At 43.2% G+C, this 60948-nt stretch overlaps 2 protein-coding genes across 8 annotated transcripts; one reads left to right on the plus strand and one right to left on the minus strand.

Moving 5' to 3' along the window:
- Positions 1–7357: 7357 nt before the first annotated feature.
- On the plus strand, positions 7358–15960 carry LOC306793228 (putative ribonuclease ZC3H12D). 2 transcript variants are annotated; one of them, XM_079290740.1, is made up of 6 exons: positions 7358–7496; positions 8564–8965; positions 11799–11938; positions 13266–13500; positions 13652–13758; positions 14605–15960. In XM_079290740.1, exons 2-6 carry the CDS (start codon positions 8667–8669, stop codon positions 15510–15512), a joined length of 1689 nt encoding a protein of 562 aa, XP_079146866.1. In that variant the 5' UTR covers positions 7358–7496; positions 8564–8666; the 3' UTR covers positions 15513–15960. The 2 variants fall into 2 exon arrangements, with proteins under 2 accessions (XP_079146866.1, XP_079146867.1); XM_079290741.1 differs by having other exon boundaries at positions 7447–7496; positions 8511–8965.
- Positions 15961–24192: 8232 nt separating this feature from the next.
- On the minus strand, positions 24193–57811 carry tab2 (TGF-beta activated kinase 1 (MAP3K7) binding protein 2). Of its 6 annotated transcripts, none has more exons than XM_079291043.1 (8): positions 57512–57811; positions 34272–34459; positions 31916–33602; positions 29342–29502; positions 28087–28180; positions 27234–27329; positions 26765–26845; positions 24193–26352 (listed from the first exon to the last, which is right to left on the minus strand). In XM_079291043.1, exons 2-8 carry the CDS (start codon positions 34371–34373, stop codon positions 26213–26215), a joined length of 2361 nt encoding a protein of 786 aa, XP_079147169.1. In that variant the 5' UTR covers positions 34374–34459; positions 57512–57811; the 3' UTR covers positions 24193–26212. The 6 variants fall into 6 exon arrangements, with proteins under 6 accessions (XP_079147169.1, XP_079147168.1, XP_079147171.1 ...); XM_079291042.1 differs by having other exon boundaries at positions 34272–34462; XM_079291045.1 differs by having other exon boundaries at positions 34272–34462; positions 57502–57811.
- Positions 57812–60948: the final 3137 nt, after the last annotated feature.

A 60948-nucleotide genomic window follows, 5' to 3' on the forward strand; every position in this document is an offset into this window, starting at 1 on the left:
GTTTGTATCATAGTGGCGTTTCTGAGAGGCAATAAAATCACATTTCTCCACCCGAACTCTGACAGACGTGTCAAATTTACATACATGACATGATTTTACTGCCTATATCTGAGTTATATGCTTTTCTAAACAGTTCTATCAGATATCTACTTGTCTTTGTCATATTTGTCATCTTCATATTAACATAATGTTGCATATCGATAGAAGTCCTGTTTTTCTAGTGAGTGTTTCTTTAAGAGTTAATAAACTGAGCAGTGTTTCATTATGTTGCATATGGCTGTCAGAATCATATGCACACCATGTGTTGCCATATCGCCCTCTAGTTTGTGTTCTCTTATAATGGTTCTCCGTACTTCAAGAGTCCACTTCACCCATGGGTTATCAGTAGTGTTTATGTGACTTGGGAGATTGTCATGATTGCCTGTATGGGGGGTGGAAGTTATTTTTCCATTGAGCCTTCTACGATGGGTTGCACCAGCATATTACTGCTGCAACATCTCTTAGACATGGTAGGCCCCATCCCCCCCCCCCCCCCCCCTTCTTTAGTTAGTGGTAAGGCTTTGAGACGGACCCTGGGTCCAAGCATACCAAGATAACATCTTGTCCCATTCAGTAAATTAGTTTTGGTTAATCTCTATTGGTAGGGTCTGAAATAGATAAAGTAGTCTGGGCAGTATATTCATTTTAATGGATTCAATTATGTCTTTCTTAAATTAGTTTTAATTATTGGCACATAGTTATGTTCTGCAGGTTTTGTAAGATCTTTTGTAATAATGATGCCCAGATATTTGAAGGATGTTTGCCATGTAAAGGGGTATTTATTTCTCTTGGTGGGCTGTAGTTCGATGAGAGTAACTGGGTTTATACGTTGATCTTGTGCCCTGATGGTTTACCTTACTGTTCGAATGGCTGCATCAGTTTAGGTAGAGAGTATGTCGGTGGCCCCAGATAGATGGAAGTGAAGCACTTTTATTGGTTGCCCCGAGCGATTACACTGCAACCCGTTAAGCGACTGCCGTATGCAGTGTTCTCCCTCAATACTGAACCAAATTAAAAAATGTCCCCCGTTCGTCACTTCAACACAAAGACATTTTCAACCTGGAGAATAGGGTCCAGGTTGAAAAGTACTAAAGTTAACCTTAAAGTAATATGAGTCCAGGACTTGTAACAGTATTCCTGCACTGTGGTAAAAAAACCTTTACTTTAGAAAATCATCGAGTCATTTTTTCCACCTCTGTTTAATGTCATTTGAATTCCACAACAGACTTCCCCCTCTTGTTAGTTACTTCCACTTTCCCCTTACACACTGCTCAATGTGGCAGATGATTAATACCCCACCTTTTGACTTTAGTTTCGAACAAGTAGGTGTTTTTTGTGTGTGTTTTTGCATTCATAAAATGTGGTTATGGAAAATGTCTGTCTCCAAAACACTGAGGGAATTCACTGGTGTCTCCCTCCACCCACCTCGTAGAGCTGGGGTGATGCAACACCCTAACCTCTCATTCCACCAGTGGTGGCTGGTCAATAGAGGGGCATGGCCCCACCATGAGCCACACAAAAAAGAAAAATTATAATCATAAATTATACTAATTGTCAATATTTGTGTTTTTGAACGATGGAATGTACCCAGTAATGTGTGTAAAATATGATATCTGCGCAAAATATATGCTTTTCCTGCTCGTGCTCTCTGTCTGTGTGCACGACACTCTGAGAACGCGCAGCTTGGGGGGCCTGATCGTTTTGGCCCAAAAGAGGCGGGTCTATGAAGCAGTTTAGCCAATTGCTGATTCAAGATAGAAATGAGTGACATACAATTTAGCCAATCAGCGCCCTCAAATAGATTCAGCTTGGGGCCAGAACGATCAGGCCCCCCTCGCTGCGCGTTCTCGTCAGGAGAAGTCTCTACAGGCGCCCGCGCCAGCGCGAGCACTTCTCCTCCAAGACCCGTTTGAGAGGAGAACTTTGAGGAGATTCTGCAGCCAAAGAGCTGATATCAGATCAGCCTGACCTCACAATCAGACAGCAGACTCGCGGGAAAGGGAAGCAGTACATGAAGCTTCTGTACTAGCTGTACACCAGACAGGTTTGGCTAGCTGCATGACGTCATGCTAATCATTTATTTAGCTTTTTAAAACAAACGGGACGGATCCAGCATGGACAGTTACGGGAGTGAGGGATGAGGAGGTAAGGAAACATGAGAACACCAGGGTAGGGAGTGAGGGATGAGGAGGTAAGGAAACATGAGAACACCAGGACACACATGAGAACTCTGTCAAGCTACATATTAGACAAAGTGAACATCTTTTCTTCTACATAGCTGTCCTCAGTCTCATCTGCTTAACTTGGTCATGGAGGCATCAACATGTAGAGATATTAACAGTGAAAACTCATCATAGCTTAATTTAACATTAGTATTCATAATTACACTTCATGTTTACTTCTCCTGATCTTTACCTCCTATAACAAGGTCCATAGGGGCATCTCAATAAATGAACATGTTATATTATATTATATATAAACGGTGTGTTTACAGGTCTCTGTAAAAAGTCCGTCAGAAAGCTGCAGCTGATTCAGAACGCTGCAGCTCGAGTCCTCACTAAGACCAGGAGGGTGGATCACATCACTCCAGTTCTGAGGTCTTTGCACTGGCATCCTGTCCAACAAAGAATTGACTTTAAAATCCTGCTGTTGGTTTACAAAGCACTGAATGGTTTAGGACCAAAATACATCTCTGATCTGCTGCTACCTTATGAACCATCCCGACCCCTCAGGTCATCTGGGACCGGTCTACTTTCTGTTCCCAGAGTCAGAACTAAACATGGAGAAGCAGCGTTCAGTTTTTCTGCTCCACATATCTGGAACAAAGTCCCAGAAAGCTGCAGGTCTGCTGAGACCCTCAGCTCATTTAAATCAAGATTGAAGACTTTTCTGTTTGCTGCTGCCTTTAATTGAACCACATTCAATTCATATATTCATAAATTTCCTGTATTTCTGCATTTTACTACTGCATTTTATTTCTTACACTGTTTTTTAATTGTTTTTAAATCTCCTTTTCTTTTGCCTTGTGTTTTGATGCTTTTAATGGTTTTATGTGAAGCACTTTGAATTACCTTGTTGTTGAAATGTGCGATACAACTAAACTTGCCTTGCCTTGCCTAAACGCCTGACTAGTGTCGCCGTTGTTCTCGGCTGCTTTGCTCACTTAGTCACGCCATCAGTATGTTCAGCTGAAGAATGCAAGGAGGTGAAATGAACTGTTGTTATAGCTCAATGGTAGGTTTTTCCGGCATGCTGTCACACACTGTCAGATTCCTGTCAAAGACGGGTTCATACACACACACACACCTTATTACTTACATTCACTCATGCAAACACACTGTGTGTGTGTGTGTGTGCGTGTGCGTGTGTGCGTGCGTGCGTGCGTGCGTGCGTGCGTGTTTACTGTAGGAGTCTTGGATCAGTTATGTCTCCTGGAGGGGCTGTAGTACTCACATTGATCTTGTCTGATTTGACTCTGGGCTCTGAGAGCAGGATGGAGAGAAAGAATAAAGGCTTTACTGTAGGATAAGAGCATACATTGTATTTGAATACATTTTATTTTACACTAAAAGCTATAATAAAATAGAAAGCTAGGAAAGGCCTAAAGAAAAAAAGCATGCTGAAAATCGCTGTAAATATCTAAATAGGTTCATGAAATGTTCATCATCGGGTGAGTGTCCGTAAGAGCCATAAAGAGTTGAATACAGTTAAAGTGTGAGTGCATTTGAGTGTCATTGAACATTTATGTTTAGTATGAGAAAATCATATATGATCATTCCATGCAGTCATATTTACACCACATATTTGATTGAGATGTGATCGTACTGTATCCTGGCTTCTGTTGACATTTTGTTCACAGAATGTTTGATTACTGCACATATGAACACAATGTTAACAAACATTGAAAGATGTATTCATAAACGAATAAAGATCAATTGATGTTCTCCTTTTCACCTGACAAACCAGTTGTACGTGTGATGAAATGCTGTGACCTTCTAAGGTTCTCGTGACTCTATCCTCCCACCGAGATACTCGTGGGAATGTCCTACATGATGCAGTCATACACGGCTGTTCTTTCCTTTCACATACAAACGGAATAAAAGCAACAGTATCTGCAATGGGACAGTACACTACAAAAGTGTCTCTGTTAAGTAAAAAACATTTTATATTTTACTAAAGTCAAATTGTAAAAGCGCTCATTAGACGGAATGGTCCATTATTTATTTTATTTTACCATTGGATTATTGTGACTGATGAAGAATGTAACCTCAAAATTGCACAAACAGTATTTTAGTAACTGTACTTCAGTATTATTTATATAGTAGAGTATCAGCTGTTGTGCGGGTTGTAGTCTACTTTTAGTTTCAGTTAAATGCCTAAAATTCTTAGCGTGGAAGGTGTGCGCTGAGTGCAGAGTGGAGCTGCAGGCAGAAAAGTGTTGCAACTTATCTTTAAAACGATGGATGCAAAATCACTGCACAATCCGACTCATGCTTGGCCCGGGTGCAGACCTTTGGATCCGTCCACTCCACAACGGGTTCTGTGACACCAGGCAAAGGAAGCTGATTTCCACAGCAGCATATTGCAGCCACCATGCCAACACAATACTCAGGCTGCAGTCAAATACTTGCTACTATACTTAGCTTCCTAACTGAGTAAAGTATCTATAAGTTCTAAGAGCTGGTCGAATTCTCTAAATGCTAAGGATGCTTCCTTTCTTATCTCCTTTAGGATACACTGTGCCACCCTTTATGAAAGGAAGGAAAGACAATGCAGTCCCACAATTCTCTGCGGCAGCAACGTTTAAAGCGATGCTCCATTAGGTGTGATTCTGTTCTGGACAGGAATCTTTAATTGAATCATACAGCATCGAGTTTGTCACTGTTCACATTTTCTGTGTGTTAAATAAAGTTGCTTCAAAAAAACAAGCATCTGCTGTAGCAGAAGTGCAGTCTATTCCTAAATCCTAATGCATTCTCCTTCACACAAAACGTACGTCCTGTATCTTTTCCGAGACATTTCTCCTTGACCTCGATGAAGAACGTCATGAGGTCAAGGAGGAAAAGATACAGGACCTAAGTTGTTGGACTATTGGACCGCAAAGAGCCTACAGCCATGCTAACAAGCTCTTTGAGGCTGTACTCACTGCTAGCACAGCGGCAACCAAATGCTAATGTCAGCACGCTAACATGTGCACAATGGTGATGCTAACAGTCTTAGCAGGTACACTGTTTACCAGGTTCACCGTGTCAGTATAGCCTGTTAGCATGCTTCTTCTTTTTTTCGCACCAGTTGCTAATTTAGCACTGAACACAAGGTAGAGCAGAGGCTAAAGGGAAATGTCACCAAATGTATTCGGAGCATGAATGCTTGTATAAGATTTCCGGCTCGAGGAGTACGTAGGTGTTGAGATGTTTAAATTGATAAGTGAAAACTTTGACCAGCTGGTGGCGCTAGAAGAAAAGTCAGCGGATCACCAAAATGTATTATAATTCATCCTCTCGGGACCATGAATGTCTGACAGACGTCATGGCAATCCATCAACGTTGGGATCCTCTCCACAGCACTGGTGTGGACCAAATAAATACTATTATGGTTCTATCGAGATATTTCCATGTTATATTTTTCGTTTTTTCGTTATTATTACTTCCCAAATGATGCAGTTTTTAAAAACCATGTAAACCAGTGATTGTCATTGTTTCTATAGCTACAGTGTCTTGTCTTCTGCCATTGACTGGATTATTTTCTCGCCAGGATGGAAGAGCACAGCTTTGATGTTATAACAATATAACAACTTGTGTTATAACAATATAACAAATTGTGTTATAACGAGAAAAGTTTCTTGTAATGTGCTAAGTTGGTTTATCATGATAAAAACAAACATTTTTATTTCATTTTGATAGGGTACGTCGGTAGTTTTTGATAAAGAGAAAGAAATCTTTGTGATTGAACAAGATAAAGTGATATGCTGTTCAATAACAAGTTGTGTTAAAACTAAGTAATTTGCTGTGTTATTATGTTTTGGAAAATATGTCTTCTTTTCCCATGGCAGCAATATGTTTATTTATATGTTCCAGGAATATATGTTCCACTGTCATTATGCACAGCACATTACTTCCTTGTTCTTTCACATCAAACTGTTCCTTGTCCTTCCTGAATGACGTTGGACTGATTGTACCGTCTTTAATTGTCAACTCATGGTGTAGCTATTAATTCCATTCAGCAATTTCATCACAGATTCCTTGCTTTCCCCGCCCATGTGCCTTCTCTCTCTCTCACACACACACACACACACACTGATAGCACATTGTTGAGTGTTGTCCAACATCCTGGTTTGGCAAACATCATTAATAGAGGCAGCATCAAAATGACGTTTCATTGTGAGTAATTATTTTACTTTGTTCGTAGTTAGTGTGTATTGACTGGTATTTGTTTCAACTCATGTGTGTGTTGTGTAATGTGTGTGTGTGTGTAATGTGTGTGTGAGGCGGTTGTGAGTACTTTGCCAGGTTTGTCTGTCTGGACAAATTTGGTCAACGTGATATTGTCACGAAACTTTCCAGTTGTGTGAGATCATAATGAAGATAGTGTGAAGATGAGGCGTGGTCCGAGCAAGGGGCCCAATTCGAGTTTACCCTTAATAATAATGGCAATAACATAAAAAAACTTAAAAATCATTCGAAAAATAATCATACTATCATAAATATTAACAAAAGTTCATCTTAACTCAAGTGCTTTTCTGGGAAAACCATCAGGTGTTGTTGACGCAAACAAGACAGTTGTCTTTGTTGGTGTGACGGACAGCTGACGGTCTTGAGATGGGACACGTGTCTCTCTCTTTGTTGTTGTTGTTCAGTTGCTGTAACGATAACATGTCACTCTGCGTCTCCTTGTGGTTGTGTGAACGTCACCGCTGATGTTTTGGGTTGTGTTCGTCCAGGAGGTTCCCCTTTGCTCACAGACGGGCATAGCTGACATGACATGTTATTTATAAACCACAAATATGAGAGTGGTATCCATATCCTCCGACCAAAAACTCACTGTTTAACACGTAAGTGCGCACATGTTGCTTGCCGTCTGGTGCTATATACTGCTTTGCCACAGGCATTCGGTCAGCATTTCTTTTTCACGAGACACAAAAAAAAGAAAGCTCCAAAAAACAAGAGAAGAGATTAAAATGAACCCCCCATGGCTCCCAGATCAGCCCTATGAGGAAGTAGTCACTAATTCACAGCGCGTTCTCTTCCTTGCTCTTTTTTCTTTTTTTCTCAGCAGTCACTTCCTCCAATGAGTAATCAGGGCAGCTTCACACAGACCGGCTGCTTGTCAGAGCCACTGACTGACTGAGTGACACACACACTCACTCACTCACACACACACACACACACACACACACACACACACAGAGAGACAGCGGGGGAGAGACTCCGGGCTCCGATCCAGCACCTGTTTAATGTGTAAGTACAGAACCAGACAACCGGAGCCACGTGACAATGTCTAGCTCTAGTGTTTGTGATAACCGTATGGATTTCTCAGGCAGAAGCCGGCGGTCTTTGCTTGTTCAGACTTGTTGTGTTGTAGATTGTGAGAGACATGTATAGTTGCCGGTGGGGGGGCAGGTTGCGTGTTGCTGACTTTGAGTGCGGCGTTACAAAGAGCAAAGGTTGCTGAAGTTTGAGAGGCGATGAAGCCGAGATGTTGTTGTCACAGGAAGTCAAGAACATTGAAAGGATGTGGTTTGTAGCAAAGCTGTGCAAAGCGAAGCCCCATCCAGAGAGAGAGGATGCCTCGGGTTCTTAACAAAATGAATAGAAAACAAACATGTTTTCCTCATACTTCAAATGTAAAGCTGACACACGAAACTGCAGCAAAAGCTAATCGAGCCATCTTGTGTAGCGAGGATCTAAAAGACTGTACAAAGAAGAAATGCTTCAAAGTCTCTCGCTCGCTCTCTCCCTCTCTCGCTCTCTCTCTCTCGCTCGCTCTCTCTCTCTCTCTCTCTCTCTCTCGCCCGGTACCGGTGGCGCTTTCATCGGGTCAGGTGTGAGAAGTCACCGAGTGAGAAGTTTGTTCCAAGTTCTGTACTCAGAATAGCTCTGCTGGTGGGAGAGAGAGAGAGAGAGAGAGAGAGAGAGAGAGAGAGAGAGAGAGAGAGAGAGAACAATGTGATCTTTCTCTTTAGTCATGAAGTCCAAGGGTGGGGGGGGGGGGGGGGTTCCAGAACGAGCAATAAGTGTGAATGGAGTGATCGGCTCGTGGCATTAATAGCCCTCGCCTCATTCATGTGTGTTAGCCCGGCGATCAGTGCAGACCCCTCAGGTACGTCTCTTGTGCGCGCGCGTGTGTGCATGTGTGTGTGAGAGACAGAGACAGGGGGCTTTCTTAACCAGCGTGACGTCAGCCGGTGTTTGTGCTTGCGTTGGCTGTCATGAGGTTGTGGTAACCCCCCCTCGTGCTTCCTGTGTTTACAGTGACTGCGGTTTGATTCTGCCTCCATCCTCTCACCTGTCAAAAAAAAACACAGGCCCGTTGCAACGGAGACGTTGACAAGTAAGGAGGCGAGGAGGAGTCCCCGTCCAGACAGAACCCGAGAGTGAAGGGCCGAGGAGAGGAAGCACGCGTCCGACATGGACCACCAGATGCAGCAGCACGCCACCGTGGAGCGGTTCCTCAAGTTGGGGTACTCGCACAGTGACATCCTGAGGGTGCTGGAGAGCCTCCGCCACGACGCCCAGACCAACGACATCCTGGAGGAGCTGATAAAGACCTGCCACACTCGCGGCGGCAACGGAAGCGTCCCGAACAGTCCCAAGCTGGTGTCCAGAGGCTGCAGCCCCGGTCCCGGTCTACCCAGACCCGGACCAGACAGAGAGCCCGTCGCTGGCTTCAGACCAGTAGTTATAGATGGAAGCAACGTGGCCATGAGGTGAGTCCACTCACAACTTAAGGATACTTGTCTTCTATATTTTGTTTGTATACATTCAGCTGCAGCGGTGGAGGTAGTAGTCATATCTTTTACTTCAGTGAACTCTGCTGTCATTTTACTGGTACAGTAGTTTTAGTAAAAGTACAGAAGTATTATCAGCAAAATGTACTGAAAGTATCAAAAGTTGTTGTATTATTTCCTCATTATCTGATTATTATTATTATTATTATTATTATTATTATTACCAGTGCCTTTATCTATTTGCAAGATTTCAATTCCAGTCAGGGAGCTCTATCTAATTACTTTATATGTAATTTAATCTATATCGATACATGATACATATTTAAGAGGTTTATCGAGATTTGCAAAAATCTGAATCTGCAACTGTAGTTGTAAAACAAACGTGCCTCTGAAATGTTGTGGAGTAAAAGTACAGGTATAAAGTCTAAATGGTGGTATCTCAAAGTTGTGCTGGACGGTACTTGAGTAACTGCAGGTCGTTTATTTCAGACACGGTCTCGCTGGAATTTCATTATTGGGCCAAAAATAAACATGAAAGCAAATTTTACATGAGAAAAAAAAACATTCTCTTTCTTTACTTCCTGGAAAAAAGTACTTTCTTTAGGTGTGACGCTTTTACAAATAGCACAGATGTGCATCCACGTGCGTAATCGAATTAAAAAAAGAACATTCCAACTGCACTATTTGAATGTTAAAAATGAATTTCCGTTCACATGACAGCGGCCCTTATTTGTGTCAAATCTTGTTTCACTTCACAGAATCGATCGCACTTCCTCTTTAAAGATGTGGGAAGTGAAAACGCGATGTGCTCCTTTGTATCCTCCTCTCTCTGTCCTCTCCAGACAATAACAAGTCCGACTCGAGCCGTTTGAGGTGATACTCTCACCTGCCGTGACTCTGGCGTATAACAATTTCGTGAAATTTCGTGAAATTGCCGCGTCATCTAATCTCAACTGTTACCTGCTGGTAACGAGGAAGTTCTGAGTCCAAATTTGCTCAAACAAATAACGCGCGAGAGGGCGAGAGGGCATGCTGTCAATTCAAAAGGGGGAAAGAAAAGGGCGATGTTTTCACCACACATATTCCTGTAAGGACACGGAGGAAGAAGACGGTTGGAGGCTTTACTGTAACACCGTCATTCCCAGGAGAGGCGGGCGCGTAATTGTGGTTGGCCTCGGGCAGGGAGTCTCATCGGGCTCCACTTCCCTGTACGCGCCTCTTCAGACGTTACCCGGTGATCCGGTTCTGCTGTAAGAACAGACGTGTTGCTGAGTCACCTCCACGGTTCCCTTCAGTTCTATATTTGGACTGAACTGAGAGACCGATTTAACAAAGATCGGGATGGTGCATGGCTTTAACCCCCCCCCCCCCCCCCATAAAACTGGCTCCTACATTTCCCATAATGCCACTCAATATATCAGCGTTTACAACTTGTTGCGTTGCCCCCAGCTGGTTCAAATAAAAAAAGAAAGAAGAAAGAAAATTGCTGTTTTACACTATACTGTATGTCACCAACAACAGGAGAATACTTTGCAGTAGAAAGCAGCTCGTTCAACTTTAATCTTCAACTAAATTGGAGTGAAACATATTCAAGATGAATGAGCAGGCAGTGATTGCTTGTTTCCATTAACGCGCTGCGCCTGACGCGCGTCTCCTGTGGGTTTATAGTTGAACTCAAGGAAAGTGCTTCAAGCTGCAAGTAGAAAGGATCAAGGAAACGTCATCTTTACGACTCGCCAATAAAGTTATGCACGAGATACCTGTATTCAGACTCCAGACACTCACGCCAAGCCTGGCTACCAAATTATTATATGGTTAATAAGAAGCAATCTCAAAAGGCGTTTTCTAAAATAAAAAAAACACAGAGATGTATCAAACAAACAAACCAAAATCAAAAAATGTAATTAAATACAAAAAAATGTAATGAAATAAAATAGACTGCTTTAGTTTGAGCCAGAAGTGAAAGTGAACTTGAAGAGAGGTATGCGCGTATCGAAGATTCGGCAGATCTAAAAGGAAAGCAGCGGTACCTGTTGTATTCAAAGTGGCTCACCACTTCCTGCTGACAGGGAGAAGGGGAACCACAGTCGCATGGACGAGCGCGCATAAACACGCACACACGTTTTACTTTTGCTGGCGGGCAAAACAGCCCTCGTTACTTCACCAGTAGCTGAATGTACTTGTGTTACAGCGAGGTTTGGATTTCAGAGAACAGACATTTGTAAGGCGATCCAGTACTGTACTGAAAGCACGCCATTCACTGAACTGCTGGTGATGATTTTCAAGTTACTCGTGCTCTTTTATTCATTGAATTCAAGGAAATTCAACAACTTTTTTTATAGTCTAGTTCCGGGAAACGGCATGTTTCAGGGATAAAACAAACAACGGCTTTGTTTCTCACTCATAATCTCTCGCTTGTACCTCCTCCCTCGGGATGCAACAGCTATTATGTTCCCGAGATGAGTCAGGGTTTAGATGTGATGACAAGTCATGCTGCCTGTTTTTTTTTTATGTATTTCTGCAATACAAAAAAAGTAGCCCCTGTTTTGTACGGCACTATAATTCAAAATAAAACTTAAATTACATTTTTAATACGAGAGAAAGTGCAGGTGAACAGTCTGTTCTGCATCAACTTACGATCGCAATTGTGTTTTAGAGAACTGAGAGCGCATGCCTTGCGACACATCGACTTCCTGAAAAGGGGGAGATATGTGTGTGTGCGCGTGTGTTGCGTGCACGGAAACACAAAAAGAAGAAGTTCATTTTTTTTTGCTTTTTTTTTTATTGACTCTGGATTCTGTGTCTTTTGTAGCCATGGCGACAAGAAGGTGTTTTCGTGCCAGGGCCTCCAGCTGGCGGTGAGCTGGTTCTGGGACAAAGGGCTGCGAGACATCACCGTGTTCGTTCCCCTGTGGAGGAAGGAGCAGCCGCGGCCGGAGGCGCCCATCACAGGTGAGGTCGCCGCCGCCCGCTCTCTCTCTGAATGAGTGGGGAGGGTCACAAACCTGTGACAACTCCCATGTTGCTTTTGCTGAGTTTCGTCAGGTTTGTGTGCACATCCTTTGCCTTGAGGCTGACCTCACCCAGTCGGCATGTCATGTTGTGTTGAAACAGCTGCAGGTGGTTTGTAGACAATGGATTGAGCGTGGCCCTGTCATGTGGTGCCATGAGACTCTGGTTGAGGAAGTTGTTGCAGAAAGACAAACATAATAACCGTTGTATTGAAGCGCTGCCAATCAGGACCGATCAGAATTGAAGCCTCAGTTGTGGTTGTGCCAACTGACACGACAGTCTCATGTGGTCAGCCACTCCGTTCACTGTCTTTGTAGCGGTGCCAGATTTGATTATAAAGGCTTTTAATGCAGCTTTCAAGCTTCGTTACAGGCTCAGGTCATCTGCGAAGAGACAGATTCCTAATGTGGGAGTCATAACCCAGAATCCATTATGCACTTACAAGGTGCCTCGAGAGCACACACCTATGTGTATGCATGTTGTGCTGAGCATGAATACTATTAGCCCCTGGTGCTAACTCACAGCAGCAAAACAATCAGATGCATTTGAATACACGGATGTAAAAGAAGAAGAGTATCTTTCACAATATGGAGGCGGTACTGACATGAGCCAGACATTTGCCAGCTAGGATTACTCATCACCGAAGTCAAGGAAATGAGAAGAAATATCATATTCATAACTGTTCTGGCATGTCATATGCTGCTATCTTTCATCCTGTTTGGCAGCCTGATCCTTCATTGAAGTCCATCCAGTGGATTGCAGAAGTTTCTAACTGTTCACGGTTCACTTATCAAACAATAAGGAAGTGGAACTACCAAAACTGAAATCCAGTATGTTGTTCATGTCTGAGCAAGTCAGCTACAAATGTCTTCTTGACTGAAAGCGATCATTATCCGACTACAAGGAAGCATCCTCCGGGCGCAGTGCAGTTCCAACCCTTCTGTGCTCACTATCACAACAACCATACAGATAAGGATGAAAGCTCATGTGGGCTGCCACGTGCATGTCACCTGCCTCAGGACATCATCAGCGAGCATGTTGGCTGCTCATTTGAAATGTAGCGCCAACCTCGATAGGTGCAGGTGCGCCTTCGTCGATGATCCACAGAAACCGTTCAGCCAGCACCGTCATGTTGCTGTTATCTTCTGCTTATGGAGCAGTGCTGCATGCTGGGGACTCATTCATATGTCAACCTTGTAGTGGGGGTTTTTTTTGGGGCATTTCTTCGGACAGATTTTCTCAAAAATTGTATTCATGTGTTTCCTAGATCAACATGTGCTCCACGAGCTGGAGAGGAGGAAGATCCTGGTGTACACGCCGTCTCGCTGCGTGAACGGCAAGAGGGTGGTGTGCTACGACGACCGCTACATCATCAAGCTGGCCTTCGACTCGGACGGCATCATCGTGTCCAACGACAACTACCGCGACCTGCAGACGGAGAATCCCCAGTGGAAGAAGTTCATCGAGGAAAGGCTGCTGATGTACACCTTCGCTAATGACAAGTAAGCCTGATGGCGGCTTTAAGGCCTCTGTGCACGTGCAGGGGTCTTCTGCTAACATATTCTAAGAGAGGGTTCCCCTTTCGCACCAAAATAACATCATGCATTGTAACTGATGTCACCTGATGCTGACTGTGTGTCCGTGCTGGTGCAGGTTTATGCCTCCAGATGATCCCTTGGGTAGAAATGGTCCCACCATCGATGATTTCCTGCGGAAGAAGTCGTGGACCCCGGACAACAAGCTGCAGCACTGTCCTTACGGTTAGTTTTACTCTTCTGTTTCACCCGACACTAGCGCTCAGGTTAGACTTCCTCGTGCTCTCCCTGGGGGATTAAAACCAACACCATGACAACCAGCAATGCATTTTACATTCCACTGAATCAACCTGTGGTTCATCTGCAAACAAGAGTCCACTGCAAGGCTGCACTTAAAGGCACAGCTCTGCCTTAAGCTAAATGCTACCGTTGGCATGCTAACATGCTCCCGATGAACATCTGGGTGTTTAGCAGGTATGATGTTTGACGTGATCGTCTTAGTTTAGTGCGTGCAGGTACAGCTGAGGCTGATGGGAATGTCACTATATCTGCCGGTTGTCATAAAGTAAATCAAACATATAAGACGTAATAATATGAAAAGTCGTTGGGGCGTCACAAAAGTCATGAGGACGCATCGTCTGGGAACAAACTAATGAATACAATTGTGTGCCGTTGCAGGATATTATTCATTGGCCAAGTGAACACTGACCCTTTCGGTCAAAGTTATGAGGAGTCAACCTAAATCTAGTGTGCAGACTGGTTTCGAAAAGATGTCGCAAGACCGGAATGTTTTCTCATCCCATAGAGGAAGTATTAAAGTACCGACAGATTTGAGATTTCAAGAAGTAGAAGCTGTGCTCCCAACTGTGTGAACATCTCTGTCCTTGTGTTACTTCTTTGCAGACTCCTCACAAAGTTCTCATCTGGCTTCATTGAAACTATGATTTCAATGCAAAAGTAATCTTTTGCCGCTCTCAGAGTGAAGTAGAGTCAGTCGGCGGTTGCAGTTTTACGGCTGTGTGGGGAGCCCATAAATAACCTCTTCTTTCTTTCTTTCTTTCTTTCTATCAGGAAAGAAGTGCACTTATGGAGTCAAGTGCAAGTTCTACCACCCGGAGCGGGCCAACCAATCGCAGCTGTCTGTGGCCGATGAGCTGAGGGCGCTGAGAGACAGAGCCAAGAACTTCTCGCCCAAACCGAGCCTGCAGGACGCGCACTGCTGCCCTGCTGCGTATCAGCCGGAGCTCAGATACACCTCGTCCACCCCTCCGCCTCTGAGCTTCGAGGATCAATCCCACAGGGCTTCGCCCAGCGAACAGTTCGTCTACCACAGAGACGCCGGCAGCCCGAGAAGCCAAGCCAACACGAGCCTCCGCCTCTGCCCGAGCCCGGACGTGGACGAGGCCTTCAGCTCCATGGAGGGCTCCATGTCCAGGCTCTACATCCAGGACGCGCCCTACAGCAGTCCTCTGCACAGCTACAGCAGCGGAGTGGCCAGCTACAGCCACGACGACTACTCGTTCTTAGGGTCCTTCGGCGGAACCGCCCAGAGGCCCTGCCTGTGCGGGGGAGGTTACTACCCTCATCAGAATGGTTCGGTGCCCTACGAACGCCCCGTGTGCAGCCAGTCCAGGTGCGGCCACCAGGAGACGAGGATGTGCCACCGCCAACACCCAGCATGGGGCTCCTGCCCTGCTCTGCCTCCACATAACGGGGAGCATCCCGGCCACTATTCAGAGAAGGAGTACTTGAGACAGCCCTCTTACAGACAGAGCCACAGCTTACCAAGGGACCCGTGGACGCAGGGCGGCACCAAGAACCCGTCCAGCGATCAGAGGAAGGGCCTGAGGAGCCAGCTGAGCACCCTCTTCCCCCAGAGCACGGTGGAGCAAGTCATGAACGCTTACCCACACATCTCAGACATGACCGAACTCATTTCTCTCATCCAGAGCTACAGGACCAGCCACATCTCCTTCTAGATTACAAAGGCGCTTTTTATTCGTTTTTTTTTACTCAAACTGAGTCCACACCGGAGTTCTCATCCCAGAAGCAAAGTGAAAACAAAACAAAAAAAGAGAGAAGGTTTTTAGTTCTCTAGATTATCACGTGAAAGTCATGTGCTTGACCACATTTCAAACTCACCCTTTATTTTCAGCATTAAAAGTGACTTGATCTGATGAAGTCTTTGAAACGTAGCAGACCGAATGCTATCTCTTTAATATAAAAGTGCAATGCACTACGCTCCATACATGCTACTTATTGTAGCGGAAATCGTTTATTAAAGCAGCATGTGTTGTTTTCTCATGTTGCCTCAAAGTGAGGAACTCTATCATACTATTCTATTCTGTGTAAAGAAATGCCGTTGACTTGTTTTTCTATGAATTCTGTGTTTTTGCTGTCCCTGTGAAATAAAAGCACTCAACTCGCTCCCGTGTCTTTAAATGAACACAGATTCTCACAGAGCTGCTGCTGCGCTGCTCTCTGCTGGTTAGACCTCTCAAGGGTTGAACCAGCAGGTGTTTCCCATCAGCATGCTGACATCTTTGGGCCAGCAACATTTAAAGAGGCGGTCCAGTGATTTATTGTTGCATTTCCATAAATGCGTTGGACTTGCATAGTTTTATTAATTCAAAGCAGCAGATATTTTGACTTTTAGTCCCCGAAATTGGATGGTTGTTGAGGCTGTCGGGCCGACAGACAAATCCACATTCATTCATTCATTCATTCATTCATTCATTCATACTTAATCTAATGTAATTTGTCTTTGTATTGCTTGGTTGCAGTTCAAATTTGCAATAGTGCCCTAAAATCTGTCCTGAATTCCGATCAAATAGTATCTGTGTTTATTGAGCTTAACAAACTATTGATATGCCGGCCACATAAAGAATGAAGTCCTCATGAACGCTCGACAGCTTTTGATTCCTGAGAATGAATGTTCTGAAAGCTTTGTTATATTAGAATCGCTAATTAATGAACAACAAAATAGATGGAAATTAAATGAAATTGAAGATGATTTGTCAGTGCACATATCCATACTTCATCTCATACACCAAGGTTATTTCGACATACTATTCTATATATTGTTTTATGGTAGGGGGGAGGGGGGTTATGCCATACTATATATCAGTATATCATGGCATTCTATTCTATGACATATTTTAAGACAATTTTTTGGCATATTATGCTACGACTCTTTATGAGACACTTTAATATATACAGTATATATAACAATATATATAATATATGGGCCATTCTACCGAATTGGTTCAAAGTCAGGTTGGAAATATTTTATTCCCAAAACTTTGTCCATATATATATATATATTGTACCATATCTAAAGTACACATATCTAGTAAAAGAACCGTCCATTTTTATATTGTATTTTCAGACTGTTGGAATGTTGTTCCTCTCCCGAAAATTGTCACTACCGAAACATAGTAATACACTACAGTAAAAAAGTATTATTATTAACCTGTTAAGATTGTGTTTCCTTCCCTTCTCTGAAGAGTATTTTTACAAATATTTCTTGAAGGTTTTCACAATTAAATCAATCAAAATGAAATTTGTACCAAATTTCTAAGTTCAATTTATACAATTCATCAAAATCTAAATGCAATATTTCTTTGTAAAATGCATAATACCAAACATATTGATTCCAGAGTCGATGATTGATACAATTGAACACACATTAAACCAATCAGTATCATAACATTTTAGTTGATAACTCAATATACTTTATTTTTTACAAAACATCCAGTGTTTCGGTTGTGACCACAGTATTTAGTTTGCAAGGTTGTATTGTAGGTGTGTGGAAACAAACAAGGAGTCGAGTATTCCCTTTGGCTGCACCTTGTGGCCGTTTATTTCCATCCATCAAAACACATTCACTTCCTGTCACCCTTTAACCCCCTCTGTCACCAGGGTTACGCCCCTTTCCTTAAAGGGGCCCCGTGAATTCGGTCGTCCCCGACAGTATCATATTTCCTCAACCTTATTGCTCAATCTTAACTCATAACATGCCTTAGGTTGGGAATATTACAAACACAAATGTTTTGTGCTCAATAGAATCATTTTATTTTTGAAGACATAACAATTGTTCATCCAGAACCATTTAAAGTACAAACATGACTTATCAATGGGAAATTACCCAAGTGGGTTCAGTAAAAGAGAACAAGAAAACATTGACAAACTGATATTATGTTGTAATCTATGTTTAAGGGGGTTCAGTGTCAGACACCATCACAAATCCATTCACAAATCTAGTTTTTCACACACTGCGGTGGACACTCTTGGGCTGATCTGGACAGCCCAAGAGTGTCCAGCTCAGCCCAAAGTGGTGTGACGTTGGGCTGATCTGGACATGCCTCTGTGTGACGTTTTCCGGTGGAGGGATTAAGGTGAGGACCTAGCATTCATGATCCTTTAAGAGGGAGGTGGCCAGTTGGTCCACAGGTCTGCTGGCGCTCGGATATCCTACCGCAACCACGCTGTTGTGTCAATGCAAGTTTAATATCATATAAATACAGAATATAGCATGCTTCAAAACTACTACTTCAGCTTTCTGCTTTATTAATCTAAACATTCAAGCTCGCGGTGTGCGTTCAACAAGTCAGACATTGTGTAACCTGATGAAGAGAGAAAGGTATAGAGACCAAATTATGCACACAAAGACAAACTACATTCCATGTGGACATGACAGATGTGTTTCAACCACAGATGGTATTCCTCAGGTCAAAGCCGAAATGAGTCACGTGATATAAGACTTTTTCAGAAAAGCAAGACACTGATTGGTCCACCTCGCTGATCCTGTTGTCTTCATGTGATTGGAGAGACATGGATGTGACGTGTGGCATCTGGCCTGAGGATCTGAATGACCAAAGTGTAGGAACCCTATAACATGTTGACACATCATACATTCAGTTTCACATAACATACACTGTCTCTTATGCACATGATGAGCCAAATAACAATATTATAGGAGAAACATCCAGCAGCACGCAGCCCTCCACAGACAAACCCAGATCCGGTTCAGCGTCGCTTTGGACCTGCAGTCAGAAGGTCAGAGGAGAGCTCTGCAGCAGCGGCCCCTCCTTCAGCCGCGAGCACAGCTTCACCGCCATGATTAGCCAACACCACGCTGCTGGAGGTCCAGGACGTATCGTTGGGCCCTAGAGGGAAGAGAGGCACGGGAGAACCAGAACCAGGCCGGACAGACTGCCAGACCCTGCTGCAGGAAAGAGAGAAGTTTTCTGAAGGGATTCTGGTTCTAGGAAACACTACCGCTTCTGTCCACAGGGACCGCCAAAATCAACACAAAATGAAAATTCCTTGTAGTAGCTTTAACATATATGCAGGTGGAATATGGATAGAACACATTTCTCCTGAGCTGCTGGCTGTTTGCATCGGATTGAATGACAGCATGAGAGGGAGGGCAGGGGCACTGGGAAGGATGCGCTGTTTCCATGTGGGCAAAGTGTATTTATTTGGCATAACAGTTAAACTGAACAAACTCTATTATATTACGTGTCCCAATAAGACAGCATGCACAATGATAGAGCCCTGCAATTTAATATAACCTAAATGGAATGCAGCCATTGTTAACAATTAGTTCCAGCTGCAGTTTGTCTGCTGTGACGAAGCAAAAATGTTTACTCAATTAGTTTCAATTACTGTGAGGGCCTTTAATACACACTATGGTATTGTAAAGATTTGGGAACATTAAGATGGTGGTATATATGTGCTGGTGGTATATATATATATATATATATATATATATATATATATATACGTATATATATATATATATATATATGTATATATATATATATATACGTATATATATATATATATATATATATATACATATATATATATATATATATATATATATATATATATATACGTATATATATATGTATGTATATATATATATATGTATATATATCTTATACAGCATATATATATATCTTATACAGTATATATATATATATCTTATACAGTATATATATATATCTTATACAGTATATATATATCTTATACAGTATATATATCTTATACAGTATATATATATATCTTATACAGTATATATATATATCTTATACAGTATATATATATCATATACAGCATATATATATCATATACAGTATATATATATATCTTATACAGTATATATATATCTTATACAGTATATATATATATCTTATACAGTATATATATATATATATATATCTTATACAGTATATATATCTCTTATACAGTATATATATATATATATATCTTATACAGTATATATATATCTTATACAGTATATATATCTTATACAGTATATATATATATCATATACAGCATATATATATCATATACAGTATATATATATATCATATACAGTATATATATATATCTTATACAGTATATATATATATCTTATACAGTTTATATATATCATATACAGTATATATATATCTTATACAGTATATATATATATCTTATACAGTATATATATATCTTATACAGTATATATATCTTGTACAGTATATATATATATCTTATACAGTATATATATATATCATATACAGCATATATATATCATATACAGTATATATATATATCATATACAGTATATATATATATATCTTATACAGTATATATATATATCTTATACAGTATATATATATATATATTATACAGTATATATATATCTTATACAGTATATATATATCTTATACAGCATATATATATCTTATACAGTATATATATATCATATACAGCATATATATATCATATACAGTATATATATATATCATATACAGTATATATATATATCTTATACAGTATATATATATATATATTATACAGTATATATATATCTTATACAGCATATATATATCATATACAGTATATATATATATATCCTATACAGTATATATATATATATCTTATACAGTATATATATATCTTATACAGTATATATATATATCTTATACAGTATATATATATATCATATACAGTATATATATATATCTTATACAGTATATATATATATCTTATACAGCATATATATATCTTATACAGCATATATATATATATATCTTATACAGCATATATATATATATATCTTATACAGTATATATATATCATATACAGCATATATATATATATATCTTATACAGTATATATGTATATCTTATACAGTATATATATATATCATATACAGCATATATATATCTTATACAGTATATATATATATCATATACAGTATATATATCTTATACAGTATATATATATATCATATACAGTATATATATCTTATACAGTATATATATATATCTTATACAGTATATATATATATCTTATACAGTATATATATATATCATATACAGTATATATATATATATCTTATACAGTATATATATATATCTTATACAGTATATATATATATCTTATACAGTATATATATATATATATATATCTTATACAGTATATATATCTTATACAGTATATATATATATCTTATACAGCATATATATATCATATACAGTATATATATATATATCATATACAGTATATATATATATCTTATACAGTATATATATATATCTTATACAGTATATATATATCTTATACAGTATATATATATATCATATACAGTATATATATATATATTATACAGTATATATATATCTTATACAGCATATATATATCTTATACAGTATATATATATCATATACAGTATATATATATATCTTATACAGTATATATATATATATTATACAGTATATATATATCTTATACAGCATATATATATCTTATACAGTATATATATATCATATACAGCATATATATATCATATACAGTATATATATATATATTATACAGTATATATATATCTTATACAGCATATATATATCATATACAGTATATATATATATATCTTATACAGTATATATATATATATATCTTATACAGTATATATATATCTTATACAGTATATATATATATCTTATACAGTATATATATATATCTTATACAGCATATATATATATATATCTTATACAGCATATATATATATATATCTTATACAGTATATATATATCATATACAGCATATATATATATATCTTATACAGTATATATATATATCATATACAGTATATATATATATCTTATACAGTATATATATATCTTATACAGCATATATATATCTTATACAGTATATATATATATATTATACAGCATATATATATCTTATACAGTATATATATATATCTTATACAGCATATATATATATCTTATACAGCATATATATATATCTTATACAGCATATATATATATATATCATATACAGCATATATATATATCATATACAGTATATATATATCATATACAGCATATATATATATCATATACAGCATATATATATCATATACAGTATATATATATATCTTATACAGTATATATATATATCTTATACTGCATATATATATATCATATACAGCATATATATATATATCATATACAGCATATATATATATCATATACAGTATATATATATATATCTTATACAGCATATATATATCATATACAGTATATATATATCATATACAGCATATATATATCTTATACAGCATATATATATATCTTATACAGCATATATATATATATCTTATACAGCATATATATATATCATATACAGCATATATATATCTTATACAGCATATATATATATCTTATACAGCATATATATATATATCTTATACAGCATATATATATATCTTATACAGCATATATATATATCATATACAGTATATATATATATCATATACAGCATATATATATATCATATACAGTATATATATATCATATACAGCATATAGATATCTTATACAGTATATATATATATATCTTATACAGCATATATATATATCATATACAGCATATATATATATCATATACAGCATATATATATATATCATATACAGTATATATATATATCATATACAGCATATATATATATCATATACAGCATATATATATATATACATATACAGTATATATATCATATACAGCATATATATATATCATATACAGCATATATATATATCATATACAGCATATATATATATCATATACAGCATATATATATCATATACAGTATATATATATATCATATACAGCATATATATATATCTTATACAGCATATATATATATATATCATATACAGCATATATATATATCATATACAGCATATATATATATCATATACAGTATATATATATATATCTTATACAGCATATATATATCTTATACAGTATATATATATATCATATACAGCATATATATATCTTATACAGCATATATATATATATCTTATACAGTATATATATATCTTATACAGCATATATATATATATTATACAGCATATATATATATCTTATACAGTATATATATATATCTTATACAGTATATATATATATATCTTATACAGTATATATATATATCTTATACAGTATATATATATATCTTATACAGCATATATATATATATCACATACAGCATATATATATATATATCATATACAGTATATATATATCATATACAGCATATATATATATATCTTATACAGTATATATATATATATCTTATACAGTATATATATATATATCTTATACAGTACATATATATATCTTATACAGCATATATATATATATCTTATACAGTATATATATATCTTATACAGCATATATATATATCTTATACAGTATATATATATATCTTATACAGTATATATATATATCTTATACAGTATATATATATATCTTATACAGCATATATATATATCACATACAGCATATATATATATATATATCATATACAGTATATATATCTTATACAGTATATATATCTTATACAGTATATATATATATATCTTATACAGTATATATATCTTATACAGTACATATATATATCTTATACAGCATATATATATATATCATATACAGCATATATATATATCATATACAGCATATATATATATCATATACAGTATATATATATATCATATACAGCATATATATATATCATATACAGCATATATATATATATATATCATATACAGTATATATATCATATACAGCATATATATATATCATATACAGCATATATATATATATCATATACAGCATATATATATATATCATATACAGCATATATATATATCATATACAGCATATATATATATCATATACAGTATATATATATATATCATATACAGCATATATATATATCTTATACAGCATATATATATATATCTTATACAGTATATATATATCTTATACAGCATATATATATATCTTATACAGCATATATATATATCTTATACAGTATATATATATATATATCTTATACAGTATATATATATATCTTATACAGTATATATATATATCTTATACAGCATATATATATATATCACATACAGCATATATATATATATATATCATATACAGTATATATATATCATATACAGCATATATATATCTTATACAGTATATATATATATCATATACATGTCTACATTTTAGACAAGCTGCCTCTACTCAAAGCTATGTTGCTCTCTTCTGCCATCTAGTGGATAAGAACATCAGTATCACAAAGACAAAAAACTCAGAATAGATTTTTTTAATTATTTTTACAAATAACTTATCTGTTACAAAGACAGTTTTCCCAGCTAAAATCAAAGAAACACTTTAGATATCCAAATTATTTTTTTCCATTTAATAAAACATGAATAAACTGCCTCTTCACACCAAGGTGCAGATAAAAGATGAAAACTGGTTTCTTTGGATTGGAAAAAATAAAAATAAAAAGAGGAAAAAAGTATGGCGTAAGTGCTTAAGAGACAAGAATCCATCTTCTACTTTTAAATGGGTTTAAACATTACTAAAATTTCGGTTTTAAAAATGGCACTCGGATGTGAAAGATACAAATTCAATAGTTCTACGGCACTGACGCAAGGCAACGTTTCACAAGTGTGGAAGGAAAATAAAATAAAGGAAAAAGTAACTACTCCACAGTTAAGGTAAGGTAATGACAATAAGTAAACTTTAGAAACACCCTCATCAATAAAAGCTTAGAAGGATGAAACGAGCCAAATACAAATAAGAGTATACAAAGTGGACCGTCATGTTGTCTGCTTCCATGGTGTTGTGACTATTGTGACCGGTTGTATGGAAAGGCACGGAACCCATATGAATATTTCTACATCATAGGTACACTTTCAACTAAAAACGTGCTCACTTTGATCTTTGTTACCTAAAAAAAACAACCCGATTCAGGAGTGCACAGCGTCATGGAGACCTTTAAGCCAATCAGACGCTCCAGCTGCAGTGACATCCTGAGTGACCTGGAAACAGAGTGTCTCTTTGCACCGAGGCGTAGCTCTCCCCAAAACATTAAACCTACATTCCAGTTGTCAGATAAGATGGCAGTTTGTAATTTTGCTTTATGACCCCCTCCCCCCCCGACAGTCCCGACATATTTTTGATGTCCTGAAAAAAAAGACTCCTCCATCGCCTTCCTTTTTGCTGCATCTTCTGATCGTACAACTCCGCAGTCACAGGAGCGATGAAGGGGCGGGGTCAGACGTAGCTTCATGGTGACTGCAAAGGGCTTTTTAAACTACTCCGCTCCTTCTGCAAGGCTTCAACTCTCACAGAAATCAAGTCAAAGCGCTTAAAAAATAAAACAGGGGAGCACGGTGCTTATTGGTTTGAAAGAAGGAAACAAAACAAGACAAAAAAAAGAAAAGAAAAAGTTAATAAAGTCTATAAAGCTATACTTACAGGAAATACACGTGATTCATAGTGTGAGGAAGAAGGCTTTCAAGGCACATTCTAAACTTATGTACAGTAAAAAGCTCGAGGGGAGTTTCTGCCTCCGTGTACTGTACACAAAGCATGCAACTTGGTTTCTTTTTCATTAACTCATGACTGAGGAGACAGGAAAGGAGACACTGAAGGGGGTGGGGGGGAGGGGGGGCAAGAGGCACGCTTGAGTGGCAGGACTGCTGGTTCTCTCTTTTTGACATCCTCTAGAAACAGCAAACAAACTTTAAAAGTTCCACGATTCGTCTGTTAGTTTTCCCTTCAGGTGGAGCGCAGTGGCTGAACACAGTTCCCAATTCCCCGATCATGCCACCACAGAGGAAGAAAAAAACAACAACAAAAAAAATGTAATCAGCAAAAAGGCACATTTGCACCTGTGTTGTGTTGTGGTGTGTGTGTGTGTGTGTAGTTGTGTAGGTGTGTGTGCGTGTATGTGTGCCGTCACACTGCAGGGCCACACTCGTAATACTGGAAGTGGCAGCAGCGAGGTATCCCCGGGGGAAAAGTGTCACCCGTCGAGCAGACTCGACCCCGCGGCATCCGAGTCTCTAAGGCGAGGTATCAGCCGACTCTGCCGGCCTTTGTGGAAAAACACGTGCCGTAAACACCGTCCGGTCAAGCCTTCAGTGGACAGCATTCTACAAACCTTAGAGAGGAGGGAAGAAAGGAACAGAACGGGACGGATGGTGCCCGACGGCGTCCCGAGTTTTCATGCGACGAGCGAAACAGAAGAAACAGAGAGGCCCTTTTTTCTATTCTGGTCTGGCCGGGCGGCGGCGGCGCGTCGAGGCCTCGTTGGCTCAGAAGTGCCGCGGGAAGTCGCACTGTTCACAGCGGTTGAGGGCGGGGTGGTTGAGGAAGGTGCAGGCGGTGCAGTTCCACTGCAGCCCCTCGTCCTCCTCCTGGTCTGCGATGGGCTTCACAATCTTACTGCCCGGGTCTGTGAAGAGGAGGAGGAGGTCAGGACACAGAAGAAGAAGAAGAAGAAGAAGTGCAACTCACCAAGTTTATCCACCAAAAATGTGTTAACATGCAGCCATCTGATTATCAGTCACTGGGCATTGAAGGATAACACAGCTACATATCGCTTCCAAAATGTTTAAAAAGTAGTTTGAGTCGGTGCGTGGTGTGAAAACAATATCAAATATCATTATTGTGAAAAGCCGAGCCCTAACACCAGGGGCCTGTGTTACGGAGCAGGATTTGGGGTTAGTGGGGTAACCCTGTTTCAAAGTTCCTAACGTCCTCATTATACTCATAAATAAGCACGCAGAGCTCGCTGAAGACACAGGTACATGGCTGACGATGAAGGGTGGAAGAATGAAACGAGGAGAGAGGACAGAGATACCAACCAAGTGGGAGAGGAGGGGAAGGAGCAGAGGAGGGCTCCATCATGAGCTCAGAGGTCACATTATATCTACATCCTCTCCCGTCTGGCCCAGGTAGTGATGGAGTCGAGCAGAGACAGAGGAAGGGATGAACGGATGAGGGGGTAGGCGGATGGATGGGTGGAAAACAAAAGAAAGATCACGGAGCAGGTAGGGGGGGGGAGAGAAGAAATGAGTCGCCAGCCAGTCAGAATCAAGGAAAACAATCTATTTGATCTGTTGAAACATGCAATAAATAGATTAATAAAATAATGAAGAGTGGATATTACAAATGAGAAGCGTGTGCCTGGCCTTCAGCACATAGGGGAAGAAATATACATAGCCTATAAATAGGATTATAACAGGAGCCAATACTGATGCAGTAAATGTGAGGAACGTGTCCAACGGAAGAAGGAATGTCCAGACAGGACCACGCACCCTCCTCTAAACTTACCAATAGATAAAGTACCTTTGGGTTTGGGGGGGAGAGGACCAAGGAATCCCATGTTGTCGTAAAAATTATGGATTGCACTAAGATTAAAGTGTGGTCCTGTAACACAGAAGGAAAAGAAAAGTGGGTTGACATTTGAGCTATGCAGCTATGCAATTAGCACACACACACACACACACACTCCAACTCAACACACTGCGCTGACACAAGTCGACATAGAAGATGTGAAACAACCGATGATCGTCTGTACCGTAATGACATTGAAGTGAGAATATGAAGCGGTCGTGTCTTAAACATGGCGAGGTGCGCGAGGCGTCTCCCTCTCCCCTCACACACTATGAGGAGTCGAATCTCACCCAGTTGTCCCATCTCAGATAGTGCATCATTTTGGCAATTTTGGGACTTCTGCACGTGCTCGGTTACAAAAGGAGACCAAACCTTTCTATGAATGTCAGTTTTTGAGCTGTGACAAAGGCCAAAACGAGGCGTCATTGTTTTTAGCTGAAAATGCCTTTTGACTGTGACTTGATGTCTGACATTAAACCGCAGGAACCAGCAGGTGTGTGACGGCTGCCATTCTTTCCCGTGAGCCGCCTCTTGGCTTTCCTTCACCTGTGTGAAGCTGCTGGTCAGCGGCTCGGGTTCTGTCAGCGGTGGAGTGCTGCCAGGAGGCCAACGACCGGACGCAATTCAGGAAGAGCTGGTCGTTAACAGCACAATGGCAGCACCTTGAGTGAGTGAGTGAGTGTGTGTGTGTGTGGAGAGGATGTGAGCAGCTGCGGACCCTGGATCAGAATCTGGTCTCCCTCACTCAGTGACTTACTGTTATTATCATTCAACCCCGAGAGAATCATACCTCTGGTTTGAAGGAGATCAATTTCTTTGGTGAGGCAGTCGATGTCGATCTGCAGTAACCTGTTTTTGCATCGCAGCTGCTTCATTTCCTCGATCTGAAAAGGAATGAGACAGGAGGGGATCAGCCGGCTAAACCTCTCTCTCTCTCTCTCTCTCTCTCTCTCTCTCTCTCTCTCTCTCTCTCTCTCTCTCTCTCTCTCTCTCTCTCTCTCTCTCTCTCTCTCTCTCTCTCTCTCTCTCTCTCTCTCTCTCTCTCTCTCTCTCTCTCTCTCTCTCTCTCTCTCTCTCTCTCTCTCTGTGTGTGTGTGTGTGTGAGTGGAGCAGATCTGTGTCAGGAGGGGAGCTGGCTGGCCTCAGTAAACAACACAGAACCAAGGAGCTACTGAGCTCAGCAACACCAGCCAATTGACCTTCCGCAGCCACTACCCCCCCCCCCCCTCCCTCCCTCCCTCCCTCCCTCCACCACCTCCCTCTGTTGACTCAATCTTTAACAGCCGACAAAAACAGCCGACTCTGCAAAAAGCTCAGAGCGGCGCTTGATCTGAACCAGAGAGGTTTTCGACAAACTCGCAGCCGCAAATCTCAACATAAACGTTGACGTTGCGCCGGCGATAAATATGGAGGCGTGTTCACTTTTAACGGTTTCCTTTTGAACTCTCCCCGCCGCCGTTTCAGCCGTGCAGGACTCGCTGTGCAGCTCCAGGGTGAACTGTGAAGCCAAGTCTGAAAACTATGGAACTATATCAGCCCAAGATCATAACCAGACCCTGTAATCAACATAGTGTTGATGAGCAGGGACCGAGAAATGTGACCCGGATCGTGTTGTTTTGTCTGCTCAGCTTTTATCTGTCAGTAATAACCAGTGAAGCATCTGTGTGCAGTTATGAAGAACATCTCTAACGACGGCTAATAAAATCATATTGTTGTTGTTTTATGATTGAGCTGCCAAAGAAAGATGTTGGTTAGAATTCCTTGATATTTTCCCTTCCAAATGTCCAAACCTTTCTACATTCTGGCTGGTGATAGCGCGGAAATATGACTACCAACTCTAAAGCTGATGATTACTGTTTTCAACAATAAATATCAGTTTGAAATTGTATTATTGGGAAACTGGCTAACGGTTAAGACCCATACCATACAACGGCACCCTTTGTAGCATTACATACGCACTTCCTGTCTGTATGTAACCGTCATTACCAAATGAAAGCAAAAGATAATCACAGGAACATCTTTAAAGATCACTGAATGAAGCTTACAGAAGGTATTTGGGAGGCGGAGTTGGATCTCTCCAGCCGTCTCCTGGTCAGGTCGTTCTCCATCTCGTTGACCTCCTCTTTTAGCTTCTCCAGCTTCTTCTTCTTCAGCTCCAGCTCATGCCACAGCCTGTCCATGCGGGCCTTCTGATGGACCAACAACGCTGCAGAACACACACACACACACACACACACACACACACACACACACACACACACACACACACACACACACACACACACACACACACACACACACACACACACACACACACACACACACACACACACACACACACTGACATCAGCTGTCTCCTCTGCGCTACATTCATTCATTCAGTGGCAAACAGCTACTGAAAATACGTACACATGATTTACACGTAATCACAAGACGTTAAAGAAATTCAAAGAATACGATATGGAGAAAGTCCCTTTGAGGATGATTGCTGAGGACATACAGTACTGACACATCTTCAGGATCACCAGTCAAACCAGTTTGGAGCACAACAACAACGCAGTGTTAGGAGCGACGGGGAACTACATCAGACTCCCCTCTGTCGTCTATCGGCCTGCGTTGTGGGAACGTGACGAGATCAGACGCATCCCGGTTTAGAGGAATGCTGCAGGCAAAGCGGTGTTTAATACAGAACCTTCCACACATGCTCTGCTCAAGTCTCTACAGCACGTTTCCCATAATTCATTGGAGTTCCTGCATGCGTTTGATAGGCGGTAACTCCTCCCACGCAGACGCTCGATGATGAACAGCGCTCTCTGTCCTGCTACACACACACAAACACAGGCCACCGCTCCACTCACGGGAAGATCGTGTTCTGTTGATCACACACAGGCGCTGGGGTCGAATCGTTTGTTTTTTTGGACATATTGCTGTGTTTATTAAGCGATAACGATACCGTTTTGAGCTTCTCCTCCTTCTTGGGACACCCATCCCAATATCCTGCTGTTATTTCAAGTAAGCCGTACAAATAGGTGACGGACTGTTCACTTCTTTATTTTTACCCGAGTAGATCAACCGGTCGAATTTCTCCTAAACTAGCCACAAAATTAGGCAGAAAATAGGTGAAGCAGTTAGAGAACAAATAAATGAATATCAGCAAGTCCTACTTTTATTGTCGTTTTTTGAGATTTAGGAATTTGGGGAGGCACCAAGTCCCATTATCATCCAACGGTCCACTGAATGATCGGGTAAACATATGACGATGTGTCTCGCTTTTTTAAAAAACTTTTAACTTGAGCTCACAACATGTTGTTTGGCTGCGTGAGGTTACGAACCCACAACAACAAATACACATTCAGTTTTATTTGATTCATCAAATTGGCTTGAAGGGTAACTCGATTTCCCCCTGTTTTTGTGTCTTAGTGACGAATGGGGACAACAACAATTTTGGATTTTGGTTCAGTCTTGAGGGAGAACGCTGCGGACGGCAGCCGCTAAACATGCTGTCACGAAATCGCTGCTCAGATTGTTGTTCCAAATGTCTGGCAACATTATGGATAAGACTCTACACAGAAATAAAACCTTTTTCTTTCACCTTTGCTCCAACAAACGCCTTCGCCTGCCAACCAGGACCGGGTCCTGAACATTATGTAATTATAACGTTATTCTGCTGCCAAACAGGAACAGCTACAGACCTGGTGTGACCGGTGGCTTGGTGTAGGTTAACATCAGCAATTCATATGAAATTAACAGTTAAGAGGTGACAGGTGCGTCTCCACCAGGTACAGTTTTGGGTGTCGATGTGTATTTTTCCAAGCCAGAGCAGGTAAAGTCAGGGCGGGGGGGGGGAGTGGGCCGATGAGGTCGGTGTGAAGCCCCTCTTGGGGGGTAGTCACCACCGAGCAGGAGCCACAGCCGGTGACTCACACGTGATCCAGCCGAAAGCCCAAAAAAGGAAACAGCAGCGCGCTCCGACACGTTTGACTCACGCCACAGAATCCACCAGTCTCCGGGGTCGTCGGAGCAAACGCTGCGTGTAGCGCGGAGGACTCACACCGACGTCATCGCACCGACGTCATCGCACCGACGTCATCGCACCGGCATTCAGCGAGCGAGTCACCGTAACGTTTAGTCTACTTCACAGAGACGGACACGCGGAGCGGTGTTTTCGACAGCGACTGCACATTTGTACACACAGCTTGGCTCAAGAAGCACATTACAGTCAGTGTTGTGGAAAGAGACTTTGAAAGTCACACAGTACACTTTGTCGTGAAATTACTTTGTTGGCAGGAAGCGATGGAAAAAGCATTTGACCCACTGCTGGTAGCAAAATAAAAATAAAATAACTGCACACTACCAGGTCTGAAAACTGGTCTTCTTCCCTCAGCACTGTGCTCTCTTAACACACTTGACATTTGCTAAACAACCAATAAATGGTGAAACAAACCACTCGAACAAGACAGAAATGTATCCGCACACTTGCAGGCTTGACAGCTTTGCAATGTATTTTTGCAAAGTGGTGTTTTTATTTCTATTTATTTAGTTTTTGGTCATCTGCAGCCGTCTCTCTCAGGGCATAAAGACTGGGGTAAGGATGAGAGTGATGACTCGGCATTGCTCACCTTGTGTGTACGCTGCATCGTCGGAGCCCATGCTGAGTCTGCGCGGCTCGCTCGGCCTCTCCCTGTGTGGCGACAGCGGGTCTGAGAGGTGGAGGGGGTCTGGCTCCACGAAGTGGTGGTCTGAGGGTAGGCTGAGGAGGTTGTTGGGCTCAAACGTAGGGGACACGACTCCGGGGGACACAGCCGGGGGCTTATTGGGGGACACGGTGATTTTAAAAGTGTATTTGGTGTTGGGCTGTGTCACCACCACGCGCGGGGAAGAAGCCGTGCCTCCCCCTCCTAAAGAGGCGCGGGACTTCGGTGGATGGTGGTGGATGTATGCGGGGCCCATGCTCACTTGGCCCCCCATGTTCCTGGCCCCCGAGGGCCCCTGCAAGGGAGGGTTGGCTGAGATGTAGACTGTGGGGGGATTCCTACCCCCACTGTCGTCGCTGGAGGCATTGGCAGAAATGTAAAACTTGGGTTGAGCGCGGGAGCCGGCTGAGGCCACGACGGCATCTTCTGAGGGAGCAGCAGTGGGCGGGCTGGCAGAGATGTAAACAGTGGGCTGGCTGCGGCTCAGACCTGGGCCTCCGATGGAGAGAGGGGTGCTGGGGACAGTGGCCACCCCGGTTGAACAGGGGGAAGGGGAAGGGCAAGAGGAGGACGACGTGGAGGAGGACCGGGGCCCGCCGCTTGTCCGCAGCACGGCAGTCGTGGTTGTGGAGTTGCTCCTCTGGGGAGATTCAAGTTTGATCTCTATCTGATTCTTCCGCGGGCCAGTGGAGATGTTCTGGATGTTGTACTGGCTGATGGTGGACAGGGAGGTGGGCATGACAGAGGAGGAGGAAGAGGAGCACGAGGAGACCCCGGAGGAAGAGGCCAGGCTGCCAGCGGGGAGGATGGAGGGCGCTTGGGGATTGGTGGGGGAGCTGATCGGCATGTAGACGTGAGAGGTCTGGTGGCCCTGTGTCAGGTGCTGTGAGGTAAGCGAGGAGGCGGCGTGCTGAGGGCTGGACCAGGAGCCGGACAGGGAGGAGGGGTGTGAGATCTGGTAGATCTGCTGCTGGTGCTGGGAGGTGGGGCTGTACTGGGCCCTGCCTCCCTGCTGCTGGTTCTGCCGGGTCGTACCAGACTGGCTGACATAGGGCCTGATGTAGATAGAGTTACCCTGTGGACTGCCGAGGCCCTGCTGCGGACCGCCGTGTATATGCAAAGAAGTGGGTGTGTTGCGGCCCGTCTGGATATGGGGCGCTAGCGTCACGGTGATGGGGTTGAAGCGCGGGGCTTGCTGGACACCCATAGCGGACCCTTTGACACCCAGAGGGTAGAGTCCGAGGTGCTGTGGAGGCTGCGGTTTCCGTGTGGGCTCCATCCCACCGAACACATTGATGCTGGAGGGCACCTGCACTGGGGCTGACTGGGGCTCCGGCTGAAAGAAGTCACTGTTGGGAGCCTGGCCTTTCTGGAGGGGCCCATCGCTCAGGCTGTGGGCCAGAGTTCGACTGCCGTTCATTCTCAGGCCGTCCCGGACCGGGGCCAGGTGCACATTCTGAGACTGCAGGCCCAGGTTCAGCTGGGTCATGTGATTACGAAGCCTGATGAAGCCGGGGTCGTCGGAGAAGCCGAGGTTTCCCTCTTCGCTGTACAGGTAGCCCTGACTGACCTGGGACAAGTATTTACAGCAGGCGTCTAAATTGTTGTTGTTCTGTAGGAGAGACAGAGAGGAAATCTGTTCATTATGCAATATCAGTGTTTCAGATGATTCATACCTGTTTTTAATCATTACCGATCCACCATCAAATAAAAAGCATTCCAAACTGGCTTGTTATCAGAGCCTGAACGGACCTTCGTTCTCCTCGTGTCAATCTAAACACGGATTAGTTCTTTACATGTGACATCATCAGAGATCAGCGACTCGAAAAGCATGAATGCCGACGTCCTGATGGCATGTTTTACTACATATTGGCAGATAACTATGTCAGTAAAACTTTATTACACACTGTGATGGTTAACGTTAAACTGTGTAATTAATCCGCAGTTCACACGTGTGCCGAGCCGTGAGGGGGGATCCGTACGGATCGACAGTGGTCCGTTACACCACTACTTAGCAGTAGAGCCCAGCTGAGCCCAGTCTGAGATAGACGTTGAAAAATTACAAAATTTGATGAGAATATATCTTCTATATTTCTCTATTTTTAATACATAAACCCATAACATTTAACATATCTTATCAAAATGTTTGGTAATGTTGTGACCAAGATATGTAGAGTGCGGGATATTAATAATAATATGTCAATAATCCATGTCGTGCTTTTCTTACTAGTGCTATCGACACATATACACCTCTGGGGTCAAGATGTTTGAACTCGCCAACCTGCAGAACACACTGGGAGACAACACCCTCGGGGACTTCAGGGAACTTCTGGCGCAGGTCATGCAAAACCTGAATGTCAATCTGGTGGCTTCCCTGGGCCATTCGTATGTTGCCAGGTCAGGACTGCTCGTTCTGTTCAGCGCGCTGGGGCGTCAGTCGTGGCAGCAAACCGCCTTCATCTTGAACATCTTCTAAAAGCAAAGGAAAGCATCCGGTGAGACGGTTCCCTGCATATGACTTTTGTAAAAAAAAAAAAAAAAAAACATACGCAGAATGTCATTTTTCCGTCGAGTCGGAAGGGGATCTTCCCAAAGTAACATGAGCTGGAGAAGTCTGCGTTTTGTTACGACTAAGAAATGTCCAAGTGGCAGCGAAGGAGCCAATGTGGTCTACTGCAAGTCCACTCTACAAGACTTCACGAGTCTTGTACGAGATTTCAGGGTTGTCGATTTCATTGTGGTTGGGGAGCTTTCAAAACAAAAGTTCACGGATCCTCAACGAGAATACATGGCATTCATTTGAGAAGCCCTCACCACACAGAGCTCCCTAATAAAAGAGTAGCAGAGGGAGGAAACCACCTCTGACTTGCGACTGGAAACCAGCCCTTCCAATCGATCTCAACATCGACACTCGCATATTAAGGACAGCGGGGGGGGGGGGGGGGACATCTCAGCGTATAGATAGAGCCGCAGGGCTGTAAACTGCGTTTGCCCCAGTCTCACACAGGAATGTGGCACGATGTTTATCCCTTAACCCTGAATCAACCAGAGGAAAGGCTTTTCCAAAGGGCCGACCAGCAAACTTTCTGCACACACAGTGGAACCCGTCAATAGATTGAGTTCATGTTTAGAAGCAAGACAAAAGTGGGGCGCTGTGGAAAACATTTCCTGTGGATGTGTTTGAGCTATGACGGGACTGTTAAGTGACCCCAAGTCCTTTTTGCCATGTCTAACTGCCCCCACATCTGCATTCAGATAAACCCAGTGCTCACCAGTGATGTGAATGGCTTAACACTGGTTTTCTCATCTTTTTTTGACCAGAAATGAGCAAATAATCATCGACGTAATCATCAGAAAATCCAGCAACAATTACAGGAGAGTGTTCTATAACCACTGAAATGAAACCGGGTTATATTTGACCCGATTTGAACTGTTGTCTGTTCAACTGCCAACCACCAAAACCTCCCTTCCTGTGATGTGCTGCTGTGACCCGCTGCTCCGACATGCAGAATCTACAAGCTTGAAGTGTGTTGATTAATAATCTCATGATTTATGCTGGGATGCATTTCTAATATTTAGTCTAGCCTCCTTAAAATTGACTGGGTGGACAAAAATATTAGAACACGATAGTATTATCGCAGGGCTGCTGTATTACACGGCTTTCATTTTTACCAAGTTCTACCTAATAAACTGTCAAAATGTCGGTTTCAAACGCTGCCTGGTGAGAATAAATGCGTGAACGATAAGTGTTCACTGACAGTTGTGCTCGACTGTTTCCTCTCCACATTCTACACATAACCTATACTCACACCTGGGAGCTGGCCAAGGCAACAGCACGATTACACTACTAGCCACCGCGCAACTTCACTGCAGCAGCCGAGGCTCTGACCCAGGGTTCTAAAGAGAAGTTCGTCTCCATCCGGCACGCCTCCAGCTACAAGCTCCCTTCTCCAACCGTTACCCGACTACGTTAAGGGCCGAGGAAATGCAGAGAGAGAAGTGTCGCAGAACAGAGCGGCCATGAGAACTTGAAAGCCGAAAGTGCATGACAGCCATGCCTTTGTGTTATCCCACACTTTCTTCTGACCGCACTCTTTGGAAACATCTTCCTGTGGGAGGTTCAGATCTGCCATTCAAAACATTGTGACACACAAAGCACACGCCCTGTGTTCTGCTCTGTGGGGATCAAGGCAGTGTGAGGGAAAGACGTGAGAAGCCTTAGAGGAAGTACATTTTGATGTCTGAAATACCTGAAAGAACAGTTTAATGATGAGGGAAGTGAGCTTCAAAACCCACCGGCCGAGATTTCTACCAGGAAGACAAAGTATTTATCCGAGCAGCTGCGCTTCTGTGTTATCTAAGCTGTGAGGATGTGTAATGGCATAACTGAGGAGTTGTAAATCGGCTCTGCAGAGCATCTGTATGAAGCTGTGGCTGATAACAGGAGGAGGAGCCACTGGGCTACTGTCTATAGCAGGGCGCCAGCTGCAAAGGAGGAGCCTGAACTCAGAGAGACTTGAGTTAAAATTACCCTTTAAAAGGAAAGAATTATAAACCTCATCAAAATAGCATGCAACTATAACATGTGATCCAACAAAAACATGTTAGCGCCACTGTAGCATGTTAAATTAATACCAAAAGGAAAAACAACATTCAAAATAAAGTCCCCTGATTATTAACATTCTAGACATACTGTATGTGTGTGACAGCCCAGACTGGTCCAGTCTGTACCTTTAACTCTCACACACAGCTTCTTTTCAATATGCACATGTACATGGTATTATAACCGTCAATTTTAATAGATAGAATACGGTGATACCGGTATACTGTTACAAACCTATTCTGGATCAGTAGATGCTGTTTTGGGGTGTCTTCTACAATACAAGCAATTCAAAAATGTTGCAATGATGCCACCAGACTGTGGGATGAATTTCATTTAAAAATAAGAAGCACAAAACGCAGCATGGAGAGCCTCTAAATGCGAACCAGAGGACAGTTTGTCACATCTCAGATTACATGTTTAGAGAAAATCTTGCTGCCAAAAGCTTTTTCCATCTCCCTCCAACAGATCACGTCTACAAACGAGGCCTTTAAAGTGCTCAACACACCACTTTTTGGAGCTTAATACATCTACGTGTTTAAAAAGTACAGACCCAGAGCCAGAGAACAACAGTCCGTCATTCAGGCTCTGCTCGGGCCGCTCAACCTTTGTGGGAAAGGAAATTCACTACTTGGCTGCTGACCCAGTTGCAGGTCAACAGTGTGGTTAGATTGTTTCCTGGCTTCTAAAACAAAAAGGTCCACACCTCTTCACTGTACGGAATTATAGACCTTTGGCCGGCCCGTGTGTGTGTGTGTGAGGGAGGGGGGGGGGGCTCCGCAGGGGGCACATTAGCCCTTGCGGTCCCTGGAGGAGCTGGTGGAACAGGGCCCGGGGCAGCGCAGCGCTGCCAGCAGAGATAGAGACAAAGCTTCTATTGCTGAGGCTGTTATTCGCCGTGCCAAAGCATCGACCCACAGTCCCACACTCATTTCTGCAAGTAGCAGGCCTGCCATGCTCCATCAATGGGCTCATTCACTCCGCCAGAGCGAATGCACCTTAAAAACGTCCAAATTCATTAAAGCCTAAATAAAAATGTACAAATAATCAACGGGAGCCTTTTTGGCGGAAACAGCGGCCCCAGCACCTGGCGCTGGGGTCGCTGCGATAGCCCACACAAAACAAGCTGGTGTAAACAAAGGGGCTACACATTACTGGACACACACACACACACACACACACAAAATGTCATGCCATTCTCTCTCCGGCGTGCAGAGACTGGATGATGCTCCGATCGAGATCGTGTGCGGCTGCGCTGATCATCGTCAGACCGACTCCGCCGACGAATCGGTGGTTCAAATGTGGTAAACACTGCACACAGTGGAAACAGTAGGGATCCCATGTGAACTTCAATCAGGAACATCCTCTGCAGCTTTAAGGAGCGGCCCAGAGGCACTGCATGGAATGTCTAACTGCTGCGTCTTGGTCCAGCAGAACATAAACAAATTTTAAAAAAGGGACTAATTGGCAGTGGACGCTGTTGAGGGCCGCTGGCAGGCGCCCCAGTCTTCCAGAGAAGCTACGGACATGCACGCGTGCGTGTGTGCGTGTGTAGTGCATACACTGGCACACGCACACACATTCACCAGATACTGCACTACAGAGCGGGACACAAACTGCTGAAAGTACTCGAAAAGGACCAACATCCAGTCACGTGCATGAGTCACGATCTTGCTGTTGCAACAAAGCTGATATCCGAGTGAGTAACGTTGCACCTGAGCGTTGCAAAACAGAGCCGTCAATAAGTCAAATATCAGACGGCAATTTACGCCCGAGGATGCAAAGAATGCACTGCAGCCCTGATGGAAACAGCCAAACAGCAGCATTCCCAAGTGTGTGCTGCACTTCCTCTCATGCCATTCCTTCTTCATTCTCCTGTGAGCTACTCATATACGCACAACGTTCTTAGAGAACGCGACTTGATTCCTACGATTGCATTGTTTTTTCATTTCATTCTGACTCAATGACTATGAAGAACCACAGGCCATACCTTGCCTCCCCCGGAGCGTAAGAAAGTGCTGGCCTGCATGGAAACTTTGCCGAGGAGAGCGGTCTTAACGGTCGAGCTTTTCGAGTCATCACAAAAGAAGCTGTGACCCGCTGAATCAAAGTGATTTCCCACCGTATTAATGTCACGCGTCCAACTCAAATAAACCTCCAAGATAAACTGCGATTGTGTCATCAATGGAAACTTGAAACGGTTGTGCGTCTTCGACAAGATTGCCTTAAAACATCCTGAAACTTCATCTCTGAAAAGGTCAGGCCAGGCTGAGGGAGTAAATCTGGAATCTTATTACCAGTTAATGTGCTCAGAACGACAAATTCTCCACATTACCGAGATAAAGGGGGCAGAGGTTAAATGTCATGCATGTACCCGCATGTATACGAGGATTGCAATAAAGTCTAAAATACGTTTGTATTCATTTAAATTCATCATAATAACGACGGCACTAGAAGACAACACATTTACTGTGAAGCGCACACGAGCCCCACACATGAAGCGGCTCTTTTGTTGCAGGCAACGACCCGAGAACAGAAACAAAACCACACTTTATGTGCAGAACACAAATTGCATTCAACTGTGCCATGAAGCCTGGGCCTCACGGTGCACGGGCCTGCTCCGCTTTTAGTTGTCCACTTTTGAAAACGGGGTTTTCGGGAGTTCTTTGTGTGCAAGCGTGTGTGTGTATTTGTGCGTTGGTGATGATGGGTGGGGGGGGGGGGGGGGGGGGAGTGAGTGTGTGTGCAGGAAATCAAAAATTCTTCAGCGCCGCAGCCTACAGCTGGTGGTTTATTGGAAGCAGGCGAGGGCACCAGCTCCTCAGGTCGACAAACCCCTCCCCAGGCACTGTGGGAAACTGGGAGGTCTCAGAAACGTGGAGGAGCACCGCGCAGTCAGTGGACCGACCGGTCCAACCTCTTTTTTTGTTTTCCCCTGAAAACACTGTAAATGTATCTGTTAAAAAAAGCTGCCCGGCCGGTTGTGTCTGTCTTGGCCGTATAAGGTAAGAGGAGGAGGAAAGGAGGAGGGGGGGGGGGGGGGGGGGTAGAAGTGGCAAGAAGGTGAAGCTGTTGGGCTCTTGCTGCAGCTTGCTTTTCTTTGTGTGTGTGTGTGTGTGTGTGTGTGTGTGTGTGTGTGTGTGTGTGTCTCAGAATGTGTGTGTGTTCTTGGGCTCAGACACCAGCCGACTCCGACCTCCCTCCCACTTTTCAGTCCTCCCTTCCTCCTCCCTCCTCTTCAACACAAGATATTGTGGGCAAACATACTGCTGAGCTCACCCAGCAGCAGCTCCTTAAAGTACAAATGTGTGCGTTGCGTCGTAGGTCCTGCAGCCGCTTCTCACCTGCAGTCACCTGGACCGCAAGCTCAATGTTTCTGGGGGCCTTCTGTCAACTGAGGCAGCGCTGTTGGCCCAGAATGGCGGTGAAGGGGCTCACAATAAAGACAAAACAATTAACAATAAAGGAAAGTATATTCTCAAATATTTTCTTTTATGTTGTGAGTTATTGGATTGTTTTACTTCTTCGGGCTTCTACTATGTAATTAAGAAGGGAACATCACTCTTTGGTTGAACTGATAACAACTCAGACAACAGGGGTCATCGTGACTCATCGCTTGGAAAAAAGGTTTCCAAGAACCACTGACCTAATGGTTATGGTCCTTCAAAAGAAAAGATGAAGTTACCACCGTTGCACTGCATTACTTATGGTCTGGCAGCACATTGTTTTTAACCTGTATGTTACTTTTATTTATCCAGGGTGAGTTAATTGAACGCATCATCTGCAACATCCGTCTATTGGAGATAAAACTGAGCTGAATTTCAGGAGCAGGACCACACCTCAGCCACTCGCCCACTTCCGCAGCAAGCAATAACGAATCGCAGAGAGAGAGGAAAAGAAGAGATGAAAGAAGGAAGAGAGAAGAAAGAGAAGAGAGCGAAAGGAAGAGAAAGAAAAGAAGAGAGAGAGAAAGAAGAGAGAGGAAGAAAAGGAAAGACAGCAAAGTAGAGAAGAAAGAGAGAAAGGAGAGGAAGAGAGAAAAGAAAGGAAGAAGAAGAAAAGGAAGAAGAAAGAGAAGAGAAAAAAAACCTTCCAGCGATGGACCCACACAATTGGCCAACAACGATGCCGCTCCCTCTGCGTCTTTTGGGGGTTTTCCACGACGGACGACATTGCCGTAGACCAGCCTCGGATCTTGCAAGCAGATGCCAAGTCGTTTCCCCCCGATGCTATGACATCGGACCAATAGTAGCCACAGCATCACGTGGGGCCGCGGATGGGCCAGCAGTCCATCCCTTAAACTCCTGACAACCAGCAGTCGGTTACCCAATCATCAAATGACGCTGCGACACCCGTCCGCCAAGGGAGCGTCCTTGATGCAGCTCACGTCTGGGCCACCGCATGCCATGGCTTTCTCGTTTCCCATTCCAGGAGTTCAGCCCTCCTGCAGACACCGGTTCGGCCATATCCAATGCCGTCCTTAGACCCACAAATCCTCACTCGATCTTGCCGACCAGCGCACAGGCTTATTTTGGGGGTTCTGCAAGGCCCGGGAGCCGCAGTGGATCCTCAGCTAAGCCTCTCCCAAACCGCATCAGGCCAAATCTCCATCAACCATTCCTCACACTCCAAACAACCGACGAAGGCTCGCTCCGGCCGAGGTGGGGGCCTAAGCTGGTGAATAGAATCAAAGACTTGCTCCCTCGCCTGGACATTGTCTGCATTTCCTCTTCCTCTACAGGTCGCCACCGGGGAATAAAGAACAGGCACGGTGAATAAACCCCGTGGAGATCTCACTGTAATCATACATACTTTATACTCCCTCACCAGCACATACTGTGTCATGTATCTTACAGTCTTAGAATGTTTTCAATGCTTTCAAACCTACATTATTTAGCTTTTCTTGCATTACTGCATATAATCCTCTCATCTTAAACACCATGCAAGGATTTGTCAGACAGCCGCTCTGATTTGCATTGCAAACACAGAAGTGGCTGTTACAAGCACTCATGAAATATGTATTTCACTTTTGAATAACTACAGTGATGTATGAACACTCATTATTCTATCTGAAGAAATCCTGCTCGTTTGATCAGCCTTTAGGAGATGGACATCTGCTGACTTGTTAACTGGAGAATGCATAATCAGAAAAATGCTTGCAGACAATACATTATTTAAAATAAAGTGTGGTTAGTCTAGCCACCCTCAGAGAGAACTTCTCTCTTCCTTCTTATTATGGATTCATGACATGAACAATCTTCCAACTCCATGTCCACATGGGAACGGATGACCAGCGGGTCAACTATCCATAACCACATAAAGGAGCTTATCTTCACAGAGCTGCGTCGCCTCTGTGGTACCAAAGCGCTAAAGCAGAGCTAACGCACTCACCGTTTAAGTACACCCGCTGCAGTAAAGATGCAGATGCACAGTCAACAACGCGTCTGGTCTAGATTACCGGAGTGACTGGCTGACAATGACCATTAACATTGCAACACCATGAAAGTGATTCCCAAGCAGGCTGATCGTAAATAAAACACAATGCTCGCCGTCAGGGGGGGGGTTCGTGCTGGTTGAAGCAAGCAGGGATGTGATGATGGTAAGTACTTTGCTTTGTTAAATACTTTAATCATGAATAATTTCATGAATTTTCTAACAAAAATGATGTACTATAGGAGTATTTACCCGATCATTTACTAAATGAACATCATGCTGTGTTGAAGAAGACTTGAAACTAGAGATTGAGACCAAGAACTCATGTTTACAATGTTTACTGTGGTAATAAATCAAGAGAGAAGTAGAGTCATTTTCTCATAGACTTCTATACAGTCAGAGGAGTCGCCCCCTGGTGGTCAGTAGAGAGAATGCAGGTTTTAAGACGCTTCCACGTTGGCGTCACTCGGCAGAACCGAAGGTTGCCGCCTGACGCATTATCAGGGATCGGCGACTAGAAAAGCATAAATACCGATGTCCTGAATGACTGTATAACGATCCGTCATTAAAATTGTATTACACACTGTGATGGTGAACGTTAAACTGTGTAATTAACCCGCGGTTAGGGGGGGGAGATCCACACGGATCAACAATGGTCCGTTGCACCACTACTTTGAATATTCACCACATGGATTCAAAACAAAAGAGAAGGTATGAATTCAGCCAAAAGTTGCAGCCGTTTAGTGAGAGGCTGTCTAAGAATCTTCCACCTCTGCACAACAGTTGTTTCTGAGGGCCCGCCTCCCTGCTTTACTCACCTCGGGGCATTATATATCAGAACCACAGCCTGGGCTTAAAATAGAAACCATAGACACATGAAAAGACCTATCGCAAACCACTAATCGCTCTCTATGGTTTCTTTAAAGAAAATTTGAATTAAAAAAAGGGTGGCACCGATCTACAAAGCAAAAATGAATAAGTGAAAATAAAGATTGTGAACAATGGCGGTCTCAGCAGGGCACTGTGCAGCATTTTCTCCTTACGTTGTGGAAACATTAATTGCCAGCTGACAAGCCCCAACACAGACTCACTGAGGAGGTATAGCACAATCTATAAGCTAAACTTTCCAAATCAACTCCCAGGAACGATAGCTTACATGATAGAAGGTATTTCTATTTTCCAGCCATAAAACATTCAGCAAACGCAGCAGGATTTAACACCTTATTGGGGTAGCGTGCGTGGAAGCAGGCAACAACTTTACAAACTGTTGGCGTTCACTGAGACTGGTGCATTATTCCAAATACTGCCGCGGGACAAGAGGAGGGTGGACATTTTTTTTACCCAACCAATCCAAGTCGAGAAAATGGGAGAAAGGCAATGCAAACCTTTTAAAATGGGATTGTAAAGCAGTTGTTTGCATGTCTGAGCACTTTATATCGTAGGGCAGCACAGAGTCAGCAGCAGGACTCTGGCCTGACCAAACACCCCACCGCTGTTGCATGGCTTCCTGCTCCACATATTGTTATTTATTATTCCCGTCTCTGCACGTCTGGGTGGACCGTGTTGTGCTTGGACGGCCTCTGGGACCGCTTCTCGTTCTGTCCGGAGAACACGCCTTCAGATCTTCATCCAAAGCAACACGCTCCACCGACGAGGTGTGGACCGGCAAATGATGGGAAACGCAGAATGCAGGATGCGGATGAGACGGATTGTGTTGGCGAGCACCAGGAATGAGGGGGGGGGGGGTGACCAGACAGATAAACACATTTTCCTGTCTTTCCTGACAGATTCAGTCATGCGGCCCCGAGTCACAAAGAGCCCCCGCTCTTCCTATTTCTTTAAAACAAGCAGTCAGCATACCGCTTCACTGAAAGTGAAAACTGCCAACTCAATCGTTTTCAAATCTAAATATGAACAAATATAACTCATGAAAATGGCACAGTTTGCAATTTTTGTATTTTTTTTAATGTAAATAAGTCATGGTCATACTACTTGTGTATTTACAAAAAAGTTTGTGTATTTTCCAAGATAGAGGAAATTGAATTAGAGTTCTAATAGGCCACAACTGACAAATATCAGCATTGTTCATTACTCTGATATTTGTATTTATTAATTGATAAACACATCTGATTATAGTGCAACATGTGTATTACAGTTATCTATGGTCCAAGGCAGATGTGGCCAAACCTTTTGGATTGTGATGCCTATACAAGAAAAATAAAAGTACACAGCCAAACGATAGTTACACTGCAAGAAGAACATGTTCTTATTCTATCAAAATACACAATACTACTTAAGAGTGTAACGTTTGACATTACTGTAGTTTGGGTGCTCACATATTATAAAAAGTGTTTCTGCATCCAATGCTCTTAAATCTATAAGTTTAGCCTACCGGTAGTTGGTTTACTAGGATGTTCAACGTACATACAGTGCAATTTACTAGAAACATGCACAAGCCATATTCTAGTGAATCTTAAAAATGCACCGCTGTCCATTTAAAAACCACCACCAAAAGTCCAAACCACAACCTGGAGATGTCAAATTTCAATGATGTAAAACAGAGAAAGAGATTCTCACATTGCAGAAGCTGGAACCAGAGAATGTTTGCTGCTTTTGGCTTATTCTAGTTTTCTATTGTTTAACTCATCAATAATCAACTCATCATTTCAACTCAAAGCTAAATCCACTATTTCCACTCTTTGTGGCTGTTGACACTGAGATAACTGGTAGATATTTCATTCTGTAGTCCTAGATATACCACCACGAGAAATTTAAAACTGCAATATGTTAATGATGAGCAGTTAAGGATTCCAGAGGTATTACTGAAAGCAAGGCCTGTACAAGCATCATCATCATCATCATTCCAAATTAAGAACATCTGGTGAACCAAATGGGCTTGTATGCCGTTTCAGAAATACATTGTTTTTTCCCAGGGCTGCCTCAAGTGAGAAAAGCTGACCAGATTTAACCCAACTGTTGGTCAATTTAGGTTACGGCCGGTCTGTTTGTTGACTCTGCCAGAGGTTTTGGGCAGTTAGCCGTCAATCACTGAAGGACCGACGCTGCCTTCATGTGTGTGTCCAAGGCTCCCATTTACCAGCTGTCAAGTAGCAACCATGAAGCCACTGTGTTGGGCCTCTGAGTCACAGACACGCAGCAGGTCAAGAGGAAGCAGCAGCTCTTGAATGGCAGCAGAGCCCTTTGCTCACTTTGAACCAGCGTTCTGTTGATGTACGTTTTCAGGTCGATAAAGCACGATTCAGAAACTTGTGTGTACGACTTAAAAAGGAACATTCACGTTCAACTTCTACAGCGTCAGCTTGCATTTAAAGTGTTTCCAATGGGGCGTGGGAGCAGGGTGCTTCAGTTAAAATGGTGGTTTAATAATGCATATTGAGATGCAGCCAGGCCGGTGGTAAAGCTGCACATCGATCGCACCGAGGAGCTCTGCTTTCACTGATCACAGCGACGCTGCACTTGTGCGGGACGAGCTCCCGAGTCTGTCCACAACAACGAGTCATGCGGTGACTCATTGACATGTGGCGCAGTGAACCTGCTGGCTGCTACTAAAAACAACCGAATACCAGCTGAGTTTTTAAGTGGACGAGAGCGCTGTGCGAGCAGCCCGTGAGCTACGCTCACCAGGTACAAAACCCTCCGAGCCCGTTTCAGCTTCACTAAACCGAGCGCCTGGTCACTGCCCCGCTTAGAGCAACACAACTGCTCGTTGTTGGGTTTTTTTTTGTTCCGTGAAAAGCGATCTGATACCAGTGAGGGTCGGGAACACATGGGCTGCAGCGGGGCAGTGGGCTAAAAAAAGGTTCAGAAACAGATTTTCCGCCAGGAGTTTCTGTGGGTCGCTCAGCGGCGCTGGCCAGCTGCGCGGCACCGGATTCCTCCGCTCCGTGATTCACTAACAGCAGATGTATTTGCCGCTTTCGGAGCCACGGTTACAGCCCCGCATACCACTTCTGCTGCCGTCGGCCTCATTAAGGGATGCTTAAGCGAGGGGATTCATTTGGGTTATCTTTAGCTTGGCATCGAACCCGTCCAAATCAGGATCTGACAGAAGTCATCAGTTGAAGCTTTAGCACGGTAGTAAGTATTTAAATCACGTCAGCAGTTATGCACCAGTGAAGTTGGAGGAATTGAAGAGCTATCTTGATAAAGAGAGAGTTTGTTGTGGTTATAATTATAATTATGTCTGATATTATTTAATCCAATTAAAGGCTATAATCTGTCAGATTCAGGGGGAAATGGTTCAGCATATTGACTGATGAAAGATGATTTGTTTTGTTATAGCAGCTGGTACATTATCGTTTTTTGTCCCAAAAATGATTTGAAGTCAGTGTAACCATCAAAGGTTCTAAATGTGATCCGTGTAGCCTACTTCATTTCACACTACGATGGTTAAACTGTGTCATTAATCCACGGTTCACATGCATGTCGATTCGTATGGACCCCCCCTACACTAAAGGTCGGCCATTACCTGGTTTGTAGCCTGGTGTCTCAAACAGCCTTCTATGCCTTGTCCTTGAGATAACAAAGCTGCATAGAAAAACCCATGAATACCAGACATAACTCCCATGTCAATCCCATTGTACAGCCCCACCTTCAAGAGGAAGTCTCTCGCTCACACACACACACACACTTCTTTCTCCGTGGTGCAACAATGCAGCCACGCAAACAGAGCATGCCATCTGCCTCAAAGATCACACCCAATATTTCCTGCAAAACAAAACAGATTTTTTTTTTACCTGTATTCATCGGCAACAATTGACATTTAGTCAAGTGTCATTTATGAAGCAAAAATGCCAAAAATATATGATATTTCCAGGCTCTCAAGTGTGAGAATCGGCTGCTTGCATGAGAGTAAAGTAAAGCTGATTGGGTTTCGATTTGATGAAGTTGGTTCTAGGACATCGTGATGAACATTCTTCACTCTTTTCTAATGTTATATAGACGGTTAATGAATGATTAATCGAGGAAATAATCAGCTGATAATCTATTAAAAAAACATGTGTTGCAACCCTTATATGTATACTTTGGAAACATCATACATTTTCTAAATGATTAAATCAACAATCTAGTTTGATACTAAATCACTTTTGCGATGGTTTATAAAAAGGTAAAATCTTCGTTTACGTGACTTATTTCCCCATTTCGACATATACAGCTTTCTACTGTTCAAGTAGCTCTAAGTGCCTTGCTCAAAGGCCCCTCCACTTCAACTAAAAACCATCTCTCATCCACTTCAAACTCCTCAGACTCAGCTGGCCCCCGGGATTCAAACCGGTGACCTTCCGGCCCGCTGCAGCCGGAGCTTGTTGTGCGGCAGCGCCGTCTCTCAGCACTCACCGCGAGGCCATTGAACACACAGAGAGCGCGCCTGCACTCAGACGCTTAGCGATGACACGCCAAGTATGCACCGGCCAAATCTTCACCCTTCATTGCCTTACGAAATGCACTTACTGTATGTCATCATGCTCTTTGAAGAGCACAGACAGCGGGACATTAACAGCACTTCTGTCTTTGGTCAGCTCATTCCATCAGTTCACTCCACCGCTCAGGGCGTTATCGGGGGTATTACACAGGAACAAAAAAATAAAAAGAGGCCTCTATGAAGCAGTTTAACCACAACCTCCGACAAGTCCTTATTACAGAAGCTGCACCAGGTTTGGGTTTAGGCTAAAATAGGGCAATGAGTACTTAAATCTGATAACCAAATCTATAAAAAAGGTCAGATATTAAGGTGAACAGACTTTTCTAATCTATCTGAAGTAATTTCTGCTTTTATTGAAAACAACGCCTCCAGATTTCTGCAGAGTGAGTCCTAACATGACACGGTTGACTCAGATTAAGGCCTCACAACCAGCACAAATCCACACCATGTTGTGCTGAGAACACGTGCATCGGTGGTGGAGACGCAGCCATCGATGCATCCCCCGCTGCAGTGTGTGTTCGTCCCGTGTGCTCGGCCGAGGAGGAAAAAAACCCCCGCCGGAAATGCTTCCAGCAGCTGTTAGGAGTATCATTCTCCACCTTGAGGCCAACCAAAAGACAAATGGCAGCCAAGTCACGTGACTCCTCTGCTGGCTGAGATGCCATGCGGTCTTATTCCAGCCCTCTCAAAACATTCGAGCCACGCTGGTCTCCCTCGGTGTGTGCAGGCCCTTTTCACATACATCGGGGAAATTGACTCGTCATGCAACTCTGTTTAATATCATCACAAGTTGTCTGAGCCTTGTGCTACCGAGGACAGTAAATGTGGCTCTGAAAGCATTTGTACTCTGCAACCCTTCTAGTGTTGTTCTTAGTTAAACGTTTAATAAATGTATCAAAATGCTTTAATTCCCTTCGTCTTGAATAAGGTTGTAATAGTTTGTATCTGAAATGTATTGTGGTCCATTGCAAAGCAAACAATGCAAACGCTGGAGGAGATTAAGGGCTGTGGAATTTGTCTCCTAAAACCGAGTATGGCCTGCACAGTGAGATCTGGAGGCCAGATATGTCAGCACCTGCCTGAGAACTTGTTGAGTCACTGGCACTGATGAACAACCCCAGTTTGCACACTATAGCAGTGGAAGATATACTTGTTGCCAATATCAGTAAACTGTAAGATGCTCAATCAATCAATCATCAGTGTTCTATCGGGCAGGATGGGCACGTTTTATGGCTGCATGCGTGGCCCTCTTTTCCAACACACCCACTGTTGCCCCATGCCTGGAGGTGCCGTGTGTGTGTGTGTGTGTGTGTGTGTGTGTGTGTGTGTGTGTGTGTGTGTGTGCAGGCAGTGATCAGCCATGCTAATGCAGCCTTCAGAGGACTGGGGGGGGGGGGGGGGGGGGACAACAACACAGAGCTGGTTTTCCGTAGACTGGCACCGACAGGTGTGCCTTGGAGGGTGCCCGCGCCGGACTGGCCCGATACACTGTGCAGACAGCAGCCAAACTACACACACACACACACACACACACACACACACACACACACACACACACACACACACACACACACACACACACACACACACACACACACACACACACACACACACACACACACACACACACACACACACACACACACACACGGACCAAAGGCAGCACATGCCCTTCAGGAATACAACAGCAGAACAGCTCTGTTATGACATCTCTAACCAGGAGCGGAGGCAGGCCGCTGGGTTTGCGAGGCCAAAGGGCACCATGGAAGCGAGGGAGAGAGGAAAAGGGTGCGGGGGTGAGGGGGAGCGGCGTGGACTTAGCTAACCCAGGGATATCCCTGAACTAAGCTCTCCGCTTCCCTCTTTAAATTGAAGAGAAGTCTCCATGGATCAGTGACTGAGAACAGGGAAACTATCAGAAACATTTCAGACAAAGGGAGACTTTGGGCGGCTGGGAGGAAGTGCAAAAGCCCCCGTCCTCTTTAGTCGATTACACTTTTACAAGCTCTTACCCAACATGCACCTCTCTTCGCATTGGATCTGGTTAGTTCCATAAACTCGGCATACATTTGTTTTTCCAATCTTTGCACACTGCGGATGTGAGGATGAAGGCCCCACAAGCTGTAGTTGTGCGTATGTTTTGAGTGTGCCGTTGTGCAATCTACAGTGGAGAGGGTTGGGGGGGGGGGGGGGGATGTTATGGGAAGTAAGGTTTGTTTTCTTCCCCCCGGAGCTCAGGTGGTTCTATCCGAGATGCGAACGGTTGCAAAACACACGGCGAATACAGGGTCTTCATTTAACGGGCCGCTGCTGATGCAAGAATTTCATTGGAGACCCACACACAGGCAGTTGCCATTGGCAAAGCTACACTGAACCACAACAAACAAAGGCTTTTCAGCTGGGGTGGACGCCCTGACAATATGTTTTCAGAGTGAGACAGTGAGGGAGTATAAGAGCCTTAGGCCCACGCCGTTACTGATAGGACACCGGATCAAAGCCCTCTGCCCATCGTTTGAGAGTACAAAACAAAAACACAAAAAAAACCTAAGGGAGATGAAAGACCGTCAGCAGACTGTGGGAGAAATGATGAAGGACAGAGCAGCAGTCCCTGTATGGCATTTACAGACGGCACAGAATGAGACGAGCTCTCTGTCCTCATGTCTGCTGCGAGGGAGAAGTTGTAGAAGGGGGGGCAGGATAAGCAGGGGAAGAGATAAGACGGCAGCCTGCAACGTCCATCGTACGGAAAACAAGCAGGTCAGCTGACAATCTGCTTACTCACATGACATCCGACACCAAGGATGCATCGCAAAACTATTCTAGTAAACGCTCGTCCACGTTGATTTACTCAGCGTTCTGATCAGCTCACTGTGGCTAATGTTGTTAACAACAACACACATCGTCCTGGACTAGTATGTCAGTACACTGCACATTCCTTATATTCTTATATATAAACCATTGCACACCCCATAGAATATATCCTTGCACATTTCCGCCTAGCTCATTTCCTTGTATGTGAAAATAAAACCAGATTCTCATTCAGAACTGCTTCTCAAAAAACTGAAAGCATGTGTCCGCCCCTATAGGAAGCTTTCATTTTCGCAGGCTGGAGTGTTTCAAAAGACAAGCTGCACAAAAACCAGGGACGCTAACTCCCCCCCCAACCAATATGCAGGTTCAGGATGTCATGCACGGTCTGGAAACGCTCCGGTGGAGATCAGTGCAGTCAGTGTCTTGTCAAGTATTTATTTCAGAGCGGAGAAAAGACAGAGACTGTAATAAAGATTAAAGGGAGGCAATAAGGGGACCACACCAAACCAGGCCAAAGCCCGTGCAGTGACAGGTACACCAATGAGGTTCAAGGCATCTTCCCTCATCTCATCAGGCTGTCAATTCAAAATGCACATCCTGTCACATGGCACAGAAAGGAGACACTAGAAAAGAAATGTGTTGACCAGTTGCTGCTCTTCTGCATGTCTCACCACCAACAAAGGGTCCTGTTAAGTGTGAACTGCTTCACAAGGTCAGATTGTATCTTTCAAAGAAACTTGCAAACTATAGAGTGCGCTGCTTTACTTCCTGCATTTCTTTATTTTTATTATGGCACTATGCAGTTGGCCTCTGCGCTCCCAAAAAAAGTACATTGAAGCATGGGAGGCCAAATGTGAACATGCAAACTGAGGTGCTTCTCAGGGCAATGCACTATGGGAGGAAGTGTTTGTGTCGCACACACATATCCTGCTGCAGAGGCTACGCCGTGCACGACTCTGTGGAGCGCGGCGGCCGAAGATAACCGCTGAACCGTCTTCCTGTGACTTCCTTCGCCGTCACTCATTGGGTTACACTGCTGACACGTTACGGTAGTAAAAAGGCCGATAGATTTGTAGATGTAAGAGAACAAGCCATCGGAGGGGATGCTTATAATTACACTTAATATTTGATTGCTTGTTTGTTTGAACGGTCTAGGAAAAGTCACGGACGGCCAATTAAAAACAGCCTTTCAAGTCCCAGTGAAACGAAAGTTAGCGCGCCTTTAGAATCTATTACGGTTTCAAATGTTGGATGACTTATCCGGCACTCAGAGGCGTTTACAAAAAAACGAATCCAATCAAATTAGACTTTGAGGCGACTAGCTAGACACACCGGTCGTATAAAACACCGCTTGTGGATCGTATTAGCTAACAGAGCGATGTGGACAGATAAGAAAAGATGTGTCATGAGGGAAACTCATGACACATCTTACTGATCCAACCACAGGTGAAGGAGGTGAGTGGAGCCAACAGTCCTCTGTGGCTCTTTATAAGCCCGCCCACTTTTTCCAGGGGTCCAGTCAAATGCGAAGGATTTTTTTTTTAAATCCTCAGTATGCCACTCAAACTTCCATCTCACTGGGACTTTAACTGATGTGGAACAATGTGACACCGCTGGCAGCTTGACCTTTTAGTGATAAACTGTGATGAGGAGTGAACATTAACTTTTAGTAGCGCTGATGTTAATAATTAACCGTTTGACCGTTCACCGACAATAAGAAGAAATATTCAAAATGTAAAAAAAAGAGCTGACCAAAACTCAGAGGAAGGACTTTAAAACCGCTATATTTTAAAGTTATTAAATAATAAACTAATCAAAAAGGTAAAAAATGGTAATTGTAAAGCAAATAAATTACGTGAAAGTAAACGACACCGAAAACGTACAATAAGTAAACAGGTTTTGTGCATGTTAATGTGAAGCTGCTGTGAATAAAGGACAAAGCAGTCCTACTGGTCTGCTGCTTCTATTGACCAACAAATCAGGGAACAAAGGGTGGAAATGAACGCTTGAAGCACAACACTGATCCCACTAACAATGCCCGAGTGGCTCCAGAGCTGCACCGCTGTCTTTCCAAACATGCCTGTTTAACACACCAGCGGCTCTGGTTCCAATTAGAAACCGGCGGAGGAGCTCCACTATACTCCTTTAATTGTCGGTTGCGCTACTATCCCATTTCATAGCCGAGTTTCTGCAAAGGAGAACTCGAAAAGCACTTCATTAGCATGAAAAGCTGCTCTTTCATTATTCCGCTGCATTGGAGCCTGATGTACAAGTGCCAACTACACAAGATGTCTATTTTGAGTTCACTTATTTGGCCGAACAATCCGCCCATCTGTGCACCTCGCTGATGCGAGGGTTAATGTCTCCAAAACTTAAGCAAATGAATAAAGATATTAGCAATTCAACTCAGTAATTCTTCATTTCTAAACACCGTTGACATGGAAGACTTTCTGCACTTGTTGATCTCTTTTTCTTGTATTCCTCACTGAAACTAACGGTTCTCGCTAACAAGCTTCAATCAGTGTGTGAGGCCCAACAGAAGGCCAACAGAGTGGGAAACCAAATTCCACGCACACAGCGTTGCAATAACCAACGGCCCGACAGCATCGCATGGGTAAAGCAGCCTGCGGCGGCACAATGGTGCAACGTGGCAAAGTTCAAGGAGTTTAAAAGCCTAAAACCAAAATGTGAGCATTTAACACAGTGAAGCTAGAGTTACTACTCGGGATCTGCACATTGTAGGCTACAAAGGCCCCGACAAATCGGGCAATGGCAGCGAGAGTGCACGCAAATTATCACCCGAGTATCTTGAAAGTTGAGCGCGGTCCAGGACCACAGCGCTTCAAACGGACCGGGGTGGGTTTTCGTTATGCAAACTGGGATTAAAATGACCACATCAGTGTCATTTACATCCTTTCAGTTGTTGTTGGAGCATCCCAAACGGTCGTATAATGAGAAGAGCCACTAGATCTAAATACACCGGGATGTCTAAAGCGGGACTGCCACAAATAGTTCACTCATAAAAGCACCATTTACACGTCCAGGGATTATACAAAGGTCACTTGTAAATGCTTTAGAAACAGGAGGTCATAAAAATCTTTATTTCAGTAAATATTTTGCAGCCAAATCAAACTGTCCACTGGATATTCAACCTTTGTTTCCTTATGATGGGTTTAATACATGACTTCCTTCTTTACAGGGCTTGAACAAAGGCAATAAAGTAGTGCATGAATATGAGACATGAGTTTACAGATAACAATCACTCCTCTGCATTGTTACGGTTGCTTCAGGGCTTTTTGCCAGTTACACCTACAGTCTGTGGGCATACCTCGGCGTTACACTCGTCTTTCTGATTCTTCACATTTTAGTTTGTACGTCCTCTGACGTTTGGGAGAATGATGCAACGCACAGCGCATCGGGTATAAACGCCTCCGTTCATGCTCGCGCGAGTATAAACAACTTAAGAAATGGCATCAGTGACAACAAACAAGAGGCACTAAGAGCTCAGGAGAAACACCAATGTGTCCAGCAACTCAGGTGGAAACTGTCAGCGGCACTTAGAAATGGCCTGGGACAATAGGAACATCACTGCTCCATTTAATACACCTTCATGGTCTGACATAGAATCATTGGTTGTGTTCTGAGTTATGGGACGACTCATTCTTTGCCTGATTGAGATCTATTTTATCGATTGATCCTTTACTTCGTATAAGTAAAGTGTTAAGTAACATAACAGCCACATTAGAAAGGTCCACTAATCAAAAAGAGGCAGCTCAGGTTCAAATTTGAGAATCATCACCCAACCACTTTATCTTTATGGAGCTTTTTAGCCTCATTCAGCCACAGTGTTTCGATTTCGCGGCCGACAAATGCACCGTATGGTTCAGTTTCACCCCTCACCTCCTCAACCCTGTTGTCACAGCAGCAGGCTGATGTTTTCAGTCAAAAAGCTGTAATAAACCAAACGTAGACTACCTGCCCAGCACAGACTAAGTTTGAGACCAGCTGGTCAAGAAGGCCTAGCATGTAACAACTAAAGCTCAAAGGTGAGGTAAGCCTGGACTGTAAAAGGTGGCCAGAAACACAACTCAGAACGAAAGCTTATGCAGCGTCCTGTGGATGTGCAAACAGGCAATTATGAAGTCACAACTTGTCAAGGCTGTGGAATTGTCAGCTCGGTGAGGGCTTCTTCTGCCTTCAAGTGGCCAAAAACAAAGAACAAAAATAAATTCCGAATCATGCACAACTACTACAGTGCAACAGATAAGCAAACTTCAAATGATGAGCTATCGTGGTTGCGGACGAAAAGAAATGCACTCTGCAAAATGAGCGAGCGCCGAGCAGGCGACAGCTAGAGGTGCAGTGGACTGTGCAGCGGCAGCCCCGCCGTTTAACAGCAGTTTAACCCCTGAACCGGAGAGGACCACGAGCAGCATGTGTAATGGAGGACTCCATTTAAAGCGGAGAAGTCGGGAGAGCTCGACAGGGGGAGGGGGCTTCAATGAGAGCCTCTCTTCCTGACAGCCACACACACACACACACACACACACACTAGAGTGGGGGAGGGTTAAAAACACCTAAACCTCTTCCTGAGTCTGCAGCAATGGGCATAATGTGATGGATCCTTCCCTAACCACCTACTTCATTCCCATTTGGCATTGTAGGTCCGTCTTACCTCGACACTGCTCTGCAGCCTCTCTGAGAAAGAGAATGTGTTCCGACACACACAAAAGGTAAGCCAATATCGTTTCCTGGGCTAAACTGACTCAAACAACAAGCATTTGTGCTCTAGCCAAACACACTCACATGTAGTAATTATCCTTCCCCTTGGGAAAAAGGAAAAAAGAGAGAAAACTACACACCCCCACCCCTTTGCTCTGATTGGTGATAAGTTGTTGCGCAAACCGCAAATGATAAATCAGGAAACAAGTTTCTCAGGAAAGAAAATTTGAGTATTGGCACGGACCTCACGAACGACATGCCACAACCCCGGCTTGTTGTAAAAGTTCTTTAAACACAAGTGTTAGTACTGCTTGTTTATTGTACAAAAGCAAGCACATCGAGGGAGCCCAATTCGATCTCCGACTGTCAACACGCATCGAGGCAACTTAGGCAACACGCTCTAGTGAGTTTAGATCTGTGATCTGTTTGCCCTCGCTTTTAGTCGTGTTGATTTAGCCAATTAGCATATGCCGAATGACATCCAAATAAAGCAATTAACGGGCCTGTACGTGTGACGGATCCTCACCAAATATCCTGATTTAGCACTTATCATACAGGCTGCGAGCATTCGCTGCGTAGTCTCCAAAGAGTGGCAAAGCAGCGAGGCCTCCTAGCAACATATTTGCCCTGCTACAGGCACACATGGTTTCAGTTAGGGGTCTGCACCTATAAACAGTTGGCCACGGCAGCTTATTGGTCAGGAAGTGCAATGTTGACTGCAAGTCAAGACAGGCACAAGCTGCTTATGAACGATATACACTCCAAACGCTCTGGCTGCGATGACAGCGCGGCTTAGATTGGAGGCGTTTAGAGGCCGACTGAGAAGCGATTCTGAGCTCTTTAGCGTTTGCGAATAAACTCGAAGCGTAACGGAGAAGCCAGCCGACGTGCGCTGAGAATGGGGATTAAAGTGAGAAAGTCTGGATTATTTTTAAAAAGCACAGTCAGGTATAGAGTTGTTCGTTACCAGTATCGCAAATGGTGTTTCGAGGTGCAATTTCACATTCCTTAGCTGCCAGGTTTAGAATAAAAACAGAAATTGGACAGAGGTCGATCACCTGCCAAACACAACATGTTGCATATTTTGACTGGTGGCTGATGTAAATATGAAGACCTTGATGACACAGCGTGGAGAAACAGATTCTCAATACACCCAAAGGGGGTTCTCTCCAAGGAGACCACCAGAATGGCCCAAACGCTACCATGAATTGAAAGATAGATTTTATTCTCACACAATGTAATTACAAAAAAAAAAATCATGTCACCATACGGTAGTGTTTGTGTTACGTTTGGTTGCAATCAGCATGGCTAAATAGAATTTAGACTGCATGGAAATAACCGAAAAGTAGATGCAAAGCCAGGACAAATATCTCAGATTTAAGATTACCCATCTCCTGCCTTACAAACAAACACTTATAAATGTTTGCTTCCCTGTCCATCTGTGTAAACCAGAATAAATCGAACAGGAAAGAAAAGTCGAAATCATGACTGGTTAACTTTAACAAGCATACATACACAAACAACAACAACTGAGCTGTCATTTTGGCTGTCAAAGGCACCCCCCCCCCCCCCTCTAGAAGTTTCCATCACAACTACCAGGAACATCTGATCCAGGAGGTACAATGTGATAAAGTTATTGAGACAGGTGAGGTGACTCACTAAAAAACAACCAGACACACACAGTGGTGAGTTTCGTGTGTCTCCATTAGTTGCACTCGGCCACAGTTGTGCAACCAGTGAGCTCTGCTTGCATCGTCTTATTATGAAAACGACAGGAAGCCTACAGTGAAGCACACATGGGCTTAACGTCGCCGACATGTACGATACATTCAGTGACGCACAACTTTACAGAACTGGCAACGTTAGCTCAACGTTGCTGAAGTTATGAGAAAGTTTCCACGTTACGCAAAAAATAGTGTTATAGCATAGGGGTACGAGATAATAATTGAGGTGTAACGGCTTCATTTTGAGGCTTGTTGGAGATACAAAAGTATCCGTATCTGAGGTTAAGTGAAGCAACAGTTTTCTGATTTAACGTTTCCATCCACAACGTTTCAGAGGGTAGCTCAATGGAAAAAAAAGAGGCTAACATGGGCTACAAAACATGTAGCGTCAGCCAGCGTTATGCTAAAGCACAAAAGCACCCATACACTCCATTTACAGATATCCACATGAAAGCGGACTTCGGAGGAAAGTTACCCAAAGTGTTTTAAACTGAAGACAGTGATTTAACAACTCAGCCGAGACGGCAAACAGCCTCCAAACACTTCCAAGTGAGCTAACGCTAACCTAGCTAGCTGCTGGCTGTAGACAAAAAACTTTTTCCACATCTGAAAACTTTTTTTCCACTCAGTTTTCTTTCAAACTGAACGTGACGGCGTATAAAAGCGCGTACCGCACGAGCTGCTCAAATGCTTCTTTTCATTTTTATTTCACAGTACCGCGGGTAATAACGGCATTCTTCCGGCTGTTTGCTAACTGGCCAAAGTGTTGTTAACTTACTGGAACGTACCTTTCCGTCTCCGCTCCCTGGGCCGCCTTCTAACACCCGAGACCGCCGCCGGACCTCCGGAGGGCCGCGGAGCTGGGAGAGGATGAGCCGAGAGGAGTCCAGCTACTACCAGGGATACGAAGAGCCAACTGCACCGAGGCCCCGGGCCTTGAGTGTCCTCGCAATAGCGTTTAGGGGAGGGATACCGAGCCTCAGCTCTCCGCCGTTTGACAGAGACTCGGGAACAACTTTTTGACAGCTCCTCTTCTTCAGCCCCCCCCCCTCCCCTCGACAGCCCTTCACTTTTCTCTTTTTCCTCACTTCCAGCAGATACGAATCAAAATACTGTCACCGAATATGGCGGCTGCATATGGAAGCTACTATCGCGAGAGGAAGAGCTGGTTTTTTTCTTCTTCTCCTTCTTCTTCTTTTTTCTTTTTTAAGTTTCACAAAGTTGTGCAGAGGGAGGAGAGAGTTGAGATTGCAAGAAATGCGCTGAGCACCCTGCAGCTGCAGAAGATGCTAGAAAATGGGAAACTAAACAAGACTCGGATCATTTTTTAAGGTTTCTTGAATGAAAAACTATGCAAGAGGTGTGATAGCTGTCTGCTTCTTTATTGATCCAGCTGAAGGGCTGATCCAGTGGTATGACATGTGAGCAAAAAGAGGATTCCCCACCTGAATCAATAAATTACCACCTTATTACATTGTTATAGCTGGAACTGTTGTTCACATTGACATGCATTCAAATGCTGAGGGCAGGCAGGAAATTAACGAGAAAATGTGTCTCCCTCCCTAAAACACCTGTAAGAAAGCAGCTTCCTGTTATCACTTCTTGACACCTCGCAGATAAGCTACATTTGACCAAATGAAATTCGAGTGTCGGGGTATGAACACTTCCCCACCCAAAAGGAAGCAACGCATTTCATACTCGAGTGTGAAATACAAAGTTGTCTCATTTACAGCAGCCTATTGGCGCTCCGTCCGTGGGACATTTTGACCAACCGTCACAGAGCTCCTGCCTTTGCTGTCCTTTTTCTCTGTAGGATGCTGACAAAGGAGATCGGTCGGTAAAGCATGAACATGAAATGTGTTCTCTGACTCGTCTGTTATGAGGCAGTTAAGAGACGACGCTGCGGCCTCCAGAGGCCTGAAGACACATCATGCTCCAACAAGACTTAAAAACGAACTGTGTGCATGACTGCATGTCCTCGTCGTCTGCGTTGAAACTATTTCACCGGATAATACTTGCTGCGGTGCTTTCTGCAGTGCACGAGTGCTGTAGTCCAAGTGTTGGAAGGCGAGACTAAAAGGGTGAGTGTTCGAAATCTGGCAAGCGAAGACCAATCACGATGTGTTCCCTCATCAGAGAAGCGTAAACGCACTTTGCTCGACCACTTAGGCAGAGGAAGGGCTGTCAGGTAGCCATTGAAAGTGCATCAGCGCAGAGTGTGTCTTTACAATTCCATCATTATATGTTTGTTTTTTTCAGTTTTTAGTATTCACTTGTATAATTAGCAGCGCGGCTCTATTAGCATAGCGATGTCTCTCAGTCCAACACTTTGCTACAACAGCTGTTGGATGGGTTGCCATGAAATTTTGCGCAGACATTCATGTTTCCCAGAGGATGAATCTTAACCCGAAAGTGGGGTTGTTTTTTGGGGGGCGGGTCCTCCGCGACAGTGAACTGCATGCGGTGCTTTGCGGCGCGGATGCGCGGTGGGTCAAGTGCAGGCGAGGCCGCGCCGAAAGTTCTAATTAGTTTGAACTTTGACCAAAATAAAACGAAATAAATTTCAGAATTTCCAGAATTGTACAACAAATTGTCCTCATATGGAGACCAGACCAAAAAAAAAAAGGTATTCACGTGGTGAAATATCATCTCAGCTCCCAGTTTTGTTGCAAAAAATATTAGCCATTTACTGATGGCAACTTTGAGGACTTTGAGTTATGGATTTTTTTTCTTGTAAAATATCCCAAAATCAAGCATTAACTTTCAAAATCCATCTGGAATTTGTTTCATGTTTTAATGTTTCTCACATATTACAATCAAAATACACTTTGTAGCAGTTCTGCAACTAATTTAAAGTGGGAATCTGATGGGAATGAGATCAGAAAATTTGAGTTGAAGCGCCATCATTGTTATAAGAATAAAAGCCCTACAAGAGTGAAATGTTTGTTGGACCATAAAAGTATGTTTTTGGTAATAAACTGCTGTGCCTCCAGAGTTCTGGGGTTGGTATCGGTTGAGGGGTTTTGCTGTCACATCAAAAAAGGTCGAGACTGTTTCTGCCTACCAAGGAATCACCATGTCGTCCAAGAAGAACCGTCCAGTTTCCTCTCGCAACGTTGCACCCACTTTTTAATGTTAGTCACAAACAGTTTTCATCATCAACAGGGGACCCATTTCTTTTTCTTCTTTTCGGACATAATTGACCTGCTTCTTGCTCCGCAGTGAGAAAACACACACTTGTGGGAACTCTTCTGAAAAAGAAAAGGGACGGTGCATTTGTTCTTCACTGACCTGGGTGGGAAAACATATGGCGTCTCGTGTGTCGGCGTAATGCAGTGACTCACACACAGAACCGTGGCCCCCCTGCTATCTCACACAGACCCTGACCCCTTTGGCCCTCTGGGTTTGAAGCCCCGGAGGGAGCTGAAATCCCCTTCAGTGCGAGCGGCGAACTGACACAGTGGCACAGTGCAGCCTCTTATGCTCTGTGACCAAAGTATTCATCGCTTTGCACAATGCCTTACACACTTTGTGCTGTGCTAGGGGTGTGTGTGTGTGTGTGGGGGGGGGGGGGGGGGGTTATGTGTCAGGTCTGTGAATCAGCAAAAAAAAACAAAAAAGCCAGGGGAATCAAAATTCTCAAGAATTTCCAGTGACTGAACCTCGTGAATGTTTTTTGCATTTCTCCAGTTTTTGCTGTCATTTCACAAGATGCCCAACAAGTGGAAGTGGACATTTCCCCCGTGTGCATGCAAGACACAAGATTCCAAGAATGACATCGCGCAGCAGACAAATCAAACATCAAAAAGAATAAAAACTAAAAACCTGCTGTTGCGCTCCAGTGCTGCAACAGGCCCTCGCTCCTCAGATAGAAGCGCCGGGCCACCCACATTCTTGGCATGGAAAGAGGCCCGTTTCTCACGGTCCGAGGACAGCTTGTCATGGGTCAGCAGTTTAGATTTAGCTCTGCAGCTTGGTCCTCCGGTCATTATTTCCCTCTTAAAGCAAACTTTAACTGTGCTCGTCTGCGTGGCCACACGCACCCGGTGCTAACAAGCTCGACACAGTGTTGTGAAGGGACAGGGGGGGAGCAGAGAGCACGGAGTTACAAAAGTGAGATATGAAAGCATGGACCTTCTATTCACACTGACTCGGCTGTAACCATCCACTCCCCAGGGGCATAACAAATCCCCAAACTATGAATAATTCAATAAGTACACCATCA

The sequence above is a fragment of the Melanostigma gelatinosum genome (genome assembly GCF_949748355.1).
Source record: "Melanostigma gelatinosum genome assembly, chromosome: 19".
NCBI classification, from domain to species: Eukaryota; Metazoa; Chordata; class Actinopteri; order Perciformes; family Zoarcidae; genus Melanostigma; species Melanostigma gelatinosum.

What these genes read in the sequence shown, in the direction of transcription:
- LOC306793228 (XM_079290740.1), top strand. Translation starts at nt 8,667, where the DNA reads ATGGACCACCAGATGCAGCAGCACGCCACCGTGGAGCGGTTCCTCAAG. An exon ending in GGAAGCAACGTGGCCATGAG is followed by an intron (nt 8,966 to 11,798) that starts GTGAGTCCACTC and finishes TGTCTTTTGTAG; the next exon opens with CCATGGCGACAAGAAGGTGT. An exon ending in TACACCTTCGCTAATGACAA is followed by an intron (nt 13,501 to 13,651) that starts GTAAGCCTGATG and finishes GTGCTGGTGCAG; the next exon opens with GTTTATGCCTCCAGATGATC.
- tab2 (XM_079291043.1), bottom strand. Translation starts at nt 34,373, where the DNA reads ATGGCCCAGGGAAGCCACCAGATTGACATTCAGGTTTTGCATGACCTG. An exon ending in CCGCCTCCCAAATACCTTCT is followed by an intron (nt 28,181 to 29,341) that starts GTAAGCTTCATT and finishes ATTCCTTTTCAG; the next exon opens with ATCGAGGAAATGAAGCAGCT. An exon ending in CAAAGGTACTTTATCTATTG is followed by an intron (nt 26,846 to 27,233) that starts GTAAGTTTAGAG and finishes TACCTGGGCCAG; the next exon opens with ACGGGAGAGGATGTAGATAT.